The sequence below is a fragment of the Pinus tabuliformis genome, chromosome J (assembly GCF_031772625.1).
Source record: "Pinus tabuliformis cultivar Carrire ecotype Pingquan chromosome J, CPIR1, whole genome shotgun sequence".
Classification (NCBI taxonomy): Eukaryota; Viridiplantae; Streptophyta; class Pinopsida; order Pinales; family Pinaceae; genus Pinus; species Pinus tabuliformis.
Genome location: NC_142295.1, coordinates 502,791,287 through 502,863,375, shown reverse-complemented (window position 1 = coordinate 502,863,375; position 72,089 = coordinate 502,791,287).

Here is a 72,089-nt window from a genome sequence, read left to right as displayed (position 1 = left end):
GTCTACCTCCAAGCACAACAGTTTCACCCTGAACTATTGTCAGGTGACCATCGCCGCATCCACCACCAAGCACGACACTATCTAGTGATTAACGATATGTTATATCATCGTGGTGCAGATATAGTTCATCAATGTTGTCTCACTCATGAAGAGGTGGAACATGTTTTAAATGACTGCCATGCTAGGGCATGTGGCGATCATCTTTTTGGCATATCTACTGCACAGAAAATCTTGCGCGTAGGCTATTACTGGCTAACCTTGTTCCAATATTGTGTCAAGGCCATCCACAATGCCATCCTTGTCAAGTGTTCACAAAGAAAATGTGGTCTCCGCCATCCCTACTATGCCCGGTTATCTTCGTCGTCCCCTTTGTGAAATGGGGGATAAACTTCGTAACTTGTAATCGAATTTCCTCTGTTGGACACAACTATATCATTGTAGCTGTGGACTATTTCACGAAATGGGTCGAAGCCCTTCCTACCTACTGGGCTGATGGGGAAACCGCAGTGCTATTCCTGTTTAATCAGGTTATCTGTTGCTTCGGTGTACCCCGCACGATCGTTTCAGACCATGTGTCTCATTTACAAAATCACATGATGTCTAACTTAACATCCCTGCTAGGTTTTCGTTAGGATCAATCATCCTCCTACTACTCCCAAGCTAATGGTCAAGTAGAGATCGTTAATGGTGTCTTAAAGACCATGATCCATAGGTTGGTAGGATATCATAAAACCAACTGGCATCGAATGTTATATTCGATGCTATGGGCATATTGAACTTCAATAAAAACTGCCATGGGCTTTACACTTTTCAACTAACTTACAGCTTGAAAGCAATTTTACCAATAGAGTGTCAGATCCCTTCCCTACAAATAGCCGTTGAACTCCTTCCTGGCACTACTGCCGGAGAAGATCACTTGCTATACCTCAATCAACTGGATGAAACCCATTGAGATGTCGAATTCATACTTGAGGCCCACAAGCATCGGGTAAAATCCTAGTATGACAAAAAGGTCAAGCCTCGGTATTACCAAGAGGGAGATATTGTTTTTCTCTATGATAAAAAACATGACCTCTTGGGGGCTAGAATGCTTCAACCCTTATGGCTAGGTCCCTATGTCATCAAGAAAGCACTCTCAAAAGGGGCATATGAACTTGAGGATTGGGAAGGACTCCCACTCGATGAGCCCACAAATGGAATCTATCTAAAAAAGTATTATGCCTAGTATTGCACTGGGCATGTGCTTTGTAATTTTATGTATTTATAATTTTTGCTTCCCTTTTTTGTGTGATTGGATTGTTTTGGTATTTCTTGGAGTATTTGTCTCATACATCCTTCTCGCAATGTAGATGTCTTTATTACCCTTAGCATATGTAGGATATGCAGATGGTGCCAGTCGTCACACATGAAACATTGCGTCAGTTGTTTGGGTCATCTACACACCTGAGTCAGAACTGTTTTGTTCCGAAGGAGTCTTTCTGGGTACTACCACCAACAATATTGTTGAGTACATGTCTGTAATTTCACTTCTCACTGAAGCGTCATCAAGGGACATCTCCAATCTGGTGGTCAAGTTAGACTCTCAGCTAGTTGTTATGCAATTGACAAATCATTATCACATTTGTAATCCAACCTTGTTACTCTATTATTTAAGGGTACGACTCTTGGAACGTCAATTTGAACTTATCACATATGAACACATTCCTAGAGAATATAGTACAATTTCTGATTCATTAGCAAACTATGTGTTAGATTGGCATATATCTCATTCATTATAGAAGCATGCATGAAAAGTAAAAATTTATAGAGTTAAAAGTTTTACAAAAACATTTAAAAAACATTTATGCCATCAAAATACCAAAATGTCTGTATATATATCTATATATATATATAGATATATATAGATATATATATATATATAGAATCCATTCTTTTACATCGAAATATTCCAAAACTTGGATGTTTTAAGTACAAAATGGCTACTAATCGTAGCTACAAACACCCATTGGCTATGCCAAAACACTTTCTAGAAAGAGCCTACTGCTCCTGAAATGCTAAAATCGCTCTAGCTATCCTCTGAAGAGGAACTAGAAACCACTCAGATACACTGACTGTGTGCCACTGCATATGAGTGGGAATCTCCCTCACATGAAGGGGGTGGACACCCATGCTCAAGCCCTCTTGATTCCTCAGAACCTCGCGAACACTGTCAGCATCACCCCCCCAGCAAGTAGTTGGCCTCCTCGTCTCATATGGTGGGGTTTGCCTGCAGGTCATAATGGTGCCACATCTGTGTTAAGCATAAATCTTCATGTCAATACTTGATCACCCATAAAAACATCACATAAACATTCAAAATCTAAAAAATACTTGAAGTAATTTCAAAAACCATTCTCACCTTGAGGACCCAATTTTGTCTTGGGCAGCAGCATTAAGTCAGGGTCGCCAGTGAAGTCCATGCCCTCATAAGTATAGTCATGCCCTTATAAGTATAATCATCAATCATCACGATCTGGCCACGAAGCCACTGGAAGAAATCTTCCTCGAAGAAATGTCGGATCGGTCCTCCTCCTGTGTGAGGATCGAGTGATGACCATCACCCCTGTCTTGGCTCCCTCAGATCAAAGGGAGCTAAGCTCACCCTTGGGCACATAACAGGTACCCCCTCAAGAATGAATGAAACTATGAGAGTACCATACCCAAAACTTTGTTGGGTTCGTGTATTGCATGCAGTTAACTCTTCCTTCAACTGTTAAAGCACTGCTTCACACCATTTGAACATCTGTGGCTGGACACAGTCAAATACAAGCAACAGTTGGGCCTTTGTTGTAATCTGGGGACTCTTTGACCCCGCCAATCACACAATCAACCATAAAATGGCCCTCATAGACCTAGACCTTATCCTCTCTATGGGGACTCTGTTGCTGACAAGTCCACTCTCAGGGATGTAGTACGATTGAAGCAGCTCTAGGTAGGTTGTGGATCAGGCCTACCCCCGCTAAATTTTCTTGTGCCCCATGGCATGGAAAACCATTTAAAAAGTATATTTCATTAGGGTCAATATCTAGGTCATGATCTACAATCATGAACACTTGCTCGTGTTCATCCCAGCATTGGATAATCCACCTCAATAAATCCTCTTGCCCTTTCATCAGCTCCAACTTTACATACTTCAATAAATTGTAGTGGTGCAAAGCATGCATGCTAGATTGTTTTGCATCAGCAATTCCTGGCTCTCATGGGCCCATTCTCTCCATAGGCTAGTCATTATGGCCTGAAACCTGTGCAAAATTACCCAAAAATTAGTCAAAATAGGGCAATACAAGTCCAGGAATCACTGCATGAGGTTTTAATCTGTTCCCTCAAGCTCTAATGCTCCCCCCAGTGGTACACAGGGAGGATTAACGCCCTCCAGTAGGTCATATAGGGTGTTTAACACTCCCTACAAGCCATCGAGAGGGCATTAGTGCGCAAACATTGCTTTAGGGTACCTCAGATCCACAAGAATCCACCCCAGAAACTGATAAGAAAGGTTAAGAAATGTACAGATCAAGATTTTGGCCTCTATCTGGTACTAACAACACATCGAATGGTTTCTCGGATCTCCTACAATGGTCCGTAGAAAATCTGCTCCTCTTTGGCTCCAAAACGCTTTCACAGTTCTCAAATAGTGAAAATGGTGAATGTGAAAGCTCAAAGAACTTCCTTATATTTATTTTTGGAGACATGATTTTTTGAAATCATTAAAGAGGAAGTAGTCCATTCCCCATGATTTTTTATCATGCATGAACCCATATGGATAGGAATTGTTTCTTTTTATACTTTTTTCTGCTTTTGATGAAAGTACCCTCAAGAATGAAAAGCAGTAAAAGTATTGCATGCAATTCACAATGAGCGCTTTCTTTTATGGGATATTTTCTCACTCTAAAAAACTGAAAAATCCTTGATTTCGTCATTGTTGGACTCGTTAAACACATACGACGACAGTTCGAGCAACTCTTTTTCGCTCTTTTTCTAGCTAATTAAATTGAAAAAGATCATTCGAGCATTATTTTTAGGCACTTTTTTCTCGCTCATAAAACTAAAAAAATCTTGAGTTTTTTCTTTAGGCTCATTAAACATTTATAAATATGAACCGAGCATTCTTTTAGGTACTTTTATCGCTTGTTAAACTGAAAAATCCCGAGTTTTTGTCACTAGGCTTGTTAAAACTCTACGGCAGCAACTGGAGCACTTTCTTTTTAGGACTATTTCTCACTCTTAAAACTGAAAAATCCCTGAGTTTTTTTCCCTTATTTGGGCTCATTAAATCTACGAAGAAGTAATAAGCAGTTCTTTTACCTCTTTTTCCTCGCTCAATAAACTGAAAAGGATACCTTGAGTTTTATTCATTTGACTCGTTAAAATTTGATGAAGGCATTGAGTTTGTCATCCCATGACTCATTAAAAATTTACGACGAAAAACGAGTTTAGTTCATCTCCTCGTACTTGTAAAAAAATGAGGTCAACATCTATTGAACATAGGTTTCTCCTTATCCAGATTCAATAGATTAACTCATGAAAGAGTAATCGGGTATACTATTAACCTTTTGTCACACCCGGTTAACAACTATGACAAAGGGACCACCCTGGAGTCATTCTTTACAATCTTTTCAGACTCTCTAAATATGAGAGGACCACCGAGTTGTTTCATTTCGAATCATTAAATTAAACATACAAGATATAGAGTCACTCTTTTTATGATCCTTTTAAGACTCAAAACATGAAAATATCGACGAGTTTGCCTGTCTGGACTCATTAAACTAATCAGATAGGGCATAGACTCACCCTTTTCGTGGTCCTTTGCAAACTCTTAAAATATGAAAAGATCGACGAGTTTACCCTTCTGGACTTACTAAACTAATCAGACAGGGAAAGTAGACAATACAATTGCATTCAGTATTAGAAAGTGTGATTTGGCAGCAGTCGTTCCCTTGAACATGGCACTCCCTTAGATAAACCTTCCTTGTGATTCCCTCTCAATATGAATCCTACCATCCTATGAGTTTAGCCTAAATACCTCGATGTTCTTGCATCTCTGTATCCTAACACTCTTTGTTGTTCATGAGTCTAGTGCTTCATGGTTAAAACCATGTCGTGCCTTCTATTGTTCAAGGGTTAACCTTTTGTTTCCTCCATCAACCCATCAAGCATATCCTTTCATCATGCCCTCTGTCATTTAAACCCAATGCTGAAAGATTCCTCAAAAAACAAATCACTCTTGTCTTGTTTCGTGTCGATTGATGTAGGACAAATTATTGCCTACCTTTCGATAGGTATCTTCCTATCGACTTCAACACTCTATCTAGGAAGGCAACCCAGAAACACATTCAATGCCTTGGTACTTGCAGACATTAGTGGCAGGTCACCTTGTGTCTGATTAGGAGTTCTCATTATTGGCTCCTGGTTAAGCGATTCTATGAGTCTTCGGTGGCCAGCATTGTCATATTTCTTTTATGAGAAAATCACTCTGATATAGCTATTGAGCATGGGAATGCTCGACTCAGGACATGATTTTAGTTGTTTTATATATATGTGTTGTATCAGGTTTCCCGTACTGCTCGAAGCTCCGATCCTCTCTCTCTTTTTGTCGAAGAAGAAAAATTATGGTTAAGTAAAGTATTTCGGCCATCGTCACAAACTTTGATCTCACACTTTAGGGGGAATTTTCTATACAGCAAAATGACACCCTCATCAGCTCAGAGGGGAAAGACATGATAGCTTAAGCAAAGACCAAGATCACAAGCCTTGTTTCCACACTAACGCTGGCTAAACACTGACAAAATGCTTTATAAAGCTTCTTTGTAAGCCTAAGGGAGCGTTAGTGACCCTACTAACTCTACTTGTTGGTTTGAGGATAGTGTTAGTGGATCCAAATGAGAATCTAGATGTCAAAGGAGTGAATTGACTCATAAATATCTCTATATTCCCTCCTAAATCTACTCAGAAAAGAAAGGAAACATCTAAATTTTGACATATTTGTGGGATTTCTAATCCTAATGGAGGCAAATGGGAAAGAGCTCAAAAGCATGGCAACATCATTGCTTTTACCTTAAGAGACTCATGGAGGAACTTGGAAACCCTAACTCAATTGCTACATAAGCAAAGTTAGGGCTATTGTGATAGAGGTCAGATCATTTGAAAGGATAGCTTACTTGATTGTCGAGCATAGTCTCAAATATAAGCACAAGAAGTTGGTAAGAAGGGGGAGAGAGAGAGGAGCTAGAGGGGTAAGGGAAGGCTGATGCAACAGATGGTTGTAATCACTCTTCCGACATTAACATAGAATTGCAGTTGTACTATTTACTCCATGGTGTTGGTACTATCATTCATTTATTTGTTTTTCCAATACCTTTTAGCATGATTAGTTTAGTTATGTGTAACTAGTTGTCTTTTATATATTCATGTATTAGTTATCAAGGTTGTATGTTGTGATTATGCTTGTCTCCTCTATGTGCAGGACTTGATCTGGAGCCAGTTCAGGGGACTTCTACCTAGCTGCATTGTGCTTTCCAACAAATCTACACGGAGGCTTGAGGTAATGAATATGTCTTAATTTGATAGTTAGTTATTATTTATGGACATGCATGTAACTTTGTGACAGTTGTAGATAATCTTACAGTTTGCCAAGGGTCCTGGGAAGACCCTTGAGGGTATCTCTATTCTCCATACATCGTGCACTTTATCCTATAGCATAGGGTATTGTAATTTATAGGATTTCAGGCCTTTCATGTTGTAAATAATGTCCATAATTTGTCATGTATTTCCAAGTTGAGGCAAATCAAAAGTTAAAGCAAGCATTGAAGGCGACAAAGGAGTTTTATAATGATGAAAGTTTCCAGTTCTTTAAGGCTTTTATCAAATATGATGATCCAAACTTAGGGTTGTACACATTTGTTTCAAGTATGGAATATGAAGGTCAAAACTATCATCTGTCATCTCGAAAGAATTTCCTTAGAGACTCAAAACTCTGTAACACAGAATACATCTATGGTGTGATACTTTTAATGGGCATGATAGGAAAGTGATGCCAAACTCTATTGAGCCACCATTAAAGAGAAGGAAAAATTAATGGACGAATTCACTAGGGTTGTCCAGGTAGTTCAACATGATAGCATACCAACTTTTCTACCAAATTATTTGCGATCATGATCTTTTCAAAGAAACGATGGTGGAACCTCGGACGGTTAAAGAAGTTATTGTTAATGGGTGGTTTTTCTTCCATTATTTGGTGGTAGGTTCTTATGTGGGTCTTGCTACCATTGCGAGTTTTTCATGGTAGTTTCCATATTATGAAGGTGATCTCGTTAATTTTGGTAAATGTTCGAGGAAAATTAGTTCATATATCCTAAGTTCTCACCCCCCTTATTTCATTTCATTATCACTTTGCACCTTTTTCCCCGACCCTGCCAATCACTAATGTCCCATCCCCACTTAAGTCTCGAACACATTTCATCGCATCCAATCATTCCCCTTTTCATCCGATGGTTAATATGCCTTATCACCCGCCCACCGTCCAAGCTTTACTGTCAAGGGGGGTCCGAAATGGGCAGTATCAAATCTTGGAGCTACCGCAATGTGGAAAGCGCATGCAATTTTGGACCCCCCCCCCCCCCCATTACTACTTACCACCTTAAGGGGGGGTCCGAAATCCACTTTTCCTTCTTCAAAACCGCCTTCCAAAGTAGTTCTTTGCCGATTTTACCAATCTATTTCCGAGAGAGATTCCGAGAAAACGGTAATGAATTTTGAAAAACTGAAATATATTTTGTTGAGAATGGGTTGAGGAACAATAACCTCTCCTAGGATTTACACAAGTTCCAAGAGTTGGGAGAATTGAAGCCATATTTGATCCCAATTTTTCAAGTTTCTTGTTCTTCCTAGTTTGGTCATTATTTTGTGGTGGAGATTTCGATGAGCCGGAGATGAATTAAGAAAAATGGAAAGAGGTTTTTGTTTAGGATATACTTATCCACAATAACCTATTTCACTTTGTGCACATATATCTCTGATTGAGAGATTCAAAGGGATAACTGGACCTTATTTTGCAGAACTTTGGGATCCCCTTCTCCTTCTGCCCAGTGGCAAATCTTCTCAAAGAAAAGTGAGAGAAAAGTGAGGCTTAATATCTTGGAGTATGAATGGAACTAAATCGGTGGTCATAGGATATTAAGGAGCTGAATTAGATCAGAAAATTCCAGTACAACATCCAGCTTAGCATCCGGAGCAGACCATTCACCAATTGTTTTTGTTTTTTTTTCTTCCAAACAGTTCTAGATGTCAAATTGTTTCAATGGTTCCCTTCCTTTTCTGAGCTACTATAGTTAAATTCTGTTATGTAGTTAATAAGAAAATTCCTATTTGGTATGGAATTCAATGTAATCAGTTAGTAATATTAGTACATGTACTTCACTGTTCAAAGTATCAGGGGGGAATTTATACTGAGGAACAACCCCTTTCTGTAAATATACAAGATGTTTTAGGTGAACTTTTTTGCAAAATAATCCAAAACTAGCTATTCAGGATTCATGTGGTGAAGTTTTCTCCTGTGTAAGGTGTTTATCTGTTGTTTTTCTTTCTCTGCAATTCTGATAGTCTAATTATAAAATTGAAGATATAGGATAGGATGTGTTATTCAACACCCTATTCTGATTGTTTTACAATCTTTACATTTTCTACTGATGCCAAATCGAGGAATTCTTAATTTCTCCTTGGTTTCTGTTGACTTTCTCTCTCCTTCTATCTCCTCAATCCATTTTATTCCCAGAGATTCATGAAGTGCACCTATATTTCCTTGTTTCACTCATTCTTGGCACTTTTGCAAATTGATCACTTAAGCCCTTGACTCCATTTCCCAATGGCCCTTTCCCTTGCTTTCCCCACCAAACACATTTAAAAACCAAACATGTGCTCATTAACTAGCCTTATATCCATTCAGCCAACAAAGCTAAATCTTAAAGAGAGAGCCCTCTCTGAAGCTGGCAGGGCTAGATCCTAGCTCCAAACACGGTTTTGATGTTACCTTTGTGATTCTATTTTCAACCTCGAAATTACAAAGTGATAACATAGTGGTGACTCCACTGGGGAGAGAAGCTCTTCAGAAACAATTTTCAAGATTTAGATCTGGTTGGTGATGGTGGACAAACAACTAGACACAAAAAGGTTGAAAGCCTCCACCTGGCGACTCCACACAATTTATGTGATCTAAAGACTCCACTGGTAAAAGAATCCAGAGTTGTTGAGAACCTATGGTGACTCCATTTTAGCATTGAGTGTTTTCAAGATGGATTATAAATACAACGCAGGTATGCTCCTTTGGACAGGTCAAAGGTTCCACATTTTCCAACTTTTATACCCAATGTTGATTGGTTAAAGAATCTTCCATTTTTTAAAGATGAAATAAGAGATTATGTTGCTTTACATTTATTAAGGTTTCATATGCACATCTATAAGTTTAAGGTCAAATTTCATGAATATTTCCTTATGAAAATATTTATGGAAACTTTGGAGGAAAAGGCTAGATCTTGGTATGGAAATTTACCAACCTCTAGCATATGTTCTTTAAAGCATTTTCATACTATATTTCAAGAAAAATACAAGGAACGTTATTCATTTCTGTTGTTGATTCAAAACTATTGTGACAATTGTGAAAGTTTTATTCAATATCTGGAAGATTACTATGATGATGATTAGTTCATGGATGATGAAATATTAGAGGCTTTAGAAGAAAATTCTTTTCAAAAAGTAGAATCCTTGCTTGAATTATCTTCTCCTCAAGAAGAAAAAGATGATGTATGTTGTTTAGAGGTCCATGAAGTTTCCCCACAAGAAAAAATTCTTGCAGCACAACAAACTGATCAGCCAAAGGGTAAAGAAGAAATTCAGCTTCTTGAACTTGCTCAAGTAGAGGACAGCAATGAAAATCAACAACAGTCCGGTGATCTGGAAATAGAGGTGACAGAGCTTAAAAGTATTGATCCACAAGAGCATCTTCAGCAAGTAGTGGTTTCTTTAGAAATTAAAGACCAGTCAAATTTATTTGATGAAAACCATCTCTCAAATTTTCTCTCCTTGGATGTAAATAAAATAAGACAACATACTTTTATAGATCATGTTCCTTCATCTGAAATTAATGAGAGTTTGCAGCTCCCTTGCAAGCTTTTATGTGACAAAGAGAATGATAAGGACTTCCCTGTTGTATATGATATGGTTGTTATATTTGATGAAGATCAAGAGCATTCAGAGCACTTGGTTACAATGGATAACAAGGAGGAGAAACAATTTGCTTCCTTTCTATTTCAAGAGAATCACTTAAATCAAGCAGCAGTTTGGAATGAGGTTTGTTTTCCTATTACAAATCATCCAGAAGATCTTATGTGGCAGGATTACCATGATCCTTTGGTCAATATATTGCAGTCATCAGTAGAAGAAGAATTTGCCAAGTTCATCAATAGAGCTATTGAATCTAGTGGAAAAGTTAAGATGCCATTTTCTGAATTTACTTTTCTACCTAGAGAAGTAGAATGCAAAATTCTATTAAGTATCCATTTACTTGACTGGTTGCATTGGAAGTTTGTTATTATTTGATATGGAAATCATATTATCAGTAGATTAAGGTAGGTAGAAGTGTGAAAATAAGCTCAGTACCCTGAGCATCTTTCCAGTTTCAGTTTCAGATTGATTTTCAGTTTTCAGTTCAAGTATTTTCCATACTTCAATTTGCAGGGAGTTTTGATTTTCAGCCACAGAGATTTTGTATCAGATTAGGTTGAAAATTTGGGGTCAACCCAATGGATCAGGCCACTAGTCTACAGTGTTCTTGACATTTCTTTGGAGAAGTGCCATCCCCAGATGAAGTTGATGTTAGGGTCTTGTAATTTACAGGATCTCAAGGTGATTGGTTATGTCTTCTCAGACCTTTCATGTTGTAAATAATGTCCATAACCTGTCATGTATTTCCAAGTTGAGGCAAATCAAAAGTTAGAGAAAGCATTGAAGGCCACAAAGTAGTTTTATAATGATGAAAGTTTCTATTCCTTTAAGGCTTTTATCAAATATGATGATCCAAACTTAGGTTTGTACATGTTTTTTGGTAGTATGGAATATGAAGGTGAAAACTATCATCTGTCATCTCTAAATATTTTCCCTAGAGACTCAAAACTTTATAACACAAAATACATCTATGGTGTGATAATTTTAATGGGTGTGATAGGAAATTGATGCCAAACTCTGTTGAGCCACCATCAAAGAGAAGTAAAAATTAATGGACGAATTCACTAGGGTTGTCCAGGCAGTTCAGCATGATAGCATACCAACTATTCTACCAAATTATTTGTGATCATGATCTTTTCAAAGCAACAACGGTGTAACCTCGGATGGTTAATGAAGCTATTGTTAATGGGTGGTTGTTCTTCTGTTATTTGGTGGTAGGTGCTTATGTGGGTCTTGCTACTATTTCAAGTTTTGCATGGTAGTTTCGATATTATGAAGGTGAGCTCATTAATTTTGATAAATGTTCGGGGAAAAATAGTTCATATATCCTAAATTCTCACCCCCCTTATTTCATTTCATTATTACTTCATACCTTTTCCCCAACCCTGCTAATCACTAATGTCCCATCCCCACTTAACCCTCGAACACATTGGATCCCATCCAATCATTCCCCTTTTCATTCGATGGTTAATATGCCTTATCGCCCCCCCTCCACCATCCGAACTTTATCGTCAAGGGGGGGATCAGAAATGGACAGTATCAAATCTTGGACTCACCGCAATGTATCAAGCGTAGGCAATTTTTGACCTCCCCCCCTATTACCACTTACCACCTTGGGGGGGGGGGGGGGTCCAAAATCCACATTTCCTTCTTCAAAACTGCCTTCCAAAGTAGTTCTTCGCCGATTTTACTAATCTATTTCCAAGAGATATACCGGGAAAATAGTAATGAGTTTTGAAAAACTAAAAGAGGTTTTTGTTTAGAATGGTCCAAGGAACAAAAAAATATCCCAAAATTTACATAGGTGTTGGGAGTTGGGAGAATCGAAGCCATCTTTGAGCCCAATTTTTTATGTTTCATGTTCTTCCTATTTTAGTCATGATTGTGTGGCAGATATTTCAGTGAGATGGAGATGAATTAAGAGAACTTGAAAGAGGTTTTTGTTCAGGACAGACTTATCCATAATAAACTCTTTCACTTTGTGCACATATATCTTTGATTGAGAGATTCGAAGGGATAACTGGACATTATTTTGCAGAATTTTGGGATCCCCTTCTCCTTCTGCCGTGTGGCAAATCTTCTCAGAGAAAAGTGAGGCTTAATATCTTGGAGTATGAATGGAACTAAATCAGCTGTCATAGGATATTGAGGAGTTGAATCAGATCAACAACTACCAGTACAAAAACCATCCCATCATCCGGAGTAGACCATTCACCAATTTTTTTTTTTTGTTTTTTGTTTTTTTTTGTTTTTTTGTTTTTTTTGTTTTTTTGTTTTTTTGTTTTTTGTTTTTTTGTTTTTTTTCTTTTGAATAGTCCCAGATGTCAAACTGTTTCAACAGTTCCCTTTTTTTTCCTGAGCTACTATAGTTAAATTTTGTTATCTAGTTAATAAGAAAATGCATGTTTATTACTACATTCAATGTAATCAGTTAGTAAGATTAGTACATATACTTCATTGTTCGAAGTATCAGGGGGGAATTTGTACTGAGGAACAACCCCATTCTGTAAATAGTCAAGATGTTTTAGGTGAAATTTTTTGCAAAATAATCCAAAACCAGTTGTTCAGGATTCATGTGGTGTGCTATGTGGTGAATTTTTCTCCTGTGTAAGGTGTTTATCCATTGTTTTTCTTTCTTTGCAATTCTGATAGTCTAATTGTAAAATTGAAGATATAGGATAGGATTTTTTATTCAGCACCCTATTTTGACTATTTTACAATCTTTATGTTTTCTACTAATGACAAATCGAGGAATTCTTAATTTCTCCTTGGTTTCTACAAACTTTCTCTCTCCTTCTATCTCCTAAATCCATTTTATTCCCAGATATTCATGAAGTGCACCTATCTTGCCCTGTTTCACTCATTCTTGGCACTTCTGCAAATTGATCACTTAAGCCCTTGACTCCATTGCCCAATGGCCCTTAACATTACTTTCCCCACCAAACCCATTTAAAAATAAAGCCTTTGCTCATTAACTAGCCTTCTATCCATTAAGCCAACAAAGCTAAATATCAAAGAGAGAGCCCTCTCTGAAGCTGGCAGGGCTAGATCCCAACTCCAAAAGTGGTTTTGATGTTACCTCTATGATTCTACTTTTCAGCCTTGAAATTACATAGTGATAACATGAAAAATGTTAAATGAAGAATTCCATATTTGAACTGCCAAATATGAACATTGATCATGCTACCCCTAGTCACTTGCTGAATTCTCTAATCAAACTCCCCCTTAGTACATGATGAGATGCACTATACTATCCATGCTCCCCCTGACCATATACAGAGTTTGCAGAAATATTTTTGAAAGAATAACATGACTTTATAACTCAACTATGTGAGTGTGACCTTCCTATCACCAGTTACTCATACATACATACATCACCCAGTCAAGTGGGGATACACCAAATTACTTAACCACTCAACCAAGTGGGATTACATATTTGACATGATCTCAGAAGTCCATACATGACTGAATATGACAATTATTACATCATAGGTCTTTACATGACCTTTACATAAAATGGTATACATGACATTTATAAAAAAGACCAAAGATCTAAACAATACCATGATAGTCATCAACAACTATCATACACCATATATGATTTGCACCATAAACATCGGTCAACATCATCCATATCAGCAACCTGTATATGTCCAACATTAGTTTGCAAGATATGACAATGTAAATATCATCAACCTATGACAAATTATGCCACATATAGATATCCACTCATCCTCTTGATCTTATCAAGATCAACTTGCTCTATTTCCTTAGAAGAAAAGCCTTAACATAGCCTCCCATGAATCAACTAAGCATATGTCATATCTCCAAGAAGTAGTACAAAACCATTCACATCATATCATATGTATGTAAAAGCACCATAGTCATCATCTATGATCATGACATCATCATCAAGAACTGCATGATCTTTCCATAAGAACCCTCAATATATCAACTATGTATCATCACTAGGGAACATCCCATATCTGATAAGAATCAACCATGATAATCAACATATGTGAGTATCAAACCTATCATCATAAAGTAAGAAGTCATCATCATTATGTGACTAAGTAGGCCATGTCTCTTAATATCCATGTCTTCAATTAGCTATGTCTTCATGAGACCTGCAGTAACACCATTCTCTTGGCCAACCAAGAATATTTATCAATATGCAACTTATGTAATCATCCATGTATCCACCATAATCCATAATGTGTATCTAGCTTCTCATCAATGAGAAAAGAAAACCATGACATCATAGTTGAACTTTCTTGATATGATCAATACAAATAATCCTCAACCAATATACCATGTGAGATCCAAGAACTATAGGAATCCTCATCCATAACTTCACCATATGAACTTTATGTATCTTTGAAGGCATGATGATAATAGCATACTTATCATCATCAAATAATGAAGTTATGTGCTAAATATTTTTTATTTTCTTTGTAATTATGAAGATCACCATGTAAGAAACATAACATATGTACTATATACATCATCAAAAAAGAATCATCCGAATCATCCATAAATCTGATATGAATAACAACTATGTGGCTCAAACAATATAAGCATCATCTAAGGCAACCCATCACCACAACATAGCATGATGTATCATTTAAATACTTCAACAACATAAGCATTCTAACCATTGATAATAATCATTATGTACTAAAGACTTCTAAACATAATGCTAACAATGCATTATTAGAAGCATAGCACATTCTCCCCTTGAACCTATGCCAACTGTTCACTGTTAGATCTGATCATTGCATGTATCAGTAAGAGTCATTGAGGCATCATCATCAACTAGTTATACATCAAGTCATTAACAACTTATGAGGGTCAAAACCACTTCTAAATAACATCCACGGACTATAATCATCAACCATCAAAATAGAGAAGACAATAGATAATTGTCTGAACCACATCAGATCCTTTTTCTAAGTCCGTCCCACTGGTTCTTCACCAAACCAACATATACGCTATTGTGCATTTTCAAACTAGCATATCTACACTACTTGTCTTCATAATATATACGTATGATAATTAGAACACTGAAATTTCATACTTTTAGTTCCTCCTGAGTTTGTTTTGATTGTACCTGGTCCTTGAACTTTTTTTGAACCATCTATTCCAAGAATATCATTATCATGACGGTTCTTTATCAGAGACTCGATTTTTCTCTTTTATTTAGTCATGTGATGAGCACATCCATTATCATATTTGTCTTTGAATGAGCAGAGAGAAAGATCACACCTTATCTAATCTTCCTTTTCTTAATTCTCAATGGATTCATATTTTTCAGATTTTCTAAGATAAATCTGATTATTTGATTGCTTACCATATTGTCTACGATAATCCATAGACGTGTCCTTGCATTCTTTTTATATATGCCCAAACTTGTTACAAGCATACCATATTATATGTTTCATATTCCATATATAGAAATCAATGGCTTTGTGACCAAACATATTGCAAGAAAAACAATGTCCCTTAAAGTACCTCGAAGCTGATGATCTCTCTGTGTGATGGTTATTAGCTTAAACCATTCTACTTCTAGAGCTGGCTACAACATGTCCAAAATTATGACATATAAAACATTCAACATTATTCATTAGAGGAAATAATTGATTAACACTTCCATAGTTAGGAGTAGATGATTTTCTTTGAAGACTTTCTTTCCTTGGTTGTTGATAGGGTTGACCCCTTATCTCCTTGTTGAGCATTTCAGATTTTTCATTAGAATTCCTTTCTTCAGTTTCTGAGCTTGATTCACCTTTCACAGTTTCATGAAAACCAAGCCCAGATTTGATGGTTGGAGACCTTTGACTACTAAGAATATTATCCAAAATCTTAGTACTATCTTGAAATCGTAACAATTTATCCTTTTCTTCTAATTTACCTTTTAGGATATTTACCTTAACTTGATATTGATATTCCTTTTCAAGATACTGCTTCTTCATGATTTCTTCAACTTTTCTTCCTACTTCCACTTGTTGCCTTAATTTGAGAACCTAATTTTCTTTTTTTTCAAATGCTTGAAGTAGTTCTTCACTCTGCTTATTTGAATTTTTAATATCTTCTTTTAGAGAGACGACCACATCTTCAAGAGCTTCACTATAAATAGTTATTTCCATAAGTTCCTTGGTTGCTATATCCTTTTCATTCACTTCACTTTTCAATGATGTCACTTCATCCTACAACCTTTGACATTAATCTTCCTTTTCCTCATACTTTTTCCTTACTTTGTTTCCTTCCTCTAACTGAGCTTTTAACCTCGTAGTCTCTTATTTGTAGGTACACTTCCTTTTGTACAATAGATCTTATTGATCTATAATTTTGTCTATGAGCCTTTAAAATTTTTCCTCTATATTTCTTTCACTTTTACCCAAGAGAAAATTCAGTTGTTTCACTGTCACTTTCATTATCATCAATATTGCATGAATAGAGAAATGTATCACTAGAAGACCAAAAATTTGTACCTGATAATTATTTTGCGTGATCATCTTGAATCTGAGGTGATTCTGAATCTTAATATTTACTTCCACCTAATAGGCAATTGTATCTCCTGCTGTTATTGTTCCTTTGAGATGTCTTCTTCTTTTGAGGAACTTTCTTCTTTAGCTTCTTTCCCATTGTTTTTATGGATCCCCTTCAAGCGATCAAGCTTCTGCCAAAGAACCTATTTTGATACCAATTGTTGGGAATAATACTAAGAGGGGGCAGGGTGAATCAGTATTTACAAATCATTAACTTTTTCATTTCATAATCAGATTTATATATGCTACTTCAGTGAAGGGAACTCGTATGTGCACACAAATGTTCTTAAGGTAACCAACACATATCCTATGAACTTATGTTTCAGTTAACTCATAATATATTGATCTTTAATCAATGCAACAATACTTTATTAAACATTAAATAGTAACCATGTGCAGTAATAACTGAATAAACCATCACACATAAGCAACACACATCAACACTAGGATTTAAGGTGGAAACCCAATGTGGGAGAAAACCACCTACTGTTGTTGTCTGTGTCTTATTTTAATATAACAAATTATTTTTTTACCATCTTGTACTAGTGCAGACTTATACCAGTACATAGGAAACCACCTAAAAAAGGCTACAACCTTCTCTCTTTCTACAGCTTCTACTGGAAGGAAGCTACAACCCCCTGGCTCTTGAACTGGCTGATATGTTTACCAGTACATAGGCACCGGCCTACCCCCTTTACTCGTTCTCCAGCTACTACTGGAAGGGAACTCCAACCCCCTGATCTAATTACCAGCCACTATTGGCAGGAAGCTTCGACTTCCTCACTAAAGGCTCCAACCCTCAGTATCCTCTAGGGACCATGTCTCATAAAGTTTCATACTGGATACTCCTAGTACACAAAATACAATATGTATGCCATACTTCATCAATTTTTCACACTGGACCCATCAGTAACATTGAAGCTCAAAATTAATCACCACTGTAATACAACCATCAAATACATCTGCATCAACCAATCAATAAAACTCAATCATCAATCTCTAATATAGCTAAAACCCAATCATCAATCTCTGAATCAACCACAACTAACTCAATCAATCACTGAAACTCATCAAATCAATAATCAATATCTGAATCAACCACCACTGAATCAATCAATCAATGAAACCCCTAACATAATTGAGTCAACCAATCATTAATTTCTGACTCAACCACACTGAATGAATCAATCACTGAAACTCAATCAACCAACACTTAATAAAATTCAACCAATTAATTAGAATAGACAGATCACTGTAACCAATACAAAAAATTGAACCTAGAACACTACATCAACAACCAGAACCAACTGCAACCTCAAAAATCATATATCAGAATGCATATGCTACTTTAATGAAGCCAACCTACATGTATATGCTACTTCCTTTATCCCAACTTGCGTATACCTCTAAAGATACTGAATCATAAAACCTATGAAGCACAAACTGTACTAATCAGTGGCATTCTAAAGATCTATTATCAATTACAGAGTTCTAAATAGACAACCGTAAAGATCACCCTTCTCACTTAATCAATCAATTAATCAGACTCAATCTCCTTATACATTGAGTTATATGTTCAGATCTAATGAAGACATCATTGAAAGACAACAATGAAATAGCAGCACTCATCAAATACATCAGTCATCTCTGAATAACAGTCTTTTCTTTTGCATATGCTTCTTGGAAGTGCCGAACCAGGATGTATATGCACCTTCACCAAGGTGAACCAATGTATAGGTCTACAAATAAAAGCTTATAACTTCACAACTATTCCAGACTTCATATATACCCATATCATAGAATTTAAAGGATAAAACATTTGTTAGCACTTAGATCCAGCCTATCCATTATTAGATCACATAATGATAAGTCATTATGATCCTCATCCATCATTAGATCTCATCCATCATCAAAAATTCAGGTGCATACTTAGTCTAGATCAAGAAAAGCATCAGAAACCCATAACATGCATAATTTATTTTGATCTAACACTTCATAATATATTCATTCCTTGTGCCCTTAACCCTTTTATCTTCTTCTCCTTATATAGTTTTAGCCTTTTTCAATACCTCGGACCGAAACAACACTTAGAACCTATGGTGTTCTTAGATGGGATCAAGTAATTGTTATTCCGCTCAATATTGTGGGCTAATACCATGGTAGTCTTTCACCTTAATTTTCCATGTTATGAAACTAGCTCACAAATGGATAGAAAAGATAGATCAACACCTTAGAATTTAGACTCTTCGAGGGGGCAACCTCCTTTACATTACATAAACGAATGATTCTTGGATGATACAAATGAAAATACCTCCTTTCTATATATAGGAGTCTAAGGGGTCATAACATAATCAGAGTCAACATAACAATAATAATGTAAGGGCACAATAATAACAATAGTGGGCTTCTATGGGGCACAATAGTAACAATATGGGGACTACATGGGTACAACAATATAATAAGGGGGTTGTACTAATAACAATAAGGGGTTACACTAGTAGTATAGGGGCCTAACATGCCCCTCTCCTTCAAAAAGTGTTGTCCTCAATGTTTGAGTAGTTCTTGATGCTTCTGTATAAAATTCTTGTCCTCCCATGTGGAATCTTCAGTAGGTAAGTTCTTCCACTTGATGAGATACTCTGAATTGATCGATTTCGTAGATGTTTGGTTCTTGTTTCTAAGACTGCTCCAAGTTCCAATATGATTTTTCCATCTGTTGGAAATAATACTGAGAGGGGGGGGTGAATCAGTATTATCATATTAATAAAACTTTTTCATTTCCATAATCAGATTCATATATGCTACTTCCACAACTTCTTATGATTAAGTTAATCGATCTTCAATGAGTGCATTAGAACATTATCAACCATATTATCAGTTAACAGATGCAGTAACATAAAGTAGATCATCACACATAAGGCACACACATGAACACAAAGATATAAGGTGGAAACCCAATGTGGGTGAAAACCACCTGCTGCAAGTCATCTCAATCTTCTTCTTAATAAGAAAATCCTTTTACAATATTTGTACTGGTGCAGTCTTATACCAGTACGGAAGCTACAACCCCCTTTGCTCTTGTACTAGCCGATCCATTTACTAGTACGCAGGCTGCTACCTGCTACAATGCTCCAAAAATCTCCTTTAGCTTTTGTACTAGCTTAGATACTAGTACGTAGGTGCTTGCCTACAATCTTCTCACCTCTAGGTACCACGTTTCATCAATTTTCAGACTGGATACACTGAAGCACAACACATAATCTGTAAGGCCACTTTTCATCCAATTTTCATACTGGACCCATAACTATCATTGAAGCTCAAAACAATCATCAAACTCTGAATCACTGAAACCCTGTTAACAACAGTCACCAGAACACAGAGCAGACACAGAACTCTGTAATAACCATCATATCCATCTGCAACTTCAAATATTAAGATTTACAATGTATACGCTACTTCGATGAATCGAACCCGCGTGTATACGATCTTTTATCAAAGAAAACCGCGTACAGATCTAAAAATAATTTCTATCAACTTGCAGCTGTACCAGACATCAATCATACTCATAATACTTATAGAACAATACATGCGTCAGTATGTAGATCTAGAATAAGCATCATAAAGATAGTTCATTTCAAACCATTTGATCCCGATCTCTCCATAGATCTAGTTCTCCATCAACCGATGAGATCTGATCCCGATCTCTCCTTAGATCTAGTTCTCCATCAACCGATGAGATCTCTCCTTAGCTCAGATCAAGCAATGCATCATCTGCATACTGGTTCTCATACTAAGCATCATAAAGATAGTTCATTTCAAACCATTTGATCTCGATCTCTCCTTAGATCTAGTTCTCCATCAACCGATGAGATCTCTCCTTAGCTCAGATCAAGCAATGCATCATCAACCCATAACCTGCATACTGGATCTCATACTTCTTCAGATATTCAAGACATTTCAGATACACTTGCCTAATGATTTCCTTCTCCTTATATAGCCTTAGGCCTTGTTCAATACCAAGAGCCAAAACCATAGAAATCCAATACCATCAACTTCAAAACTAGGGATCGACACGCCCGTCGAGACACAATGGTCCGAAACCATAGGCACAACTTCCAAGGACTAACCGCCATGGACCAAAGGTACTTTCCACATACACGCGCTTTTGCTGAAGCCAACCTGTGTGTACACGCGACTTGGGCTTAACGAACCTGCGTGTATGAACTTTCTCTTCTTCTTATAGTCTGATCATCAATTCCTTGCTGCTGACCTTCTGTACTATGATTTGTCATCAGTGAGGTTTGCCATCAAGGACAACACTTATCTCATAATGCCAACAATCTCCCCCTTTGGACTTGATGGCAAAGCTAACTTGTCACACTTAGAATTAGCATCTGATTCCTTTGAGCTGTCCTCCATTAGTCACATCTGATATCTCTTCTGAAGATTCATCCAGTTATACATAAGTGAGATATTCTTCCATCAGTCACATCTGATATCTCTTCTGAAGATTCATCATCTGATTCCTTTGAGCTATCTTCCATCAGTTACATCTGATATCTCGTCTGAAGATTCATCCAGTTATACATAAGTGAGATATTCTTCTATGAGAGGGTTGCCATCAAGTACAACACATGCATCATAATGCCAACAATCTCCCCCTTTGGACTTGATGGCAACAACACCAAATCACTCTCCCCCTTTGACATCAAGGGCAAAGGGTGGACCAAGATATTCTCTTTCTTTGCTGAATCATTCCACTGTCCATACTCCCCCTGAGTACCTGCTGAAATCTTTGAATAGTCTCCCCCTTTGTATATGCCAAGGTGTACCAATCTGTCCATGCTCCCCCTGAGTACATGTTGAATCTCTGTACCGCTGAAGGGTGTTGTACATGCTCTTCCTGACTGTAGGCAAGATCTGCAAAAGATGTTCTTCAAGAAGAACATGACTCTATACATCATAAAAGACCTTCCTATCACCAAAGACTCATACATACATCCATCTCTCAACTGAGTGAGGATATACAAAAATTGACTCATCCACCCAACCAAGTGGGGATACATCAAAAGTTTACATATGACAACCAATCCTATTGTATCAATCATCCCAGGCATAGTGGGGAAACCAAAATAGGCCGTTACATGACCTTGACACCATGAAAGAGATACCACAAAAGAGATATATGACATAGAGACGAAATAACTAGACCAAGACTTATGAAAGTCACCAGCAGCATCTGATAATCACCATTCAGATCAGCAACCAAGAGATCCTTCTGTTCTCCTTTCGCCTTTGTTCCTCCTGAAATCAACACCAAATGTGAACTAGAACCAAAAGCTTTAAGATAATGCCAACAATGCATCATTGGAAGATTATCTGCTCCCCCTGAACCTGTGCCAGATGATCTCTGTCAGACCTATATCAGACTTTCTGCAACCAACATCTGTCCCTGCTGATTTCCTTCAAATCTCCATATACGCGTCTGTATACACATAAATAGGCGTATATACGCAGATATCCCTTACGCAACACGCGTACACCATATACGCGACTATCCCCTTGTAAAACGGCGTATGCACGCGGATATCCTTTAAACAACACGCGTACACAAATTTCCATATCAGCAACCTGTAAATGTCCTGTAGAGAATAGGTCATCAACCTATAACAAGGTATGTCTGCAACAATTCATCCCTTTGAACAGAATTCAGAGTCATTCGCATTGTATCATGTGTGAAACCACCATAGCCATTTCATCAAGTTCTACATGATCCAAGTATCATTACTTGGGAACATCTGCATCAATTAACATATGTAAGTATAAACATATCATCATATAGATACGAACTCATCATCATGTCTCCAATAAAGCAACTTTGAGTAGTCATCCATGTATCAGCATTATGTATCTTGAGCTCAAGCTCATTTGACAAAACTTCTTGATATCATCAACAGCAACAATCCTTATCCACATATCCTCAGCAGACTGTAACCAATAGAGCAAATAACAGACTGAATCATATCAGATCCTTTTTCTGATCCTGTTCCCACTGCTTTTCCTCAGACTGACATATACGCGACTTTGCAGTGTCTAACTCGTGTATATACGCGACTTCCCTTTAAGGAACTTGCGTATGAGATTCAGAACGCTGAAGTTTTACACTTTCAGCTCCCCCTGAGTCTGATATGTCTGTGCTGTGCTGTGTCTCAGTACATTGTGCTGACTGTACTTCCTTCTTCCTCCATATCTTCAAGTGTGATGAGGTTTTCTCCTTTTGGTGTGATGTCCATCCTTTGTTCCTGCATTCCTTTGCTATATGTCCAATCGTGTTACATGCATAACATCTTACATATTTCATATTCCTCCTGTAGCAATCAGCGGCTTTGTGACCAAACATATTGCAAGCAAAGCAATATCCATTAAAGTACCTTGAATGTGATGATCTTTCTACATGATGGTCTTGAACCCTTCTTCTTCCACATGTAGCTGCAACATGTCCAAGATTATGACATACATAACATTCAACATTATTCATAGGAGGAGTAAACGATTTTCTTTGAGGAGTCTCTTTCCTTGATTGTTGATGGGGTTGACCTTTCATCTCCCTTTTGATCATTTTAGTTTTCTCTTTAGAGTTCCTTGCCTCACCTTGTGAGCTAGATTCACCTTCAATAGATTCATGAAAACCAAGACCAGTCTTGATTGCAGGAGACCTTTGACTACTAAGAATATCATCCAAGGCTTTAGTACTATCTTGAAATCTCAAAAGTTTATCCTTTTCTTCTAATTTACCTTTCAATATATTTACCTCAACTTGAAGTTGTTCCTCCTTTTCTAGACATTGCTTCTTCATGTCTTCTCCATCTTTTCTTCCTTCTTCCATTTGTTGCCTTAGATTGAGTATCTCCTTTTCTTGCTTTTCATACAGATCCTGCTGAATTTGACGAACTCTGAAGGCACATTCCAACTGTGATTTTAAGCTGATGACTTCGTTGTCTTGTTTTTCAATTGCTTGGTGTAGATCTTCATTCTGCTTCTTGGATTCTTCGAGATCTTCCTTTAGTGAGAGGATCGTAGCTTCAAGATTTTCATAGTAGCTGGATCTATCTTTGAGTTTCTTGATGGTTGTGCTTCTTTCGTTGACTTCTTTTCTTAATGATGTCACTTCATGCTGCAATTTTTGACATTGATCTTCCTTGTCCTTGAGTAGCTTTCTTACCTTGTTTCCTTCTTCTAGTTGGGCCTTTAGTTTGGTAACTTCTTCTTTGAAAGCACATTCCCTTTTGTTCAATAGATCTTGTTGATCTTTAACTTTGTCTGCCAGCCTTCTAAATACTGCCTCTATTTGATACTTTTCTTGCTCACCCATAAAAGCATGTTCAGTAGTTTCACTATCACTTCCATCACTTTCACAAGGAAATATATCAGGAACATCAGAGGATAACACATTCATACCTGATAATGATTCTGAATCTGAATCTGATTCTGAATCTGAAGAATTTCTTATACCTAATCCCCAATCGACTCTCCCACTGTCATAGATCTTCTGAGATGTCTTCTTCTTCTTATGAGCTTTCTTCTTAAGCTTCTTTCCCATTGTTCCACGGATCTCCTTCAAGCGATCAAGCTTCTACCAAAGGACCTGCTCTGATACCAATTGTTGGAAATAATACTGAGAGGGGGGGGTGAATCAGTATTATCATATTAATAAAACTTTTTCATTTCCATAATCAGATTCATATATGCTACTTCCACAACTTCTTATGATTAAGTTAATCGATCTTCAATGAGTGCATTAGAACATTATCAACCATATTATCAGTTAACAGATGCAGTAACATAAAGTAGATCATCACACATAAGGCACACACATGAACACAAAGATATAAGGTGGAAACCCAATGTGGGTGAAAACCACCTGCTGCAAGTCATCTCAATCTTCTTCTTAATAAGAAAATCCTTTTACAATATTTGTACTGGTGCATTCTTATACCAGTACGGGAGCTACAACCCCCTTTGCTCTTGTACTAGCCGATCCATTTACTAGTACGCAGGCTGCTACCTGCTACAATGCTCCAAAGATCTCCTTTAGCTTTTGTACTAGCTTAGATACTAGTACGTAGGTGCTTGCCTACAATCTTCTCACCTCTAGGTACCATGTTTCATCAATTTTCAGACTGGATACACTGAAGCACAACACATAATCTGTAAGGCCACTTTTCATCCAATTTTCATACTGGACCCATAACTATCATTGAAGCTCAAAACAATCATCAAACTCTGAATCACTGAAACCCTGTTAACAACAGTCACCAGAACACAGAGCAGACACAGAACTCTGTAATAACCATCATATCCATCTGCAACTTCAAATATTAAGATTTACAATGTATACGCTACTTCGATGAATCGAACCCGCGTGTATACGCTCTTTTATCAAAGAAAACCCGCGTACAGATCTAAAAATAATTTCTATCAACTTGCAGCTGTACCAGACATCAATCATACTCATAATACTTATAGAACAATACATGCGTCAGTATGTAGATCTAGAATAAGCATCATAAAGATAGTTCATTTCAAACCATTTGATCCCGATCTCTCCATAGATCTAGTTCTCCATCAACCGATGAGATCTGATCCCGATCTCTCCTTAGATCTAGTTCTCCATCAACCGATGAGATCTCTCCTTAGCTCAGATCAAGCAATGCATCATCTGCATACTGGTTCTCATACTAAGCATCATAAAGATAGTTCATTTCAAACCATTTGATCCCGATCTCTCCTTAGATCTAGTTCTCCATCAACCGATGAGATCTCTCCTTAGCTCAGATCAAGCAATGCATCATCAACCCATAACCTGCATACTAGATCTCATACTTCTTCAGATATTCAAGACATTTCAGATACACTTGCCTAATGATTTCCTTCTCCTTATATAGCCTTAGGCCTTGTTCAATACCAAGAGCCAAAACCATAGAAATCCAATACCATCAACTTCAAAACTAGGGATCGACACGCCCGTCGAGACACAATGGTCCGAAACCATAGGCACAACTTCCAAGGACTAACCGCCATGGACCAAAGGTACTTTCCACATACACGCACTTTTGCTGAAGCCAACCTACGTGTACACGCGACTTGGGCTTAACGAACCTGCGTGTATGAACTTTCTCTTCTTCTTATAGTCTGATCATCAATTCCTTGCTGCTGACCTTCTGTACTATGATTTGTCATCAGTGAGGTTTGCCATCAAGGACAACACTTATCTCATAATGCCAACAATCTCCCCCTTTGGACTTGATGGCAAAGCTAACTTGTCACACTTAGAATTAGCATCTGATTCCTTTGAGCTGTCCTCCATTAGTCACATCTGATATCTCTTCTGAAGATTCATCCAGTTATACATAAGTGAGATATTCTTCCATCAGTCACATCTGATATCTCTTCTGAAGATTCATCATCTGATTCCTTTGAGCTATCTTCCATCAGTTACATCTGATATCTCGTCTGAAGATTCATCCAGTTATACATAAGTGAGATATTCTTCTATGAGAGGGTTGCCATCAAGTACAACACATGCATCATAATGCCAACACCATCCTCTTAAAGTTCTGGCAATATTGTTTGAATTGGGATCTTCTGCAACTTTTGAATGAGTGGCCACACTTCTTTGTCCTTCTCCCATTCATCCCTTGCTTCGTTTATCCAATCTGGTTGGATAATAGAAATAGCACAAAACAATGCTTCCACATCCTCATCCTTTCTTGAGAGTGCATCTGCAATAAAATTTTTCTTCCCTTTTCTATAGATGATATGCCAAAGCAATCCCAAGCGTCCAACCATGAAAATGACTTAGGAATTACATGATATAAACTAGCCCAACCCATTCCCTTGCCTTTAGGGGTCGATATCATCATTCTAGGAGCTTCTTTAACTAATTCTAAACAAGGAACTGAAAACTAGGTAGTCAAACAACTTACCCCTATATGATAGGAAACTGATTCATTCGTTAAATTTTCACTTTTTAGTGAATGAATCCTCTAGAACAAGGAAATAAGTGCCAAAATTACATCATGTTTACCCAACTGCATCAAAATAGATCAAAAATTACATCCAAAAGCAAAAATAGTCAAACTGGCCGAACTTCTGAGCTAGAAGGTGAAAAATTGAGCAAAAATCCTCTATGCGCCTATTGAGGGTCCCAAAGTCGGGTCAACAACAAGGGGGATACCCACCCGGTCCGGAACTTGGTTGGCGGCTCCTTGCCCATTTGGTGTAGAGGGTCCGACTGGGGATGATGGGACCAGCTTCCCAATTTAAAGGATGTGTGTGTGTGTAGATTTTGATGATGCTAATCTAGAGGTAATTTCAAGCTAATCTAGTTCTAAACTCTAAACTGACTCTATGCTACTGTAATCTAACAAAAACAACACATCTAATCTATACTAACCCGGGGTAATATTCTTTCATCATGCGATCTAAAAAGATTTCATACAATAACTGGTAATAAAGATCATTCAGCTATCATAAGAATATAAATCAATTAAGATAAACCATTCTGCATAAGAAGTTAGGCAAAACAGTTGTGAACAGCATATCGCATGATAAGTTATTCATATGTTAAGCACAAACAAATGATTCCACCGTACAAAAGTGCCAAATGGTAACCCAGACATTCATACATCAACATATAAACAACTCAGCTGTATATCACTCTGAGAATATGAGCAGAAATTAATCAAGAGATAAAAGTACCATTTATGACTGATTTTACTCACAAACTCCAAGCAACAACTATTTATCTCTACTTACTTCTAACATCTACTAAGAGTACAGAAGTGCAACATCAGTAGCAGACATTAAAATGCAAACATAAATAAATCTCGATCCATCCATTCATCAAAAACCACCTCCGAGGGTGCAAAAGTGCATGTTCTGAGGACAAGTTTTTTGACAAATTTCCGGACCCTTCTCCAAATGCCATGAGAAGGGTTAAATACTACTAACTAACTAATCTTAATTACACAAATTTAGGGAACGGCTTCAAATGACCACCCTTTTACTAAAACAAATTTATTTCTAAAAATTGAATCTAATTTCTAACCGTTTCTGTATCTGCTCCTTAGTGTTGTAAGCAATGTGAGGTTCGCCTGGAAAGAGTCGGCTGGTTGTCTTTTCCTTTTTCTCGGGTGATAAAAGTAGAAACAAAAGCTGGCACCTCTTTCTGACAAACTAGAAGATATTTTTGAAAATCTTCCTCTGGCTGGGTGTATTTGCTGTGTGTATACTTAGTATAACCCAGATTTCTTTCAAACTGATTGTGTTGTTGCTATTTCGGTTTCCGGCCATGCGAATGACTCAATGAGTTAGGGATTTGGTTGCCTGAACAATCTTACGTATTGAAAATTGCTTCCGTTCTTTGTTCCAGGCTTTTCTGAAGCATCATCCCTTTTTAGCTTTTTTCTTTTTGCCTTATCCAATCTGAGCTTCAGGATCTTTTGCAAACATGCTGCTTTTGTGCGCCTTTGACTCTGAGTCTTGGATAGTCTATTTTCATCAGTGTCTGTGGAGTGATACTCTGGAATCCACGGCTCTGCTGCATGCGACAACCATTTGCGAAGGCATCTCCTCTCTGTTCTTCAAGTACTGGCGCTTTCCCCTTCTCCTTAGATGTTTCCTGCATATAGATTTATATTAGTTGCTGCCTTACAGTTTACACAAAGGAGAAGAGAAATGACGAAAAGATTGACATGAAAGCTTTAAGTTCTAATGAATGCATAATCATGACACTCCTAATGACTTGACTCTTCGAAAAACGAAACACGATCATCTTTGGATACTCAGGCGTGCAATCATTAATTTCCCTTAAGGTGAGCGCTCGATTTTGGGTTTACAGATCATGCCGAAGAAACTTTGCGATGAGTGGTTTCTGCGATTCGTATCGCAGCAATTAATAGTCTCATTCGTCGCAGATCGCAAATCGCAAAATCGCAGTTTGTAAGATCGCAGATCGCAAATCGCAATATCGCAATTTTCATTTGCTCATTGTGCGCTGCTTATGCGACGTCGCATATCGGCCATCGGCGATTCCTTAGGTTTTCTTTTAAGGGTGCTTTCAAAAATATGCGATGCGATGAATGTCGCATCGCTTCATTGCAGCTTACTTATGCGCATAGGAAAACGCTTCACTCTCTCTTTGCGATGCGATATAGCTTTTAGGGAGTTAAATACAAAAATTTTGATAAAAATATTTTTGAGATTTTTTGTTAAGGGTCCCCCTTTGCTTGGTATTATTGCTAATACTAAACAAAGAGGGGGGTTGTTGGTGACCACAACAATGGCGATTCATTGTGAAGAACCAGTTATCTCTGCTTTTCTATTGACATTTCCACTTCCGAAACAGAAATTTTTTTCATATGTCTAAATTTTGTTATGGACAGATAGAGTAGATTACCCCTCATCCTGTCAATGATACTTTGTTTCAACCTTTCTTTTTGTCCAATTGTCTGCTTCCCTAGGCTTAGTTCTTGCATTCATACCAGACATTACTCGGTCCTTTTTTAAAGATAAAATAAGGTCTTCTCTACGTACTGGCTTTTAAAATATGCTCATTTGTCGTAGGTAGAGCCTCTGCTGCCCGCAAGCGTCCATAGCCTCGACAGGGTTACCATGTTATCCAGCAATGATAATTTTTCCTGCTTGAGGTTATTTACAACACTTCAGAGAAAAATCCTTTTTGACACTTTTTCCTTTTTTATTCTCTAAATAACAATGTCTTGGTTTGGTGGCCAAATTATGACACAGTCATTCACTTGATTTACACTTTTGCTGAACAAGTTGGCTCGTGATGAGACCCCTTGTCTTTTGATTGCAACAATCTTGAGTCATTGCCCTGTTTTGATAGACAGTTTTGGCAAAGTCAGCAAGTTATAATATCTGTGATCATGATAAGCCGGCTCGTGACGAGACCTCTTATTCTTTGAGATATAGTGTTTTCTCGGATAGTTTCTCTGAATGCTGCAGTTTCCTTTTGCAGGGAGGAAGTCATTGTTTTTCCTTAAGAAAGCTCTAGACGACAATAATAGAGTTTGAAAACAACAGCTTTACAGAGAATATTTATTTTATTATTGATGATACCTTTCAATGTGTTGACATAAAACAATTTTTTACCAAAGGTTGCATTCATCAAAGTCTTTTGAGAGGTTGAAACTAATATCATATTCAGGATAAAGTTAACTCTATTTGTCAATAATAAAAATCAGATATTTCGAAAAGCTTTGCTATTTGTACAAGTGAAATCAAAATCTGATAGAGAGTTAGTGTGCTCTTTCATGAATCCTTTTCAATGATCACTTACAACTGATTTTATTTATAAGAAAGAGAAAAAAAAAATAAAAATAAAAACAAATTAAAACTATCCTACAAAAATAGAAGAATGATCTTCTTATGGAAAATACATTTTAAGAATCTGTCCATTCACAGGCAAAGAATCTCTTCTACCTGCCCAATCCTGCAACACAAACGTCGATGGACCTATGACTTCTACAATCTGAAAAGGACCAAGCCACAGCTTCTGAAATTTCGTATGTTTGCCCTTTTCTTCATGAGCCTTATCCCATTTCAAAGCTAAATCTCCCATCTGAAGTTCTTTCTGGTTATGATGTTTGAGTCAAAAGAGGATTTTATTAGCGCTTGGTGGTGAGCATGGGTTTTGTTAGCTTGTTCTCGTTGTTCTTCTAGTTTGATTATCTCCATTTGTCTCAATTGCAAAGAGGAAGTAGATACTTCATCGATGTGTTGTACTAAAGACAAAGAGGGAATGACTAGGTGAGTAGGAAGAACCACTTCTTTCCCATAAACTAAATTAAAGGGAGAAGTTCCGATCGAAGTTTTCTTCGTAATTCTGTTTGCCCATAAAGCATTAACTAGCACTTTGTGCCAATTCTTTTGGTTTTGGTCAACTGCTCTTTTAATAATCCTGATTAGGTTTTTGTTTGTTGATTCAGCCAACCTGTTACCTTGCGGATAGTAGTTGGCAGAATACTTCAGTTTGAACCCTCTTTTAAGTGCAAACTCAGTCATTGCATTTCCAGAAAAGTATGATGCATTATCAAACATTAAGGCCGCTGGCAACCCAAACCTAGTGATGATAAACTGATCTATGAATTCAATAATGTTTTCAGAATTAACTGTCTTGAGAGGAACTGCTTCTACCCATTTAGTAAAATAATCTGTTTCCATGAGGATATATCTATGCTGCTTAGAAGAGTGAGGAACGATCTCACCTATTATGTCCAAGCCCCATTGGCTGAATGGTTGCTCGATGTTAACCGGCTGTAGTGGCATGGACGATTTCTTTTGTTTTCCTGCAGCAGTCTGGCAGATTTGGCATTTCCTTACGTAATTGTATGAGTCTTTGAACAGCGTGGGCCAATAATATCCTGCCCGTAAGATCTTATGCGCAGTAGTTTCTCCAGCATAGTGTCCACCTGCTGGTCCATCGTGGAGTTCCTGCAAAACCTTTTCGGCTTCAGTTTTCTCAAGACACCTAAGAAGTACAGAATCATAATTCCTTTTAAACAGAACATCATTTATGAGCTGGTATTGTTTAGCTTTCAATCTCAGAGCTCTTTTCTTGGTGTGATCCAGGTGTGATGGAGCATACCCATTCTTAAGATAATAAATGGTGTCTGCATATAATGATTCTGCGTCGTTTAGGCTTACCTCATATGTATGTACCTCTTCAGATCAGTTCTCAGGAATTTGCGATGCTCCAACTAACATCTTGCAGAAGCCTTGACCTCTTATGATGTTTGCTGGTTTGATCTCAAGATCGTATTCTTGTAAAGCGGTAATCCAATTCGCCCTCTTTTCGCCCACGTCCTTCTATACCAACAAGTTTCTTACCGCTGGAAACGGTACGACGACTTTGGTATGGGCTTTAAGTAAGAAAGGTGTGAAATATTTGATCGCTTTGAAAACAGCATATGCTTGTTTCTCCACGTCTGAATAATTGAGCTCAGCACCTTGTAAGTTCGAGCTAAAGAATGTGATTGGAGCTTCCGCCTTCTCTTGATTTGCTTGAGTTAAAATCGCGGCATAAGATTTCTCTGAGGCAAAAGTGTATAAGATAAAGGATTCTGCAAAATTTGGGGTAGCTAAAGATGGAGTGTTGATGATAGCTTGTTTGATCAAGTTGAATGCTTCGTGCTCATCTAGGCCCCATTTAAAATTTGAATTCTTTTTTATCATATTTTGTAAAGGAGAAATAATACGTGAAAAATCCGGGACAAACCTTTTTACAAAATTGATTTGTCCAAGGAAATATTGCATGGCCTTTTTGTTATGGGGAATGGATATTTCGGAAATTTCTTTGATTCTGTCAGGTTCAATGTGAATACTAGATTTCAACACTATGAATCTGAGCAATTTCCCTTCACTTAATGCGAAAAAAAAATTCTTTGGGTTAAGTGAACTTCCATACCTTAAACATCTTTGAAAGATTTGTTTCAAGTCTTTGAGATGGTCGCTTCGCTTCTTGGAGTACATTGTTATATCATCCAGGTAAATCACTACCGATTTATTGACTAATCCTTTAAACGCGATGTCCATGGCTCTCTGAAAGGTAGCGCCGACGTTGATCAGACCAAATGGCATCTTCCGATATGCGTATGTGCCCCATTTGGTTCGGAATGTGGTTTTTAACTGATCATCGGGATGTACCAGCACTTGATTGTATCCTGAAAATCCATCCAGGAAAGACATTAATTTTGAGCCCGCTACTGCCTGTAGTATTTGCTCCATAGGTGGGAGGGGAAAATTGTCTTTCTGGCAGGCTTTGTTGAGATTCCGGAAATCAATACAAATTCGAATATCTCCGTTTTTCTTTCTAACGGGCACCATATTGGATACCCATTTGGAATGTTTGACGGGGAAAATTATTCTGGCTCTCAACAACTTATTTAGCTCAGTCTTTATCTGATTTTCTATGTTGGGGTGGATTTTTCTAAGCTTCTGCTGGACAGGTTTTTCATTGTCAATCATAGGGATAGTGTGTTGAATGATAGAAGTGTTGTATGTCTTCAGCTCATCGTAATTCCATGCAAAAACGTTTTTGTATTGTCTCAGAAGACAGATATATGCTGATTTTTCTTCAGGGGCTAGGCCGTGGCCCAGATTAACGTTTTGCTGCTTCTGATCAGTTCCTAGGTTCACTAATTCATAATTCAGAGTTGAACTGTAGAGTTTAGAATTGGAAGACCTTTTAAAATGACTTTTCAAATCATATAAATCTTCTAACTTAACCACCGATTTAGGTATAGCATTATCAGTGCTATTTTGTTGAACTTGGTGATCATGATGGTCTTCATCAATTATTTGATTTGAGTAGGATCCTTTAGAAGTGAGGAAATTTACAATGTCAGGGTCGTCATTGAATACTCTCCAGTTGGTGATGTTGTCAGGGATGGATGGTCTAAAGATTAATTCTATTGAGAACCTATCGGGACTAAAATCTTCAGAGGGAATAAGTCTAGAGGCTACGTTAGCTAACAGGTCTGCGCTCGCATTTTGGAGTCTTGGGATTGACGAAATATTGAATGCTATGAAATGTGAAGTCAGATCTTGTACTAAAGATTGATAGTGCTTTAAATGACTTGATAGGCAATGTATGGTGTTACGTACGTGTTTGACGAAAATTTCAGAATCTCCAAAGACTTGAAGATACTTAACATTCATCCCGATTGCTTTGTATAGGCCTTGCACCAAGGCTTCGTATTCCGCTGTATTGTTTGTGCAATCGAACTCAAGTCTGCATGTAAGCATGGTCTTGTTTCCGTCTGGGCTAATCAGAACGCATCCTACTCCTGCTCCCTCGTTAGATTTAGAGCCATCAAAATATAATTTCCAAAACAAAGATGTATTTACAGAGTTATCTAAAAATTTAAAACACTTTGAATCATCAGTTTGGGAAAAATTTTCAACTTGGAACAAAACTGAATTTTCTAAGTAAGGTGAGGTGTGAGCATTGAAATTGCCGAGGAAAGAATCTACTGAGTAATTGCCTATGATACTGCTGTTGTATGCTATTGCTTCATTCTCTCCTTCCAATTCAGTCACTATGTATTTTTGGTGCAACTCACGTTCAACCTTTATTTGATTGGGTTTACCGTTGCAGGGTAACCACATGTGCGGTCCCAGTCAGTTGAGAAATATCCGTGGAGTTTTTCGGACCAATCCCTGCTAAGAATTAAACCATAGAATTCAGGGATATCAGCTACTAGAATGTCGATAACCTGGCATACTTTCGGGTTAGACGACAATCTTATGGTCACCTGGTTAAGTTCACCAATCACTTCGACTTGAGATCGATCAAGTTGAACTATGCGCACTGCGGATTTTTGTGGCTGAACATTCAATTTGGCACATATTGATCTGGGTAAAATATTCTTTGAAGCACCAGAATCAACCAAGAAATTGTGCACGTTTTTATTGAAAATTTCATAAGTGAGAAGAAAAGGAGGAGTATGAGATCTTGATCTTCCTCCAATCAAGGCAATGTCATTTGGATCAATTTTAATGATCATGTTGGTTGGAGGTCTTCCCATGTTGTGGGAAGCTACAGCTGCAGGTAAAGATGTAGTAGGCATGGCATGTAATTCTTTCATCATTATTTTCTGTTGATGTTTCAATTTGCTCAATTCGTAAAGAGTGATATTAGCCCTAGTCTTTTTCATGTCATCGATAATGTTATACTCCATTTCATCTGACACTATCAGTGTTCTTGATGGAGGTGCTTGATCTGATTGGACTGGGCTAAATTGGGTTGCTCTAGCAGTTGTTTTCTTTGTTGCGACCTTATCTTTTGTTGCAGGGCTTGCGCCCTTCTGTTTAGGGGTAGTTTGGGGAGGATCAAGTTGATTTTTGCTTCGTGTGCTAACCGGAAATGCTTCTTGATCTTCTTCTTGTGGGAGGATGAAATCCCACACTCCTTGTAGTTCCACAACTTCTTCATCATCGGTCTGCCCTTCAGTGGTATTCTCTTCTTCTTCTTCTTCTTTAGATTCGACGTTTGAGACAACATTGGGTGGTTTCATCTCCATGGGAAGATTTCTTTTAAAAGATCTGTAGGGATTTTTTGAAGAAGTTTTTGCTACTTGTTTTATTATGTCAATCATCTCATTAGACATGGCCTTTAACACTTTTTTGAATCCTTCCATATCGAAAGGATCCTTCGTTTGCTTCTTCTTGGTGTCTTCTTTGAAAGAGATTTTCTTATATTTGCGTTCTTCTATTGCGGATCTCTTTTCTAGGGCAACTATGCATTTTTCTACTGCTAACGCCTCAGTCAAGTTTTCAACTAAGGTCGTCTTGTTTGCCCTATCTACGAAGATAGCCAAGTTTGATGGTAAGGCCGTGATGTACCATTCACATCTTACTTCCTCGCTGGGTTGAGAAGCAGCGGGAATTTTGTTGAGGATCTTGTTGAACCGTAAATTGAAATCTTTAATGGGTTCTCTAGTCTCAGCTTTAAGATTAGATAGGTCATTGATCAATGTCGTTGTTGATCTGTCATCGCCAAACTTGGTGAGGAATTGACTTTGAAAAATGTCCCAACTTGTGATGGACCCGGAAGGTAACGAAAAGTACCATGACCCGGCTGTTCCTTGCATTGTATAAGGAAAAAGCCGGACGACAGCATCCTCGTTGGTAACTCCGTTGAGATTAACAGAAAGCATGAAATTATTGATATGCTCTTCGGCTAGCATGCCTGTTTCTGGATTGAATTTGGGTAGCCATTTCTCGGGATGGGCCGGTATTGGGCTCAGGGGTGGAGGCATCAAAAGTGCTCCAGGATTGTTCCATGGAGACTGGGCCATCGTTGAGCCGCTAGTTAATGAAAGTGCAGAAGACAGTCCCTGATGCTGAGAAGATGAAGATATTATGATCTTTGATGATTGAAGAGGAAGGGTCGTGGAAGATGGATGAGTGATTTGGGATGAGGATGTGGGTGGTTGACTTCGCGGTGAGGGGGTTGAAATGGACGAAGTAGATGAAAGAGTCTCACGGTCAGACTCTGGTGGTGTTTTCCTTGCTCTTTTCCTAGTAGGGAGAGGGAGTTCACTTGGTTGAATACCAAATTTTTCACTCTTCAATCTGGTCAGGGGATGAGCAGGATTGTACTGCGAAGTCACGCTGATGTGAGATTTATCAGACCTCTGAGAAAAAATAGAGAATCCCTGGAGTTTACGAATCAAAGTTTGAATTTCAGGGGTTTCAATGATCAGTTGGTCTGATATATTAGGGTAAGTAGCAGCGGTGGATACTCGAGCAACTTCTAACTCCGGGTTTAACTGTATTGGAGAAGTCGGGGGAGTTGATGAGGGTGATTTACTCTCAGAATCGTATTTGGATTTTGACTTAGTTGCCATTCATAGTTCGTGCCCTCCTTCTAGCGCCAAATATGTTGAGGACCCCAAAGTCGGGTCAACAAAAAGGGGGATACCCACCCGGTCCGGAACCTGGTTGGCGGCTCCTTGCCCGTTTGGTGTAGCGGTCCGACTGGGGATGATGGGACCAGCTTCCCAATTTAAAGGATGTGTGTGTGTGTGTAGATTTTGTTGATGCTAATCTAGAGGTAATTTCAAGCTAATCTAGTTCTAAACTCTAAACTGACTCTATGCTACTGTAATCTAACAAAAACAACACATCTAATCTATACTAACCCGGGGTAATATTCTTTCATCATGCGATCTAAAAAGATTTCATACAATAACTGGTAATAAAGATCATTCAGCTATCATAAGAATATAAATCAATTAAGATAAACCATTCTGCATAAGAAGTTAGGCAAAATAGTTGTGAACAACATATCGCATGATAAGTTATTCATATGTTAAGCACAAACAAATGATTCCACCGTACAAAAGTGCCAAATGGTAACCCAGACATTCATTACATCAACATATAAACAACTCATCTGTATATCACTCTGAGAATATGAGCAGAAATTAATCAAGAGATAAAAGTACCATTTATGACTGATTTTACTCACAAACTCCAAGCAATAACGATTTATCTCTACTTACTTCTAACATCTACTAAGAGTACAGAAGTGCAACATCAGTAGCAGACATTAAAATGCAAACATAAATAAATCTCGATCCATCCATTCATCAAAAACCACCTCCGAGGGTGCAAAAGTGCATGTTCTGAGGACAAGTTTTTTGACAAATTTCCGGACCCTTCTCCAAATGCCATGAGAAGGGTTAAATACTACTAACTAACTAATCTTAATTACACAAATTTAGGGAACGACTTCAAATGACTGCCCTTTTACTAAAACAAATTTATTTCTAAAAATTGAATCTAATTTCTAATCGTTTTTGTATCTGCTCCTTAGTGTTGTAAGCAATGTGAGGTTTGCCTGGAAAGAGTCGGCTGGTTGTCTTTTCCTTTTGCTCGGGCGATAAAAGTAGAAACAAAAGCTGGCACCTCTTTCTGACAAACTAGAAGATATTTTTGAAAATCTTCCTCTGGCCGGGTGTACTTGCTGTGTGTATACTTAGTATAACCCAGATTTCTTTCAAACTGATTGTGCTGTTGCTATTTCGGTTTCCGGCCGTGCGAATGACTCAATGAGTTAGGGATTTGGTTGCCTGAACAATCTTACGTATTGAAAATTGCTTCCGTTCTTTGTTCCAGGCTTTTCTGAAGCATCATCCCTTTTTAGCGTTTTTCTTTTTGCTTTATCCAATCTGAGCTTCAGGATCTTTTGCAAACATGCTTCTTTTGTGTGCATTTGACTCTGAGTTTTGGATAGTCTATTTTCATCAGTGTTTGTGGAGTGATACTCTGGAATCCGCGGCTCTGCTGCATGCGACAACCATTTGCGAAGGCATCTCCTCTCTGTTCTTCAAGTATTGGCGCTTTCCCCTTCTCCTTAGATGTTTCCTGCATATAGATTTATATTAGTTGCTGCCTTACAGTTTACACAAAGGAGAAGAGAAATGATGAAAAGATTGACATGAAAGCTTTAAGTTCTAATGAATGCATAATCATGACACTCCTAATGAATTGACTCTTCGAAAAACGCAACACGATCATCTTTGGATACTCAGGCGTACAATCATTAATTTCCCTTAAGGTGAGCGCTCGATTTTGGGTTTACAGATCATGCCGAAGAAACTTTGCGATGAGTGGTTTCTGCGATTTGTATCGCAGCAATTAATAGTCTCATTCGTTGCAGATCGCAAATCGCAAAATCGCAGTTTGTAAGATCGGAGATCGCAAATCGCAATATCGCAATTTTCATTTGCTCATTGTCCGCTGCTTATGCGACGTTGCAATATGCGACGTCGCATATCGGCCATCGGCGATTCCATAGGTTTTCTTCTAAGGGCGCTTTCAAAAATATGCGATGCGATGAATGTCGCATCGCTTCATTGCAGCTTACTTATGCGCATAGGAAAACGCTTCACTCTCTCTTTGCGATGCGATATATCTTTTAGGGAGTTAAATAAAAAAAATTTGATAAAAATATTCTGAGATTTTTTGTTAAGGGTCCCCCTTTGCTTGGTATTATTGCTAATACTAAACAAAGAGGGGGGTTGTTGGTGACCACAACAGCGCCGCGCCAAAATCTGTATGCATCACGCCACTTTGAGGCTGAGTTTGAGGCACTTCTTGAAGTCCAACTTGAGCCCAAGTGTGCTTGTTAGAAAGCCCTACCTGTCTTATTTCCAACAAAAGAAGAATTTCTGAATTTTGTGCCCATTTTCCTCTCCAAAACTTCAATCTCCCAAGACTGCTTCCTGTGTTTGAAATTAGGGGCAGAGAAGTCATTTTTAGGGTGCTTTTGACCTCCTGCGGACTCAAAACTTGCCCAAACTTCTTGTCCATGCAGCAGAAGTCATGATATTTCATTAAAAATCCAAAAATATAATTTTTTTTTTCATTTTGAGCCTCCTATCATAAGCGCACGCCACGTGGCATGGCGCACAGGAAAGGCGCGACGCATTGGACTTGAGGCGCGGCGCATAGAGCCTGTGCGTAGTGCTTTTTGCAGGAGACTTTGGGAGGCCTTCCCGATGTCAAAATTGGGCGTAGGATAGCTCATTGGAAATTTATTTGAGTTCGCCTTCCAATACAACTAAAAATTTTCAATTTGGATTTCATTTGCCCTATCAAAAATCAAATCTCCCAAGACTGGTCAAAATGTGCCAAAGGAGGCTGCCAAAAGGCAGAGAGCTGTTACAGTCAACTTTTGAATGCCTTCCTCAACTCCAAATTGAGCTCATGATAGCTCATTGGAAATATCCTTGTGTCTAGTTATTATTTTACTTATCAAGAAAGTCATTCAGCTGACCAAGCTAGGAGAAAACTTAATTTTCCCAAGGTCACTTCAGAGGTGCATCAATTCTCCCGAGGAAATTGTATTTTTGACATTTCTATAAAACCATGACACCTGTGTAAAACGTGAAGGAGGTTTTTATTCATTGGCCTGTTTTGGAAAAAAATCTCTCTCAATTTTCCAAAATTCATCTTTTCTTGCTTAGAAACATCATTTGAGTGAAACCTACCCCAATGTGTGGAAAAAGAGATTTGTCGAAATGAAGCGAAATGAAGGGGATAGGGAGCTTCTGAATTCTTGAGGAAATTTTTGGAAGTGGGCAGGGATGTTAGGAAGTTGGAGAAAGTGTAATTTCAAATATTGAGTGAGGGGAAGGGGTCCAAAAGGGTAAAACACAGGCCTAGCCTAGAAAATTGCCAAATTGTAGCAAGAAAATAGGGTTTGTGCGAAAATGAGGAATTCGAGGGATCTCAGTGATGGGAAGTGTTTAATACGGTATATTAAGGATAGGGGAAGGTGTATGATCATCAGGATACAAGTTTTTCCGATGGTTTGACCATTCAAGAGAATTTGCCTTCAAAACCCTAGGAGAGGGAAATGACCTTACCTAGGCACAATTGAAGCATGAACAAGGTGTAAAATGACCCATTGGAACTTGGCATGATGATGAAAACACTCTGAATGATGGTAGACTTAGTTGAATGGTGACATTGACTGACATTTGGACAAATTTGAAAGGAGCGAAAGCAACCCCTAGACCTAATGCCTAGTGACCAAATTTTACTTGAAGACTCACTGAAATGACAAAATTTGACCTTGACACCTTAAAATCATTTTGTAAGAGCATGTTTGATCACTAGAGGAAGGCTGGAAATACTGACACTAACATTGGCTCCAATGGGGATGGTAGCTCCTTGGAGGTGCCAAGAACAACAGATCTTTGGGAGAGCAGACCAATGCCTTTCGTCCATTGGGCTATGGAGTCATTATCTCGACAAACAACACAAGACTTTGACTCATTTATTTACTGAAACCAGACTCAAACTAACTCTATGCAATACTAAAATGACTGAAAAAACTTGACTCTAACAAACTAACTTAAAATACTAAGACGTGAACTTAAAACTTAAAGCTTGGTGGCAGTACTTGACCACCTATGTTTCTTACTGGTTGGTTCGAAACGCGTCGACAAAGATCTCTCTTTATGTGATTTACGCCGAAGCTCTTCTTACAACTATTATGGATCACTGAAGTCTAAATTTAACAAGATAATATATCATCAAACTATATCAAAATTCCAATATAACCAATCAAGAAGATGGCTTCTTGATTGAATCTTCCGATCAAATCTTTTGGTCAACAATTGATACTGGTAACTAGGCATCCAAAAACATAGTTGACCATGATATCCTTCATCACTGAATACTGCAATAATCACTTTCACTGCTGACTGCAATAGATTTGACATTGGATCATGAAAGACATGAAGATTTGACATCGGATCATGAAAAACATGAAGTCTTTCCTCCTGCTGAAAGAGCAAGGTATCTTTCTCCTTTGATTTTGATCTTTCTTCACACTGTACTTCAATAAGAGCATGTTCCTGGTTCTCAAAAAATTCTAAACAAATAGATGAGAAGATTTCCTCTTGTAAAAACATTTCAAAACATGAGGCATATGAAGAAGAATCTGAAAGGGAATCTTGAATGGTCTGATCTTCTGTAGTATGAATATATTGTAGGTCATCTTCATATGATATGACAGCCAGATTCTCATTACATTCATCAATCATGAGAAAAGAAACTTCAAATGATTCTTGAAACCAACACTAACATTTCTATCATCTACCATAAATTCATCTAGAGAAACCTTTTCACTTACTTGAACGAATATCTCGTCTTGTTTTTCATAGAGGGAATGAGCTGCCTTCTCATGAAGATCTAGTTCTGGTGAGATGAGGGCAGTTAGGTCTGTAACTCCGTTTTCTCCATTTGAGACAGCCTCAACCATGCAACTCTCTTTTTCCTCATCACAATTTGTCTCTCGATCTAATTTATCATCATCACTTTCTGAGATTGGAACATTAGTTTCCTGCATTACCTGCATGTTGTCTTCTTCTATGGACAGATCCGAAACGACATTTTCTCTTTCATCACTTTCAACCATATGGAAATCTTCAGCTAGCTAATCTATAAAGTTGCTTACAGGACTGTCATCCTTTTCAGAAGAGGAAGAAGTTCCACCATCACCTTCTTGACCATGTTCACACTGCAAATGTGCGTTAACTTGAGCTGGAACATGCATTCAAGAGTTGAACTATCTCCTCTTCAGACAGAGGAGATAATACTTTTTGTTTTCTTCTGCTCAAACAGTGATTGTCTTCATTAATTTCCAGTGAAGGTGTATACAAATTTTCCTCATACATCTGATCCATTTCATGTAATTTCTGTTGACTGTCAAGATGAAAAATTCCTTCATCTTCCACCGTACTAAGATCTTGATCCTGCTGCAAAGTTCCATCTAAGAGTTCTGTGTGCTGCTGAAACGAATTTTCATACAAGGCTTCCATGATCTCTTCATCCATGAAATTATCATCTTCATAATATTTCTCAAGGATTTCAATAAAACCATAAGCATGCTTGCAATAGTCTTGAACTAAATTTAATGATGGATAATATTCTTTATACCTTTAAAAGAACATGGTACGAAAATCTTTCAAACAGTAAATACAAGCAGGTGGCAAACTTTCATACCAAGATTGGGCTTTGTCTTCTAGAGTAGCCATAAATAGTTTCATCAAACAATCTTCAGGAAAAGTGATATTTAATTTATGCACATGAATGTCAAATTTCACCAGATGAAGAGCAGCGTCATTACCTTCCACATTTCTGAACATAGGCAAATTCTTTGACCAATCTACCTTGGGAATTTTATTTGGAAAACCTGGGATGTGATCTCGGCTCATGGGAGCGTATCTTCTTGCAACCCGATCCATCTTGAAAACCTTAAGCCTACTAATCTTCCTGCAGTGGAGTCACCATGAAGCATTGATTTCTAGATTTTTCAGTGAATGAAGTCGCCAGGTGAATTATTTCAACGTTCTTATGTCTGATTGTTGTCCACCGTCAACAATTAGATCTGAACTTGATACATGTACTAGGGAAATTAACAAGCTAGATGTCACGTTTACAAGCTAGACCAGAGATTGACTGAAGCAGCGTTTATCTACTTGCGCTAATGCAAAGCAAAAGCGTTTTGAAGGTTACCTGGCATAACTTAAGGCTTCGTCTGTAGCTATAAAACAAATGACATCAACAAGAAAATAAAATTTTCGTCCCTAGTGGAGTCGCCACTATGTTAGAGCCTAGATTTGCCTCAGGCTAAAAAGACAAGGTTCTAGGTCCACATCAAACCACACTCAGCCTCATAGCTAGCCCTACGAGGACAGGAGAGGGCTCTCTCCCGGTCGATCTCAGAAAATATAATCGATGGGGCTCGAGATGACTGGAATAAAAACTAATTTTAGGCTAGGTATGAAGTACAAAGGATTTGATTTGAGTTTTTGTGGGTTTTTGTTGGAAAAAGGGAAAGGCAAATTTGGGCCCGGGGATGAGGCACAGTTTCTGCAGAGTTCTAATTGGGGCAAGGAAGGCAATCATTTTGATGCTTTAAAGTGAGTGAATGGATAGATCAGACTGGTGAGGAGCTAAGGAGAGCAAGAGAGTCTCAAGAATTCTCCTTAAACAGATGAAAACATGGAAATTTAAACAAATTCAAAGGCAGAGCATAGTCGTTAATGGATTCTACCTTAATCACTCATTTGTTCAAATTCAGAAGAAGAGACAAGAAAATGATACACATAACACTAATGAACTTACAATTACTTAGAGAAGAACACCATCAAAACATAAAGCCACATGGATCCCAAACAGTGCTACAAAATCCTGGTCTTTCCTTAGCCAAAAATGTAGAGATAGAATGTACAATGATATGCCAAAGCAATCCCAAGTGTGCAACCCTGAAAATGACTTAGGAATTACATGATATAGACTAGCCCAACCCATTCCATTACCTTTAGGGGTCGAAATCATCATTCTAGGAGCTGTTTGAACTAATTCTAAACAAGGAACTGAAAACTAGGTAGTCAAACAACTTACCCCTATATGCTAGGAAACTGATTCATTCATTAAATTTTCACTTTTTAGTGAATGAAACCTCTAGAACAAGTAAATAACTGCCAAAATTACATCATGTTTACCCAATTACATCAAAATAGATCAAAAACTACATCCAAAAGCAAAACTAGTTAAACTGGCCGAATTTCTGAGTTGGAAGGTGAAAAATTGAGCAAAAATCCTCTATGCGCCGCGCCAAAATCTGTATGCATTGCGCCACTTTGAGGCTGAGTTTGAGGCACTTCCTGAAGTCCAAATTGAGCCCAAGTGTGCTTGTTAGAGAGCCCTACCTATCTAATTTCCAACCCAAGAAGAATTTCTGAATTTGGTGCCCATTTTCCCTTCCAAAAATTCAATCTCCCAAGGCTGCTTCCTGTGTGTGAAATTAGGGGCAGAGAGGTCATTTTTAGGGTGTTTTTGACCTCCTAAAGACTCAAAACTTGCCCAAACTTCTTGGCCATGCACCAGTAGTCATGATTTTTCATCAAAAATCAAAAAATATATATTTTTTTTTGCATTTGGAGCCTCCTATCATAAGCGCGCGCCACGTGGCGCGGCGCACAGGGAAGGTGCGGTGCACTGGCCTTGAGGTGCGGCGCATAGATCTTGTGCATAGCGCTTTTTGAAGGAGACTTTTGGAGGCCTTTCCAGTGTCCAAATTGGTCACAGGATAGCTCGTTGGAAAGGTATTTAAGTCTACTTTCCAACTCAACTTGAATTTTTCAATTTGGAGTTCATTTTCCCTATAAAAAAATCTAATCTTCCAAGACTGGTCAAAATGTGCCAAATGAGGCTCCCAAAAGGCAGAGTGTTGTTACAGTCAACTTTGGAATGCCTTCCTCAACTCCAAATTGAGCTCATGATATCTCATTGGAAATCTATTTGTGTCTAGTTATCATTTTACTCATCAAGAAAGTCATTTTGCTGACCAATCTAGGATAAAACTTGATTTTCCCAAGGTCACTTCATAGGTACATCAATTCTCCCGAGGCAATTGTATTTTTGACATTTCTCTAATACCATGACACGTGTGTAAAAGGTGAAGGAGGTTTTTCTTACTTGGCCTATTTTGAACAAAAAACTCTCTCATTTTTCCAAAATTAATCTTTTCTTTCTCAGAAACATCATTTGAGTGAAACCTACTCCAATGTGTGGAACAAGAGATTTGTTGAAATGAAGCGAAATGAAGGGGACAGGGAGCTTCTAAATTCTTGAGGAAATTTTTGGAAGTGGGGAGGGATGTTAGGAAGTAGGGGAAAGTGGAATTTCAAATATTGAGTGAGGGAAGGGGTCCAAAAGGGTAAAACACGGGCCTAGCCTAGAAAATTGCCAAATTGTAGCAAAGAACTAGGGTTTGTGCGAAAATGAGGAATTCGGGGGATCTCAATGATGGGAAGTGTTTAATAGGGTATATTAAGGATAGGGGAAGGTGTATGAACATCAGGATACAAGTTTTACCGATGATTTGACCATTCAAGAGAAATTGCCTTCAAAACCCTAGGAGAGGGAAATGACCTTACCTAGGTGTAACTGAAGCATGAAAATGGTGTAAAATGACCCATTTGAACCTGACATGGTGATAAAAACACTCTGAATGATGGTAGACTCGGCTGAATGGTGACACGGACTGACATTTGGACAACTTTGAAAGGAGCGAAAGCAACCCCTAGACCTAATGCCTAGTGACCAAATTTTACTTGAAGACTCACTGAAATGACAAAATTTGACCTTGACACCTTAAAATCACTTTGTAAGAGCATGTTTGATCACTGGAGGAAGGTTGAAAAGACTGACACTAACAGGACAAATACCATGGATCACAATACCATGGTCCAAATACCACGGACCGAAACCAAGTTTTCCAACATGTACACGCCTTTCCTTTCGTGAAAGTGCGTGTATATGCCATACGCACCTTTTGGTCTGTGAACCCATGTGTACATGTGGCTTGGTCAATGGGAACTTGCGTATACCTTTCTTTCTTCATTCTAAGAGCCTGAACTAAGATCTGTTGTCTGAGTGAGTTTCCATCAAGGACAACACCTGTGTCATAGCGCCAAATCTGAGTCATAATACCAACACTTTCTTCTTTTGGGTCAAATTTATTAATTTCCACTTGAATAGAAGCTATTCAATATTCCCAGGAGAAAGCGGTAGTCTCATATTTGATGAGGGACATATAGAAAGATTTGTCGATATTAACAATATTGTTTATGAAAAATGTGTAATCCATCCCAGAGAATTCCAAGAATAGTCAAATATATTGTTTTACCAGGAATGAAAATAAAGGAAGGGAAACTTAAGTATGTATATGTATATGTATATATATATATATATATATATATATATATATATATATATATATATATATATATATATATATATATATATATATATTATATACACACGAGGAAGGATGTTTAACTAGTGATTTCATTCCTCTCCACGTAATTCAGTCTTATATCCACAGTTTCTTATAATTTTCTGGGAATGCATTCTCACTATTTAGATCATTCAAGGTATTTTGCTAATCGTCTACACTATCCCTCAAAGTATTAATCATTTCCCACTGAGATTCCAACTTACTCTTCTGAGATAAGAATCCACCAGATGTTTAAACTCCAACTCTAGTATTTTACTCTTTAATATTTTCTTAAGGCTGATGACATATTTGAAGAGTAATGCAACGGTCTCGCTTTGCACTCTTTCAAACTTTGCATAAGATAAAATTTCAACCTCAGAACTATGCTTAAAACCATTGCCTTAATTTATTTTGTTTATTTCAGAATAGATTGAATCATACATCCTCGGGGTTTAAGTTGAAAGCGAGCAGCTACAAATTCGAAGGCCATAGAGTATCAAGAATATTTTGATATATTATTTAAATACCTCGACATATATAATAGTTAAGTCTAGTGAAAATCTATGATAGTTGATTTTGGCATAAAGTTAAATTGATTAATGATGTTTTAGCTGTCTTTCATAATTCTTAACTAATGAGTTTTTGAAATGTGTCTAAATGATATTTCAAGCATTTATTCAAATGGATTAGGAAATTTAGGTTCTACTTCAATCAATATTATTTTTCCACATATAGGTATTTATCAGATATTATTTTCTTCACATATATATTTAAATTATAACTCTATGCAATGCAATTTTGTTTTTTTTCTCAATCCAAAAATGGAGAGACCAAATTGAACACTGAGTATCCAATCAATTATATCTACAACTGTACCTTCAATTTCTCTCAATTTTCAATCAGAAATCTTTTTAAAGGGACTTATTGGAATACCACCCTTACTAGAATATCAGCCATATTTAAGACAAATAGGAACTTCAAAGCAATATATAAACATGCAATTTTATAATACTTTAAGTAGCATATTGTTCCTTTCTTCAATCCATTCTCTTTTATCTTCTTAGACATATTCCAAATGGTTGAACAATATTTTGACCCTACATTTTCCTATTCATTGGATATACTCCATGTAATTTTCTAGGATATCAAACAATGCACAAACATTTTGTGATATATTTGAATAAATAAATGATAGTTACAACATGTTTAGGATCTATATCTATATCTATGAACATGAGTGATAGCAAGGATGTCACTATCTCTTTCTTTATAGGTGAGGTGTTGCGGGTGTTATAACCAATTTGATTCCTCTCGATAGCTTTTACGTAGCTAAAAAAAAATTCTCCCACATTTTCAAATAGAAGACAACTTCCTTGGATTGGGAAGTATGCTTTTTGTTTGATTGGCATAACTTCCTTATTTAGAGTATTCTTTTTTATGCCCAATTCAATGCTCGATATATTAACAATTGCATGTTTAGATTCTTCCATTGTTAGGTCATGTGTCACATCATCTCTAGCTAGTTGAGACACTAACATCATTGCTTACTAGGATATTATCTGTAATTAATTAATGTGGTGATGTTTCAAAGAGTTTCTTGGTTGGCTGAACTCCTAGGAACTATTTATTGAACACTAAATCTTGATGCACAATCACTTTCTTTGTAATTTATCTATTTATTTATTTATTTACAACTGCTAATAAAGATGTTTTAATTTTTAGCACTTTTGACATCAAAATCCTTCATCTTTTTGCTAGCTCGTGAGCTTAAGTTCACCACTTGAATTTCTTATTCTTACATGTCCACTTCTTTTGACATTTTTCCACCTATGGCCTAAATGCAATGCTACAAATATCATTTTAGGGAACATACTGACAAGGGTCCAAAATGACAGTTATTGAGATATTATGGAAAATATTGCAGAATTATCATAAGGGGTAACTTAGAATTTAAGACTTTTGAAAATATAAAATGTATGAACAACTTAGTAAAATAAAAATAAAAATAAAAAGAGAAAAAAAACTCCAAGACTCATTGGAATAATTTATATGATCTTTTCTTCTATGACAACATTATTGCAATATCTATGATAGTGAAATCTACCATATGCAATAATGATCATACAAATCACTCTGTGTTACATATTGTCCCCGAAATTGTCACTTATAGGGTCATGTAGACATAGTTTGAAATGAACAACTATAATTGGAAGCTACAGGAGTACAATGTGTGGACGACTTTACTTGGTTGAAAGCATCATATATGAACTGTACCATGAGATGAATATTGATTGTGATTATCCTACCCCTTGTTTTGTTGTTGCTTAGTCCATAAATAAATCTGGGCTGCAATGTTCACCAAATATAGTCCTTTAGTTTATAAAGGAATCCGTGGTATAGATACCTTGGGAAAAATATAACCTGCCCACTAGAAAGTAAATCAATCTAGATATTCACTTAGTAAAGAGTCATTATTGCTTGGAATAACCCATATTCAAGCTCCAAGTTGAACTAAAATGGTAGATAACTATGAGGTTGACCAATGTGAGCTTATATCGGAGGGATTGCATACCTACTATTAATTTTCCTTGAGCAATGACCAACAAGAATGAAGAAAAAGGGGAGGAAATTTTTTATTAAAAAAAAGGACTTGCATTATGAACATAGTATGAAGGATGGTCATGACAAGGACAATTGTTGGACATTACATCTCAAGCTCATATTCAAAGGAGCTATACTAGAAATATATTCTTGAATATTCAAGAGGTTAAAGGAATGAAAATGAGAAGCATTAGATTTTATGACAATGTTTCATGAGGGCTTAATAGAACTAATTAGGTAAAACAATAATAATAATAAATAAATAAATTTGTTGAGAAAATTCGTTAATCCAAAAGATGAAGTTGATTATGTTGATTGATTTTAATTCATTAGAGAAAAGTTGCTTAATTTACAAATTAGGGATACCTGTTACTAGAAATTTAGCAAGAGTTTTGGGAAGGATTCCTAGGAGAGATGTCATTGTTTTTCCTTTATGTTCTGAGGACTTTGGGATGAAGTCCATTGTTAAGAGAGGGTGTATGTAGTGCCCAATCTAGTTTCCTAACCCTAATATGACATTATCTTATATACTTTAGCCTTTGAGGAACTCAGGTTGAGGATCTAGAAACGTGACTCTACTATTTCTTAATGTGATGCTTATGTGTGTTCCCTATTGATATTATGATAACAATATAATTAATGGTTATGTGTACTCTCTATTGATATCATGATGGTGATAGTAGTAAAGGATAGGTATGTTTTCTATTGGTGTTATGATGATGATAGCTTTGATCTATATGTATGGTTCCATTAATGTTATGATGATGCTATCTATGATGGACGTGTCCCCTATGTTAGCTATTTACATTAGTTTTGGTTCACAATGAAAAATGATGTGAATGACTACGTGATGTTGATGATGCTATTATGACAATGAATAACACTAAGAAACTTTGTTACTGATGATTATTGAGTATGACAAGAAACCACCAGAGGCACTAGCATATAATTAGTTGATGACACCTGGTTTGATGAAAATTAATATTTTGTCTTTGAAGTTCTAAGTCAATTTTGAAACCTGCTATCTATCTATATATATATATATATATATATATATATATATTAGTGGTTGCAGGCACAGATTAGCTGCTTGGCCGAATGACTCACATATGGGTGATGGGGTTGTATAATTGGATGGAATTGCATGGGAGGGGTGGGACATTGTCCCTGATCTCACCCGCCAGCACTCCCACTGTGACTTGGGCTGGAAAGGCTGAAACACCTTCACCTTGAAGATCATGATGTCATGAGGGCAGATCCCAAAGTTGGGTCGCTCATGAGGATTTTACTTGGGGGCGCGCATCAAGGCGGATTCCTTGATCCCTGACACCATTAGTCTCACTATAGTAGGCAACATAAGAGATGATAGTGGTCTCTGTCTTTGCACCTATACTTTCCCCTGGTAGCCATTGAATGCTTGAAGGGCAAGTGGCGTGGCACCCTTGGAACTTCAAGGGAATTTCTTGAAGGGCACGACCAACTTGGCACCCTTGGCATCGCAAATAAATTGTTAGGTATGACACCCTTGGAACTTCAACGGATGTTCTTGAAGGGCACGACCAAACTTGGCACCCTTGGAATCATTAAAAATAAATAGATTAATAAATATAATCAAGAAATGAAAACCATGTAGATTCACATCAAGTGGTAAGTGATGATTAGAACCGAGTTAATTAAATCAAGAACAAAACCTGGGTTAAGTGGATCATAGAAAGAAATAAAATATTTTACCTTAAAAATTCTACCCTTCCCATGTTGGAAAATATTAGGTAGATAATGTAATTTAATTAGGTAAAAAGGGGGAAAGAGAGACATAAATGTAAGGATAAATATTAATCCTAAAATAGTTAAATGTAATTAAGAGAAGAGGATGGTGAATTAAAATAAGATTAATAAAATAAATTTTAGAGAAACTTAGAGAACCTCCATGTGGCAACAACCAACATAAGAATATCCATCTAAGAGATAACTTGAGTTAAATTATGAAGTAGATAGGGGATCAAATCTTGACTTATCAATTGACCTTAGTAATGAACACAAATTAAAGATTAAAAAGGGGGATCAAGAGACAACTAGGAGAAGAAATAGGAATCTTGTTGACGTGAGGAAAAATATTATTTTTAAATTAAAATTTAAGTAAATAATTTTGGATATCCTTGATGAGAGAGTGACACATGGGTGGGTGAATAATCAAACTATTGAACTATAAAAAAATAATTAATTATGCATGAAATGCCAAGTTTCACCTATGAGGACTCCTATAAAATAAGGGGCAGGCCATGGGAGAAGGGACTTTTGGAACCCTATTGTTGGATGGATGAGACTATGTCAGAGTATTGATTACAAACTATAGTGAGCTTGGTGAGGTAGAGGACTTTAGAGAGGGGACTCTTGAGCCAAGGAGTGATTTACTCTACCGTCTATTACATTCCTTCATTGTACAACCCCATTGCAGCTCAGGGGTCTGCAGGGAAGAAGAGTACCCAAGGAGTAGGTTCGGAGGTCAACCGGTGGATCATTGAATTTGGATCAAGTACATCTTCATTCACACTCGGAGGTGACTGACAACAAGGAAGACAAGTAACAACAATCAAGTGGATTCTCATCTTTTGGTGAATGGTACCTATGTGTTACAATATTCTTTTACATGATTTCTTTTTGGCTTTAGTTAAATATATGTAAATTTTATGATATGTTCAATGAAATGAAATTCAGGGATGTGTTAGATAGTGCTTAATAAATTCGAATTCCCAATGTTTTTCTCTTCTGGTCATATTTTATTTTGATTAGAAAAAAAGATATAGGGTTGGTCCCTACATTTGGTATTAGTGTAGGGACCAACCCTATATATATTTCTTTTAATACTAAAAATGCAACCATAAGAAAATAGCATTGGGAACTCGAAAATAATTAGACATTATATAAAACTTTCCTAAATTTCACTTCATTGAACATATCATCTAATTTACATATATTTAACTAAAGCCATAATGAAGTCATACAAAAGAATATTATAACAACATAGGTACCGTTCACCAGAAGACGAGATTCAAACTTGAATTGCCACTACTTGTCTTCCTTTGTTGTAATTTGCCTCCGAGTGTGAATGTTGATGTGCTTAATCCGAAAGTAGTGACCCACCGGTTGACCTCCCAGCCTACTCCTTGGGTACTCTCCTTCCCCGTAGACCCCCGAGCTACAATGGGGTTGTACAATAGAGGAATGTATTAGCTGGTAGAGGAGAGCATTCATTGGCTCAAGAGTCCCCTCTCTAAAGTCCTCTACCTCACCAAACTCACTATAGCTCGTAGTCACTACTTTGACATGGTCTCATTCATCCCAAAGTAGGGTCAAAAGTCCTTTCTCCCATGGCATGCCCCTTCTTTTATAGGATTCCTCATAGGTGACACTTGGAATTTTATGCATAATTAATTATTTTTTATAATCCAATAGTTTGATTATCCACCCACCCATGTGTCACTCTCTCATCAAGGATCTCCAAAATCATTTATTTTATTTTTAATTTAAAAATTATATTTTTCCTCAACTCAACAAGATTCTTATTTCTTCTCCTAGTTGTCTCTTGATGCCTCTTTTCAATCCTTAACTTTTGTTCATTACTAAAGTGAATTGATAAGTCAAGATTTGATACCCTATCTACTCCTTAATTTAACTCAAGTTATCCCTTATATGGATATTCTTATGTTGGTTGTTTCCACATAGAGGTTCTCTAAATTTATCTAAAATTTAATTTATTAACCTTATTTTAAGTCACCATCCTCTTCTCTTAATTAGGTTTAACTATTTTAGGATTAATATTTATCCTTACATTTATGTCTCTCTTTCCCCCTTTTTACCTAATTAAATTACATTATCTACATAAGATTTTCCAACATGGGAAGGGTAGAGTTTTTAAGGTAAAATATTTTATTTCTTTCTGTGATCTCCTTAGCCCAAGTTTTATTCTTGATTTAATTTTTTCGGTTCTAATCATCATGTACCATTTGATGTGAATTTACATGGTTTTCGTATCTTGATTATATTTATTAACCTATTTATTTTTAATGATTCTAAGGGTGCCAAGTTTGGTCATGCCCTCCAAGAACTTCCCTTGAAGTTCTAAGGGTGTCACACCTAACAGTTTATTTGTGATGCCAAGGGTGCCAAGTTGGTCCTGCCCTTCAAGAAATTCCATTAGAGTTCCAAGGGTTCCACACCACTTGCCCTTCAAGCATTCAGTGGCTACAAGGGGAAATTATAGGTGCAACGACAGAGACCACTATCATCTCTTATTTTACCTACTATAGTGAGACTAATGGTGTCGGGGATCAAGGAATCTGCCTTGATGCTCGTCCCCCGGTAAAATCCTCATGAGTGACCCAACTTTGGGATCTGCCCTCATGACATCGTGATCTTCAAGGCAAAGGTGTTTCAACCTTTCTAGCCCAAGTCATGGTGGAAGTGCTAGTGGGTGAGATCAGGGACACTGCCCCACCTCTCCCATGCAGTTCCATCCAATTATACAACCCCATCACCCATATGTGAGTCATTCGGTCAAGAAATTAATCTATGCCTATAACCACCAACATATCATCAGAATATATATATATATGTATGTATGTATGTATGTATGTATGTATGTATGTATGTATATATAGTAGGTTTCAAAATTGACTTAGAACTTCGAAGAAAAAATATTAATTTTCATCAAACCAGGTGTCGTCAACTCATCATATGCTAGTGCCTTTGGTGGTTTCCTGTCATACTCAATAATCATCAGTAACAAAGTTTCTCAGTGTTATTCATTGTCATAATAGCATCATCAACATCACCTAGTCATTCGCATCATTGTTCATTGTGAACCATAACTAATGTAAGTAGCTAAAATAGGGGACACATCCATCATGGATAGCATCGTCATAACATCAATATAAAACATACCTATCCTTTACTACTATCACCATCATGATATTAATAAAGAGTACACATAACCATTAATTATATCGTCATCATAATATCAATAGAGAACACACATAACCATCACATTCACTAATAATAGAGTCACGTTTCTGGATCCTCAACCTTATTTCCTCAAAGACTAAAGCATCTAAGATAATGTCATATTAGGGTTAGGAAACTAGAGTGGCCACTACAAGGTCCATGCAAGAACATCCTTATAATTTTGAAGTAACTTAAGATATTAAGCTTTGATCTAAGGATCTAGAGATGCACATATTTTGATGCTTTTTAATATCATCATTTGTTCCAATATTAATTTCTTCTATGTCATGTTGTGAAGAAATGGATTGAGGGTTTCGAAGGACATCATTTTGATCAAACAATTTTTGTAAAGGAATGAGGCCTTTTTGGAATAAATTTTCTAAACAATTGAATAATGTCATGATCAACAATTTTTGAATTGAAATTTGAAGTATCATTTCCATTTGCATTTTCATTTATTTTGGTTCTGTCTTCATCAATTTGTACAACTGAAAATTCATCTATAACCTGCAGAAAATATTTCAAATATTCATCATCTTCGAATATCTGCCAGTGTTTTAGATCGTCTAGGATGGATGGTATGTACTTGACTTGTATTTGATAAAGTAGATTGGTCTGATCAAGAATTTTAAATGAACTAGCAGAAACAGCTAAGGTATCTGCATGAATATTCTGATTTCTTGGAATATAAGTCAAATTAAAAGCATCAAAGAATTTTTCAACTGAATCCCAAACTTCATTTCAATAAGACCTAAGTCTAGGATGTTAGTTTGGTAAATATTTCTCACTTGTTTGACAATAAGTTCTGAATTAGTAAAAACACTTAAGTTTTGAACCTTTACGCTTTTGGCTAATTGTAGTCCTAAAAGGAAAGCTTCATATTCAACCACATTATTTGTAACTTCGAAGTCGAGTTTGCATGATTGGGTGATATTTTCTTTTCTGGTGAAATTAAAACTACCCCAGCTCCTTCTCCATCTTTTGTACAATAACCATCAAAAAATAGTTTCCATACATCAGTTTGATTTGGTACAGGACTTTCAATTACATCTTCTATTTTAACTTGAGTTTCATGTATTTGGTTTGAAGAGATTTTGAAAGCAACCAAAATCTTGATCAATTGCATAAATGGGATGGTTCCTTGGCTGGTCTGTTTTGCAAACAATGTGCACAATTCTTACCTCTCTCTATAACCTTAGTTGTTGTCCCCCCATAAACTGGAATAGTGGCATAAGACATATCCATTTGAAGAGTTCCCCCTAATTTGGCATAGCAAGACCTAGAAATGAGCATTCCAAATTTGGGAGGAATATTTGTGACAACTATATCGAGCACTACACTTTTCACTGGAATTTGGGCAAGGGTGACTACTAAATCCTTAATCAATCCTAAGCAGGGCACCCTTTTAGAATAAAAGGTGTACAAGTCATGATAGGATCTAGTTATGTCAAGTTTCAAATGGTCCATGATAGTTTTTGGCATGAGGTTAGGTGATGCTCTAGAATCAAGCATACAATTATATAACATGGAATCATTTGTCTTAAGAGTTACATAGAAAGGAGGCATTATTTCATCTATCATATCTGAGTTAGGATCAAGGACAACTGTTGGTTTTTCATCTTGTAGACTAATGATAGCACTTTCAACATCAACTGAGGTGTTTTGTCTCAATTTGGAGGCTTGATTTTTATAACCATGGTTTTTGGAAAGTTCTGAAAGTGGAATTGGGATTTTAACTCTTTCTAACTATTTTTCAACATTAAATGTAGTCAAAGCATTTTTATCATTTTGAGCAGAATCAATTGGTTGATTTAATGGTCGAATAACAATTGTTTGAGTTTCAACAGCTTTGGTACGAGGTTCAATTATTGGAGTTTCCTTAAGAGGTCTTCCAAGGCCGGGTCTAGGCCTAAGATCATATCTCTTGTTCAACTCTACAATTAAAAATTAAGAGAAGGCATGGTATTTAGAAATTTGTGAGGATTCTTGATCTTCCTGAACATGATTTTTTGTGAGAGAGGAAAAAGAACTATTTGATTAGAAGAAGTATCCATATTATTGATATCTTCAGTAATAGTCATAATATTTTCATTAGGTTGTTGGTCATCTGTCAGTAAAGGAGTGGCAACTTGCTGATCATTACTAGGTGTCTGAAGAATTTGTATTGTGGATTCATTTTATACTGACCTTGATTTAGATTTTTGGGTCTAGTAACTGTTTGTTGAACTGTCCTAGGTTGAGTCTCAATCTTGGAAGTTCTATTAGATAGATTTTTAATAAGAGAAGTTTTTTCATTTATTTTAGAATCTTTTATTTTAGTCTTAGAAGAACTAGAGGAACTAGAGGCCTCTTGAATATATTTGAGTTTTCTTTGGGCTTTTCCCCTTTAGCTTTCAAGGAAGTCGATGCAGCCCTATTTTCTTCCACCTCTATAGCATTTGTTTTCATATCTTCAAGGGTTCTTGAAGTTATCTCTCTTAGCATTACAACAAAATCATCATCAAAGGCTTTAGAAAACCTAGACTTAGCTACTGCTACAGGAGGTTTACAATTAGGGGGCATCTTATGATAAATTTTATTGAACCTTTTGATAAAATCTGATACAAGTTCACCAAAGTTTCTTTTAAGTTCTTCAAACTCAGTCAGAAAGTAAAGAGGATCTTTCTTTACACCCCATTGATTTTTAAATATGTTTGTAAGGTCTTCCCAATTTCTAATGGAATTTACAGGTAACTACCTAAACCAGATTCTTACATTTCCTTCAAGTGACCGTACAAACAATATCATGTAAAAATTTTCTTGTTTAATATTCATGTTGTTTGCAAAGTCTAGAAAAGCTTGAAGATGGTCCTCAGCTAAGGGACCAGTTTCTCCATTATACCTGGGAAGGTATTTCAAGTACACAATTGGGAATGCACCGAGGTTAGTAGGTAAGACTAAAGCTGCATATCTAACCTGTACAATAGGCCAGAATGCCATAGTAGAAGGTGGTGTATGAGGTGTTTTTGTGGATGAAGAAGAAGAAGATGAAGAAGAGGTAGAAGAAGGTGATTGAGGGGGTGTGTGACTATGTGGAGGTAAAGAAGGAGCGGATCTCTTGAATAACTTTAAAGGAGTCTTAAGAACTAACTTTGGGACCTGTGAATGAATACCCTCTTTTGTTTCAAAGAGTGGATTTGAATATACAGATAGGATATCTTTAGGTTGTTCATAAGTAGAAGCTTCAGGTCATTCAGAAGTGGAAGGAAATGAATAAGTGGTGTGGGATATGAAATTTGTGGGCTTGTATTCAAGTAAATGAACACCCAAGTCATACTTAGTTTCAAGTGATCCTAGTCGTAGTGGGGGTTCTTGATGTGTTTCAAAAGAATGAATGAGGAAAGTTGAATCTAAATCAACTCCCCTATGTAATAGTTCAGAAACCCTAAGAGGTATTTGTGTGAAATCAGGATCGGATCAAATATTACTAAAAGGATCAAATGATACTAAATCTTCAGAATGAAAGGATAGAGAGGAAGAAGAAGATGGTTGATGTCTCCTTTTAGAACTAGCTTGTCTCAGAATTTTTTTAGGATCTGACAGAGGATTGACTAAGTCAGATTTCGAATGAGATCTGATGTGCTTAAAAGGTGCCAGTTTGGACTAATGGAGTCGTCAGGTGAAGGATTTTAACCTTTCTAGACCTTTAATCACCTTAAAGGAATAGAATGAATATGGTTGCCCCAGGAAAGCTTAATGAAATTTGAATTCCCTGGCAACGACGCCATATTTAAGTTGTATCTCTCAGATGATAATGGTCAGCTATCATGCCAAAGCATATATGATAATTGTTTTGGGGGTTTTGTTTTAATTTGGAGGACCAATGAATGAAACAAATGTAACACTGTAATGCCTAACCTTCTAAATAATATTAATATCAAAGCAGAGAGTTGCTATAAAATTTCACACAGTGATATAGCTTGTATGGTGGCGAGCAGAAACAGAGAAATAATATGATTATCACAGTTTTCAAATTGAAAAATTAAATAATCATAAGTATGAAAACCTTTAAACTATGTTCAGAAGGTTCAAGGGAATATTCTTAAGCTTACAAAATATGCTGATGATTTATTGATTCAAAGGGAATTAATTAAACGGATAGTCCATTAATTCATTCTGTTTATAGACTATCACTTCAAAAGCTTATAGGAATAGATTGAAACCCAATTATTCCTACCTAGTTATCTCTGTAAGACATAAGAATATGAAGAAAAACATAATGAGTAATACTAGAAAAACTTATAGGAAACACAAACTCTGTAAAATAGAATTCTAAATCCTTTGCTTTGTATTAATGATCCAAAAGAGTCAAGTACATCAAATGTTTATAAATGCTTCATCAAGGGTGCAACCCTTTAATAACTCATGAAGGGAGTTATTTATACAATAGTAGAACTAAAAAAAATCCTAAACTGTTTTTACAAAAATAGATTATTATAAAATCAAAATAAAGGTTTCTATTTGATCTGGCACTGTTTTGATGCAGTGGTGTTGGTGACTATCGTTGAGAAAACTGAAAATTGTTGAAGTTGGATGTTCATTTTCACGTTGGATGTCATATTTACTTATGACCTTTCATCTGATACACTTTGACTTGTATTTATTTATCTGTCTCCTCTGTTTAGTCTTTTACCATGAATGCTCTGTCACCTACTTTTACTTTTACCAGTCAGAGTAATTCACATCATCTGGTATCTTTTATTCTTATCCTGCATTTATGTCTTTAGTAAAATTGAATTTCACTGAAGACCTTTTTGACTTCATGTGAAAATGTGATATGATGTTGTTGGTTTATCTCTGTTTTAACAGTTACTGCCTCTATGTAAATGATTTCTTCTGCTCTGTGTATAATTGTCTTTTCCTTTTGAATAAATCTTTTGAGTAAATTTCTTTGCGAATCTTGTAGTAAACAGGCTTTGGAACTTGTATCAAAATTGTTTATCCAAGCTTTTGGCCTTCTAATCACCTACAAATGAAAACAATTTATTAATAAAAACATAGGTTGGCAGGGAGGTGATAAATGGCTTTGTTTGAGATGGGAAGTCTGTGGACAGAGTCCAGAGTGTGTTTAGAAGGTATTTGGTGGTCAAATTGGGTTGCAGATGCTCTGGGCGATGCAGGAAATCTTAGGCAAGTTTCATTGTGCAAACGGGTGAAAAGAGTGAAAATTAGGGTCTTTGGCCTTTTAACAAGTAACATATAAAATTTGGTGCGGAATTCGACAAGTGAATAGTGGATGGTTTTAGCCTATGTGGGGAGGTGGTATTAAGTTTCATCGCACCTCTTTTGGCACTCGGGTGGTTTTTTCTTGAGAGCATGCAAGTTCACATAAAGTTGCCACATAACTGAAAGGGGCCCGAGCAAAACCATGAATCTCACGTGCTCTCGAGATTTTAATTGTCGAACATTTTGAGTGCACAATATGGATGTGGGTCATTGGATTTTGAAGCGGATGATCGAAGGGCTATCGTGCGGTCAAGATACATGGAGGGAAATAGAGAGGAGATTAGCAGAGCTCAAGGGATAATTACAAATGATTTGTAATTATTTAATAATATAAAGCGGGGTTAAAAGTATAATGCGTGGGTTCAATACAGTGGGATAAGGGTTATAATGTGGTGAGGTTTCTTAACCACACCAAGGGGCATGGGTTTAAAGGTTTTTTATCGTGAAAATAGTGAATTGGGATTTAATTAAAATAAAGCGGGGGGAGACAAAGCTTAGGGTAAAGGGTCTTTATGGGTTTTTAGGCATATAGCGGAGTTAATAAAGTAATGTGGGGGCATGATTTAAACTTAGGAAAATGGGGGTTTTATGGGTTTTTAGGGAAATTACAAGGGGAAAGTAATTTTTTCAATGGAGAAAGGGTTTCACACTAGGGAAAAGGGGTTTTGTGTAGGGAAATGAACTTTAAAGGGTAATTTGCTAGGAAAATGTGTGTAACCAAAGGGAAAGGGTGAAAATGAAGGGAAAAGGGTATTTTAACAAGAAATTATGGGATAATGGGGAAATTAGTAAGTATGTAGTGGGGGATGAAATGAAATGAGGGGAAGTTAATCAAATCAGCTAGTGAACATCTTTTCACTTTCATAGTTGCTCCTGCACACTGAAACATTGGATCAAGCATGATAAATGTGCTTATGCTTCACCAACCTTGTACTTCTTCAACCTTTCTTCTACCTAACCTTTACTTACCCTAACATTTTTCCTTCACTTTATTGGGTGCATTTAAGCTAGAAAATCCTTTATTTCTTTTCATGAATAATCTACCTTTATACCTTATTCTCTCGATTGGCTCAAATTAAACTGTTGAGCCAATTTTATTTTCTACCTATGACAATCAATTTAAAACAAATCCAATTATGATTAAACTATATAATTGGATTAAATAAACTAGTCTGGCATCTAAACAAACTGCACACAACTATTATTTTCAAAAGTGAATTAGAGTAAAAGTAGTGGTATTTAGGTTTGCAACACTTTTAGAGTTTATTGCTTTTTGCTTTTCTCTCTAACCTAACATTTTATTTTTGCCTTCATTTTTAGGGAATCTATTCTAACATTTTCTTTGATATGGACATATTTATCAAAATATTTCCTATCATTTTTATTCTTTTTTTCCATATCCTAGCTTAACATTTTTTGAAAAATATTTTCATTTTTTGGACTAATTTCTTTTAACTTACCAAAACCAAAAAATGCTACAATAGACTGAACATGAAATTCCATTTCATCACCTTCGCTCCATTTGTCCCATCACCCACCAGTTCGCGAAAGCAGTCGGACTAATCCCAAGCATACAACATCTTCCATACGCATCAATGAAGCTAGAAGCCACTCCCACAGGGGTTTTTGTGTCGTCAGCGGAAGAAGAAGTTCTTGCCACACTTGAAGGTCTGGCAGAAGCTATTGAAGATGAAGAGGAACCTCGAGTCTTCCGACAAGGGGAATAAGATAGCCTTGTGATCTTGGGATCAGACTCCAGTAGAGGAGGAGGAGGGGAGGGTAGCAGAGGAGGTGGAGGCAGAGACACACCAACGGACTCAAAGCCGAAACTGTTAGATTCTTAATGAGAGGAGGAGGATGAAGAAGAATAAGAGATGGTTGACCAAAATTTGGAATGGATGAATCAGGGACCATTGGCTCTCCCAGGTGCTTTGCATAAGATGCCAAAGCAAGTGTAGAGAATTAACATCAAGCTCGACCCTGACAGCACAGTGAAGGCAGAAGACCATTTGGACAAATTCTACCGGTAGCTGCAGAACCTTGAGGTATGGTATGGTGACATAGAATGTAGATTATTTCCATGTACCTTGGACGGTCGCACAGCTGCATGGTATCACAACCTTCTAGCCAACTCCATAAAGAACTGGAGTGCGTTCAAACACATGTTTCTTGAAAAGTTTGTTCATGAAAAGACCCCAGCTATGTTACTCAAAGAATTGGGAAGCTTGAAGATGGAGGGGAAGAAAAGGTAAAAGGCTTCAATACACGCATATTGAAAAAATTTTAAGTGGACACCAAACCTCATGACTCCATCACTATTGATTACTACACATCCGCACTCCCGACCAACATTACAAAATTCGTTAAGCGAGCTGCGAAACCACCACTACTCGAAAACTACAAAGAGGCTGTTATCACTAGAAATTATAGTCCATGTATATGATAATTGTCTATAAGTTTTTGAAGAGTCTTGAAGTCTTGTAAATAGGTTTGTTAAGTTATGTCAATTTCAAATTTTGAAATTCAAGAGTTATGAATGAAATTCGTGTAAAGGCAAGGGCATTAGTCATCTTCCATCATGGTTAGTTATGTCATGTCATGTCATTGGTACTTGCGCAGTTTCGCAGCGCGGGTATGATCTCTTAGGTACTTGCGCAGTTTCGTAGCGCGAGTGTGATTGGTCAGTTCTGCTGCTAAATAATGTTTGCGTGTTTTCGTAGCGGCCCGTTTGTCAGCGATTTCGTAGCGCATTCCTTTAAATTTGAACTGCCCGCGCTACGAAATCGGGGTTTCGGGCTGTTGTGCAGCATTTTTCCTTGAATGTCTAATCCGAGAAGTAGTGAGTCACAAGTCCGGTTATGATTGTTTCCTCACACCATTTATGTGTCATGATTAGCCATTACTTTTCCATCAGGTCTGATTTCATTGAGTTAGGTGTCAGTTTGGAGGACGTTATAGGAAGTGGTCATTCCATAATGTGTTTTTCATAACATATGAATGTCTTCCGCTCTATGAAAAGCGTGAGCTTTATTCTAAACAGACTACTGCAAGCGAGCCTGATTTCTACAGCCAAAGAGTGTTTTCGTACTGCAAACCACCGTCATTTCCTTGTGTAGAATTGTGCAAAGAAACATGGAAAGAAAGGAGCACCGTTCGGGTAGATGTGTGAGAACAGAGCCGGAGGGATTAGATGTAACCCTCAGGGATGAGGAAGTAGCAAAGGCGTTCAGAGGTGCTGGTTGTTGGCGGTTTTGTGAAAAACTCAAAGGTGGACATGCAGAAGTGACCAAGGCATTTGCAGTGAACTTCACGGGATTAAATTCAAAAGTGGCCATGCTGGAGTTTCCGGTTTCCCCTGAAGTCATTTCTACAGTCACAGAAATCCCAAGAGGTGGCCAAGAATGGTTCAAGAATTTCAAGTTTGATATGGGTCCGTGTAAGGAGTTCTTAAAGGCACCATATGTAGATGAAGATCTTACTAAAGCTGTCCCAAGGAGCTATCTTAAGGAGAATTATGCTACATTATTGACATGCATCCAGAAGTACTTGACATGTGAAGGTCGGTACAACAAAGTCTACTCATATCATTTCAAGCTGCTACTACACTTCACTGGTAAGAGCTCAATAGACATCCCTTTTTACTTATTCAGGAGTATTACTAAGATGTGTGACAAGATTCAGTTGAAGAAGGAAGCTTATGAAACATCTCTTTTTCATCATGGTCTGGTTAAATTATTGGTGTTGGATAGCCTACATAAAATTGGTAAGGACTGGGATTCGTTTGTATTCATGGCCGGTTTCCCTAGTAAAACGGGCCTCACTCCATTACCTGTAAGAGAAAGAGAAGATAGGAGTGAGGATACTACTTTGGCTGAGATTAGGAAAGAAATAACAGACCATAAGAAGCCCAAAGCTAAAACAAAGAAGCCAGAGAGGTCTGTAACAGTCAAAGAAACACCTGAAGCATCAACAAAGAAGACTCCTAAGTTAGCAGTTAAAGAAACTCCTGAAGCATCAGTAGTCAAAACTTCAAAATCATCTAAAGTATCTGAAAAAGAAGCTTCTAAGTTGCCTCTTAAAGAAACACCAGAATCATCTAAACAGAAGACTCACAAAAGAAAAGATGAAATTAAGTCTAGTGAAGTTGAAAGAGTTTCAAGAGTAAGAACTAGAGGCCAGCTGAACAAAGAAAAAGGAAAATCAGCTCATGTGGAAGAGAGTCCTGTTTCTAAGGGTAGTCTAAATGATTTGTTGGAAGCCATTGAATTAGAACAAGAACATCCAATTCAAGTTGAACCACTTGAAATAGAACAAGATCAATTGGTATCACCTATGCATATTGATCTAACACAATCTTCACCTAAGAGTTCTAAGAAGTCAAAGGCTTCCAAAAGGTTAAAGTTTGAAGAACCAGGTGAAGAGTATGCCTTTAAACCTCGCAGACCAATGACTAGGAGGCAAATGAAGGAAGCAGAAAAGGCTCAAAAAGAGAAAGTCCCTTCAGACATGCCTAGGACAGAGGCACTTGAAATCTTCTCTGAAATAGTCCAAGCAGCTAAAAACAAGAATAAGGACAATAAGGTGGTTATTAGTCAAAGTGGAAATGTGATTGCCATTAAAAAACAAGCTGGAGCAAGTAAGGAGATACCTCAGGTTCATAATATTTTTAAAGAGAAGGCAGTGAGATATACTAGTTATAAGAAAGCTGTGATGAAAGGTAAAACAAGTTTGATCAGTCAAGCTAGTTCGGTATCTGACGCCTATGTATGGACAGTACCAGCCCTAAAACAGGCAAAAACTATGAAACAAATGAATGCAAGTCTAAGAGCAGAGAACAAGAAGTTGAAGGAGGAAGTCATCAGCCTGAAAGAAAAGCTAGACAAGCTAGCTAAATGATTCAAGGAGGAATGTGTTTTCTCAAATTTTGATATATTTTGGGCCATTGTCTTTTTAAAAGTTTTTGAGACTTTTTTGTGTCTTCACACCTGTATGGAAAGACTAAAGGAATCATAGATTTGAAATATTGCTGTTTTGAGGTTCATATATTTAATTTTGATGACCTACAGCAGTTTCGTAGCGCGCTACGAAACTGCTGTAGATGACTGGTTAGGTTTAAAGCTTGAGTTGGAATGCTGAGGTCAGCATATATTTAAAGAGATGGTTTAATATCAGCATGGAGATTATAGAAGATCAGTCATATATTTTGAAAAGGAGGCCAGGTGTAAATATTCAAAGAAAAAACCGAAGTTTTGTCTTTTGCCTAAAAGTCACTTTATCTCCGAAATTTTAGGGTTTGGATAGAGCTGCTGAGGTGTTAAATGATACACTTGTCCAGTTGTGGGATGGCTGGGTTATGAGTTCTCTTCAGTCACACGGGACTATCCAAGGTTTAAATGGCTTAAAGATGGATCATTAATATATGAACACCGAGGGGAGGCAGCAACCAAGAATATAGGCTTCATTTTCTTTTCGGTTGTTGAATCATCTATGCATCAAGTATCCGGAGCTGTATATACATTGAATCTGTTTTAAGTTTGGATATGGTTATTATTGCAATACTACAGGTGGCAAGCTCCAAGGACACAGCAGGGTATACAAGGAAGAAGACTTAAAGTGCCAATATGATGGAATCCTCTGTTTTCGTAGCATCATATCTCTTGTAATCAATTAGTTTGTTTATGTTATTGTTAAGGTCATTTATGTCAAAAGCCCGAGCTCCCTTCATGCTTGATGAGGAGTCTCGTACAGCAGTGTTTTGATAGGCTATATATAGGAATAACTTAGATGTAAAAAAGGTTGGATACTTAATAGAAAAAGTGTGTTGTTTTGGGCCACTGTAAGACCTTTTTTGACAGTAATAGTAAAACAGAGTTATTCTCTTCTCAAGATTCTCGAAGGATTGTCATGGTCAAATGAAGTGATGATGTGTTATACCTTATGTTATTTTATGGTTTTGTTGTATGCAATCACTCAGAATTCATAATTATATGCTCTGACTTCCTGTGTATACAGCAAGCTATGTGTGGTGGAATATGTTTGACTTGTAATGCTAAGAGCCTTGATTTCTATGAGATCACTGTGTTTTTCTTGTCTACTTGATATTATAGACTCCATAGCCCAATGAGATATCTTTTGGTGTGTTTCCAACCAGTTATGTTTTCATAAGTAAATAAAGAGTTAGCCATCTAGTGTGTGAAGGATTTTATCAAGAGTTTTGAGAGAGCCCTCTCTGATCAAAGAGGCTAATCTTTGGTCTAAAGATAGGTTGAAATAGTTACATGAGACCATGCTTAGTTGCAGCCCTCAGTACTGGTTTTGTGATAACATTTTGGTGCGTCTGCCGGGAGCTTAAGATTGAATTTCTGAAGGTAGCAGGAGTTCAAATGTTTTTCGAGGCTGCACTCTACCTTGGTGACTCCATTTGTTTTTGAAAAGTTTAAAGGTGGCTTCGAAAGGAAGGTTCACAAGGAGTAACCCTGATCCAAATCCACCTAGGCCTGTGGAAAATCCTAATATCATTTCAAGGAGTAAACGGAAGCTCTCTGATATACCAGGTACTTCAAATATTTCAAAATCATTATTTTTCGAGTTTTCTAGAAGTCCTGAGAACAAACTTGTGGATGATAAGGTTCAAGAGGTCATATTAAGGTCTGAAAATGAAGAAGAAGTAATAGGCATTATCTTGGATTTACAGAAGAGAGGTATTGATACCTCTTCTTTAATTTCACAAAAAGATAAAGAGGAGTTTTGGGAAATTGTTTCTTCTGAGCTTTTGTTAGAAAAAGAAGATTTAAAACAGCTCAAGGAGCTTGATCCTTTTGAAATTCTGCTTAACTCAAACATTGGGTTACCTCTCCCAAATTGGAGCTCTTTTGTTGGTGGGTTACAAAGTCCTAATAGTCCTTTTCGTACTCATATTTTGTCCTCAGCTTCTGCAAGTCCAAACAGTCCTCAACTCACATCTCATACTAGTCCTGGTCATAGCATACCTATTGTTGCTGTTCCTCCTTTCATCATGGCTGTACCTGCAAGGTATGCGCCTTTGGCCCTCCCTGCTGTTTTGCATGACTTACCAAATAAATATGCTTCTAAGATTCCAACCTGGGGAGGGGATGAAGACATTACAGCTGAAGAGCATGTAGATAGATTCAATGACTTTATTGATAGGTATGAAGTAGATGATGAAGATGTCAAATTGAGATTATTTGCTCAGTCCTTTATTGGGGAAGTTAGGAAATGGTTCAAAGCCTTGGGAGCTGGTAGTATTCACAGTTGGATTGAGTTTGAAGATAGTTTTTTGAGAAAATGGGGAAATAGAACTAATCCAGTACAGGCCCTCACTGAATATAATAATTTGAGAAGAGCCCCAGATGAGACTATTCAAAACTTTTCTAAGAGGTTCAATAAGATTTACAATTCCATTCCAGCTCACTTAAAACCTCCTGGAGCCCTGGCCCAACTAAGATATGCTGAGTCCTTTGAATCTGATTTTTCTCTCTTACTCAGAGAAAGAGAGTCTGCTACATTGGCTGATATGCAAAATGATGCTATCAAAGTTGAAGTAAATATACTTGCTGCTAAAAAGTCTAAGATGGCTAAGACCAAAATTAAGGAAGAGGAGAGGCCCTCTACTTCAGCTCAAGATGAAAAATTTGAAACCATGATGAAGACTATGGAAAAGTTAATGGACCAATTAGCACTTGGGAATACTGCTGCTCCTCAAGCACAACAAGAATCTCGGTTTAGAAATCCTCAGTTTAGGAGACCTCAAAATCAACAACGGCCAAGGGAAAATAGAAATCAGCCAGCTGATCCTCCTGTAAGACCTCCATTTCAGCAAAATATGGTAGATGGTGAGGAAGAGACTGAGGAACCAGAAGAAGCTATTCATTGTCTTGGTGAAGAAGATTCAGAAATCTTTTTAACAAAAGAAGAGCATGATGAGTCTAGCCAACAAAAAGTTGAGGAAGAACCTTCAGATTTCCTAAAGGGGTATCAGCATGCCATTTTTGAAATTCAAAAGCAATATAATCTCAGAAATAGAGAGGTGCCTATTTCAGCTAATAAAGCTCAGCCCAAAAAGAGTGTTTCAAAAGCAGTGGAGGACAAACAAGAAAGGCCAAAACAAGCTGATGAAAAAAATGATTCTCCTATTGAGAAGAAGGTTAGTCAAATTCTTGCTCTTCCTAAGGAAATGGAAAGGTCTAATTCTGTGTTCAACATAGAAAATGAGATTGCTAAAATCAAAATTTCAGTCCCATTTAATGAGATTTTGAAAGTAAACAAGTATAGGAGTAAGATTGTGGAAATGCTTAACTCTCCCCCAGGAGGAGCTGATATTTTAAATTTGCAAGAAGACAACCCTATCATTTGTTTAGGCCCAAGGCTAGAAGATGAGCAGAATGATGAATTTCCTCCTTTTTATATAAGTATCAATATACATGAGATGACTCTTCATAATGCCATGCTAGACTCAGGAGCATCTCATAACCTTATGCCCAAAGTCATTATGGAAAGGCTAGGATTGGAAGTGACCAGACCTTATAAAGATCTATTTTCTTTTGATTCTAAGAGGGTTCATTGTATTGGGTTAATTAAAGATGTGGTTGTGGCACTTACACAAATCCCAGCCAAAACCACTGTCATGGATATTGTTGTGGCGGATGTTCCACCTAAATTTGGGATTTTACTCTCAAGATCATGGGCAGCTAAGATTAAAGGCACTATGCAGATGGATTTGACTTTTGCTACTATTCCCGTTTTTGGAGAGCAGAGAAGATTATACCGTGAAACAAGGATGGCATATATGGTGAGCAGTAAGGATAAACCACAAAATTTTCCCATTTATTCTTGTGACACAGGTTTGGGATCAGCAATTTTATTTAATGAATCAGTGGGAGAAGAGTCACAGATAGAAAAAACAGAAAATCAGTGTGAAGAGCTGCAGCAAAATGATGAAGAGGATATCTCTGGTTGCTGGTCTTTGTATTTTGATGGAGCAGCTGGGAAAGAAGGCGCTGGTGCTGGAATTTGGATCATGTCTCCAACTGATGAAAGTAAGTTTTTGTCCTATAAGCTCAATTTTGATTGCACAAATAACATGGCCGAGTATGAGTCCTTGGTTTTGGGCTTAGAAAATTTGATTGAATTTAAGGCAAAGAACATTGTTGTGTATGGAGACTCTGAGCTAGTTATAAAGCAAGTTCAAGGTGTTTATCAAACAAAAGATGCAAGAATGAGAGCTTATAGGAATTTGGTGTTAGAATTATTGGAGAAATTTCAGTCATATACTTTCAATATTAAGACTAGAGATCAGAATTCCATGGCAGATTCCCTTGCTGTAGCAGCTAGTCTTTTTGTCATTCCTAAGAATACTTCTGATAATTATGAAGTGAAAGTCCGCCATAGGCCAGTGATCCCTGACAATATCCTAAATTGGCAAGTATTTGAAGATGACCAGCAGGTGAAAAGTTTCTTAGAATTGAAAGGAGAATTTGAGAATTGTCAAATTGATCAGCAAAACATGTTAGTGGAAACAAAAGAAAAGTCTGAGGTGTTGCAGCTGCAAAATAACCTTATTCCTAAGGGTCTGATTCCACTTGAGAAACTTTTTGATCAGAATGATGTTTTTAAGGCGCCAAGGTTGCAGGCAAATGAAGAAGAAATAGAGAATTGCAATCTAGGTGATTTAGTAGCGCCTAAATTGGTCAAAATTTCCAAATTTTTATCAGCTGATCTTAAAGTTAAGTACATTGAATTAATGAAGAAGTTTATTGATGTGTTTGCATGGAATTATACTGATCTCAAACAGTATGATTCCTCAGTTATACAACATACAATTCCCATCAAACCAAATGAGAAACCGTTCAAGCAAAAATTGAGAAGAATAAATCCTCTGCTGATGCCATTAATTGAGAAAGAGGTTAAGAAGTTGTATGATGCAAAGATTATTGTTCCTATCAGATTTTCTAATTGGTTAGCCAACTTGGTACCAGTTAGGAAGAAGAATGGAGAAATAAGGATTTGCATAGATTTTAGAAATTTAAACAAGGCTTCACTCAAAGACAATTATCCTCTTCCTAAAATGGATCTCATGTTGCAAAATATTGTAGGCTCTCAGAGAATGTCAATGTTAGATGGTTTTTCAGGGTACAATCAGATCCTTGTTCACCCAGAGGATCAGGAGAAGACAGCTTTTACCACACCATGGGGCACATTTATGTATGCCAAGATGCCCTTTGGCCTCATGAATGCAGGGGCAACTTTTCAAAGGGCTATGGACATTGCTTTTGCAGAGGAGAAAGATAAATCAGTTGTGGTGTACCTTGATGATATTACAGTCTTTTCAAAGAAAGAGGAAGATCATTTAAGGCATCTGGAGAAGATATTATTGAAGTGTAGAAGGTTCGGCATTTCTTTGAATCCAACTAAAAGTATCTTTGCATTGACTTCTGGTAAGTTGCTTGGACATATCATTTCTCAAGAAGGCATTAAAATAGATCCAAATAGAGTTAGTGCTATTTCAAGATTGGATTTGCCAAGGAGTAAGAAAGAAGTGCAGTCTTTTCTTGGTAAAGTTAATTTTGTTAGGAGGTTCATTCCCAACTTTGCAGAGGTGGTTAAGTATATCACAAAAATGCTAAAGAAAGGAGCAGACTTTAGATGGACAGCTGAGGCAAGAAAGTCATTTGAAGAAATTAAAAAAGCACTCACTCAAGCGCCGGTTCTTATTAGCCCTGATTTCTCCAAGGAATTCTTAATATTCACCTATGCCTCTGAAGATACAATCGCTGGAGTTCTTTTGCAGAAAGGGAATCAAGGTACTGAGCAGCCTATTTCATTCTTTAGTAAAACATTGGCAAATGCTGAATTAAAGTATAACATTTTAGAAAAGCAAGCATATGCTTTGGTTAAGGCAATCAAAGATTTTAGAATCTATGTGCTTCATTCTCATATTATTGCATTTGTGCCAAGTGCTGTTATTAAAGAAATTCTCACACAAGCAGACCCGGATGGTAAAAGAGGGAAATGGATAGCCAAATTGTTGGAATATGATATTGAAATTAGGCCAACTAAATTGGTGAAAGGCCAAGGGTTAGCAGAGTTGCTAACTCACTCAAATCTAGACTGCAGTGATATTAATTTTAATGCAGAAATATCAGAAATTTTTGAAGAAGAGGAAGAGTTGGTTCAAATTAATGAAAAATTTCTGATATCTGGATGGTATAAGGATGTCTCATTTGTACTACAGCACAACAGAGCCCCTGATAATCTTCCTAAGTCTAAAGCTCGTTTTATCAAGCTGAAATCTCTTAAATATTTTGTTTATGAGCAGAATTTATTTTGGAAGGATGCTGGAGGGATTCTACTAAGTTGCTTGGTTGAAGAAGAGGCTGATAGAGTGATTGAAGAATTTCACAAAGGAGACTGTGGAGGTCACCATTATTGGAAGGCTACTGCTAACAAAATATTGAGAGCTGGGTATTTTTGGCCCACCATGTTCAAAGATATTTATAAAAAGGTTGCAGCCTGTCATGAATGTCAGTTGTTTGAAGGTAAAAGAAAGCTCATGCCTATGCCTCTAGTTCCTATTTATGTAGAAGCGCCTTTTCAGCAGTGGGGGCTAGATTTTATAGGTGAGATACATCCCTCTTCATCAGGCCAACATCGGTGGATACTTACAGCCACAGATTATTTCACAAAGTGGATAGAGGCAGTGCCAACTAGACAAGCTAATGATGCAGTCATTATTTCTTTCTTAGAGAACAATATTTTATCAAGGTTTGGATGTCCACTCAAGCTTATCACAGATAATGCTCAAGCATTTAAGTCTAAGAGAATGATAAACTTTTGCCACCAATATCATATTACTCTTGGTCACTCAACAGCTTATTATCCACAAGGCAATGGTCTAGCTGAAAGTTCAAATAAGAGTCTTGTGAGGATTATCAAGAAATTGCTGGAGGAAAACAAGAAAACTTGGCATTTGAAACTGAAGTATGCATTATGGGCTGATCGCATTTGCACTAAAAGATCTATTGGAACCTCTCCTTATGAACTTGTGTACGGAGCAGAAGCTATTTTTCCAACGTCTCTTGGTGTCCCAGTTATGAAATTAATTCAAGGACTTGAGGAAGAGCCAAATGCCATACAGAGGAGAATCAATCAATTGATTGCATTACAAGAAAAAAGAAGTGAGGTGGTTGAAGATTATCAACAAAATCAGAATAGAGTCAAGAGGGCTTTTGACAAGAAGATTAAAGATGTGACTTTTCAAATTGATGACAAGGTTTTGAAATGGGAAGCCAAGATTGAAGAAAAGGGCAAACATGGTAAGTTTGAGAATTTATGGAAGGGGCCATATTTAATCTCTGCCTTCCATGGAAACAATACTTATATTTTGCAAGAAGTTGATGGATCACAGTATGCTGGTGGGCCTGTTAATGGCAGGTTCTTGAAGCATTATTATCAGTGAAAAGTCTGCCAAGTAGTTCATGATCATTGTAAATAATCATTGTTTTTGAAGTGTTTTGTGCTAGCAATAAATGACAAGTTGAACTAGCAGATCTTAGCCCGAGGAGAAGGCCCACAAAGTTTGAGAGGAATGCTTGTCAGCCAGATGTGAGTGTAATAAATGGATAAAGCACTGGTACTACGTGTTCTTAGTGTACCACAGGGGCACACTATCCCTAGTGGAGCCACTGTTATCACTAGAAATTATAGTCCATGTATATGATAATTGTCTATAAGTTTTTGAAGAGTCTTGAAGTCTTGTAAATAGGTTTGTTAACTTATGTCAATTTCAAATTTTGAAATTCAAGAGTTATGAATGAAATTCGTGTAAAGGCAAGGGCATTAGTCATCTTCCATCATGGTTAGTTATGTCATGTCATGTCATTGGTACTTGCGCAGTTTCGCAGCGCGGGTATGATCTCTTAGGTACTTGCGCAGTTTCGTAGCGCGAGTGTGATTGGTCAGTTCTGCTGCTAAATAATGTTTGCGTGTTTTCGTAGCGGCCCGTTTGTCAGCGATTTCGTAGCGCATTCCTTTAAATTTGAACTGCCCGCGCTACGAAATCGGGGTTTCGGGCTGTTGTGCAGCATTTTTCCTTGAATGTCTAATCCGAGAAGTAGTGAGTCACGAGTCCGGTTATGATTGTTTCCTCACACCATTTATGTGTCATGATTAGCCATTACTTTGCCATCAGGTCTGATTTCATTGAGTTAGGTGTCAGTTTGGAGGACGTTATAGGAAGTGGTCATTCCATAATGTGTTTTTCATAACATATGAATGTCTTCTGCTCTATGAAAAGCGTGAGCTTTATTCTAAACAGACTACTGCAAGCGAGCCTGATTTCTACAGCCAAAGAGTGTTTTCGTACTGCAAACCACCGTCATTTCCTTGTGTAGAATTGTGCAAAGAAACATGGAAAGAAAGGAGCACCGTTCGGGTAGATGTGTGAGAACAGAGCCGGAGGGATTAGATGTAACCCTCAGGGATGAGGAAGTAGCAAAGGCGTTCAGAGGTGC